Consider the following 66,168-nt stretch of genomic DNA (forward strand, 5'->3'; position numbering starts at 1 on the left):
AACCCCAACGCCAGTAGCTAAACCCCAACGCCAGTAGCTAAACCCCGCCAGTAGCTAAACCCCAACGCCAACCGCTAAACCCCAACGCCAGTAGCTAAACCCCAACGCCAGTAGCTAAACCCCAACGCCAGCCGCAGAAACCCCATCGCCAGCCTCTATAACCCAACGCCAGCCGCTAAACCCCAACGCTAGTAGCTAAACCCCAACGCCAGTAGCTAAACCCCAACGCCAGTAGCTAAACCCCAACGCCAGTAGCTAAACCCCAACGCCAACCGCTAAACCCCGCCAGTAGCTAAACCCCAACGACAGCCGCCAAACCCCATCGCCAGCCTCTATAACCCAACGCCATACGCTAAACCCCAACGCCAGCCGCTAAACCCTAACGCTAGTAGTTAAACCCCAACGCCAGTAGCTAAACCCCAATGCCAGTAACTAAACCCCAACGCCAGTAGCTAAACCCCAACGCCAGTAGCTAAACCTCCCCAACGCCAGCAGCTAAGCCCCAACACCAGTAGCTAAACCCCAACACCAGGAGCTAAATCCCAACGCCAGCAGCTAAACCCCGCCAGTAGCTAACCCCCAACGCCAACCGCTAAACCGCAGCGCCAGTAGCTAAACCCCAACGCCAACCGGTAAACCGCAGCGCCAGTAGCTAAACCCCAACGACAGCGGCAAAACCCCATCGCCAGCCTCTATAACCCAACGCCAGCCGCTAAACCCCAACGCCAGCCGCTAAACCCCAACGCCAGCCGCTAAACCCCAACGCTAGTAGTTAAACCCCAACGCCAATAGCTAAACCCCAATGCCAGTAACTAAACCCCAACGCCAGTAGCTAAACCCCAACGCCAGTAGCTAAACCCCAATGCCAGTAGCTAAACCCCAACGCCAGTAGCTAAACCCCAACGCCAACCGCTAAACCCCAACGCCAGCCGTTAAACCCCAACGCCAGTAGCTAAACCCCGCCAGTAGCTAAACCCCAACGCCAGTAGCTGAACCCCAACGCCAGTAGCTAAACGCCAACGCCAACCGCTAAACTCCGCCAGCCGCTAATCCCCAACGCCAGTAGCTAAACCCCAATGCCAGTAGCTAAATCCCAACGCCAGTAGCTAAACCCCAACGCCAGTAACTAAACCCCAACGCCAGTAGCTAAAACCCAACGCCAGTATCTAAACCCCAACGCCAACCGCTAAACCACACCAGCCGCTAAACCCCAACACCCGTAGCTAAACCCCAACGCCAGTAGCTAAACCCCAACGCCAATAGCTAAACCACAACGCCAGTAGGTAAATCCCATTGCAAACCGTTAAACCCCAACGCCAGTAGCTAAACCCCAACGCCAGTAGCTAAACCCCAACGCCAGTAGCTAAACCCCAACGCCAGTAGCTAAACCCCAATGCCAGTAGCTAAACCCCGCCAGTAGCTAAACCCCAACGCCAACCGCTAAACTCCAACGCCAGTAGCTAAACCCCAACGCCAGTAGCTAAACCCCAACGCCAGCCGCAAAACCCCATCGCCAGCCTCTATAACCCAACGCCAGCCGCTAAACCCCAACGCTAGTAGCTAAACCCCAACGCCAGTAGCTAAACCCCAATGCCAGTAGCTAAACCCCAAAACAAGTAGCTAAAGCACGCCAGTAGCTAAATCCCATCGCAAACCGATAAACTCCAACGCCAGTAGTTAAACCCCAAAACCAGTAGCTAAACCCCAACGCCAGTAGCTAAACCCTAACGCCAGTAGCTAAACCCCAACGCCAGTAGCTAAACCCCAACGCCAGTAGCTAAACCCCAACGCCAGTAGCTAAACCCCGCCAGTAGCTAAACCCCAACGCCAACCGCTAAACCCCAACGCCAGTAGCTAAACCCCAACGCCAGTAGCTAAACCCCAATGCCAGCCGCAAAACCCCATCGCCAGCCTCTATAACCCAACGCCAGCCGCTAAACCCCAACGCTAGTAGCTAAACCTCAACGCCAGTAGCTAAACCCCAATGCCAGTAGCTAAACCCCAAAACAAGTAGCTAAAGCACGCCAGTAGCTAAATCCCATCGCAAACCGATAAACCCCAACGCCAGTAGTTAAACCCCAAAACCAGTAGCTAAACCCCAACGCCAGTAGCTAAACTCTAACGCCAGTAGCTAAACCCTAACGCCAGTAGCTAAACCGCAACGCCAGTAGCTAAACCCCAACGCCAGTAGCTAAACCCCAACGCCTGTAGCTAAACCCCAACGCCAGTAGCTAAACCCCAACGCCAACCGCTAAACTCCAACGCCAGCCGCTAATCCCCAACGCCAGTAGCTAAACCCCAATGCCAGTAGCTAAATCCCAACGCGAGTAGCTAAACCCCAACGCCACTAACTAAACCCCAACGCCAGTAGCTAAAACCCAACGCCAGTATCTAAACCCCAACGCCAACCGCTAAACCCCACCAGCCGCTAAACCCCAACAACCGTAGCTAAACCCCAACGCCAGTAGCTAAACCCCAACGCCAATAGCTAAACCACAACGCCAGTAGCTAAATCCCATTGCAAACCGTTAAACCCCAACGCCAGTAGCTAAACCCCAACGGCAGTAGCTAAACCCCAACGCCAGTAGCTAAACCCCAACGCCAGTAGCTAAACCCCGCCAGTAGCTAAACCCCAACGCCAACCGATAAACCCCAACGCCAGCCTCTATAACCCAACGCCAGCCGCTAAACCCCAACGCTAGTAGCTAAACCCCAACGCCAGTAGCTAAACCCCAATGCCAGTAGCTAAACCCCAAAACAAGTAGCTAAAGCACGCCAGTAGCTAAATCCCATCGCAAACCGATAAACCCCAACGCCAGTAGTTAAACCCCAAAACCAGTAGCTAAACCCCAACGCCAGTAGCTAAACCCTAACGCCAGTAGCTAAACCGCAACGCCAGTAGCTAAACCCCAACGCCAGTAGCTAAACCCCAACGCCAGTAGCTAAACCCCAACGCCAGTAGCTAAACCCCAACGCCAACCGCTAAACCCCAACGCCAGTAGCTAAACCCCAACGACAGCCGCCAAACCCCATCGCCAGCCTCTATAACCCAACGCCATACGCTAAACCCCAACGCCAGCCGCTAAACCCTAACGCTAGTAGTTAAACCCCAACGCCAGTAACTAAACCCCAACGCCAGTAGCTAAACCCCAACGCCAGTAGCTAAACCCCAACGCCAGTAGCTAAACCCCCCCAACGCCAGCAGCTAAGCCCCAACACCAGTAGCTAAACCCCAACACCAGGAGCTAAATCCCAACGCCAGCAGCTAAACCCCAACGCCAGTAGCTAACCCCCAACGCCAACCGCTAAACCGCAGCGCCAGTAGCTAAACCCCAACGCCAACCGCTAAACCGCAGCGCCAGTAGCTAAACCCCAACGACAGCGGCAAAACCCCATCGCCAGCCTCTATAACCCAACGCCAGCCGCTATACCCCAATGCCAGTATCTAAACCCCAACGCCAGTAGCTAAACCCCAACGCCAGTAGCTAAACCCCAATGCCAGTAGCTAAACCCCAACGCCAGTAGCTAAACCCCAACGCCAACCGCTAAACCCCAACGCCAGCCGTTAAACCCCAACGCCAGTAGCTAAACCCCGCCAGTAGCTAAACCCCAACGCCAGTAGCTAAACCCCAACGCCAGTAGCTAAACCCCAACGCCAGTAGCTAAACCCCGCCAGTAGCTAAACCCCAACGCCAACCGCTAAACCCCAACGCCAGCCTCTATAACCCAACGCCAGCCGCTAAACCCCAACGCTAGTAGCTAAACCCCAACGCCAGTAGCTAAACCCCAATGCCAATAGCTAAACCCCAAAACAAGTAGCTAAAGCACGCCAGTAGCTAAATCCCATCGCAAACCGATAAACCCCAACGCCAGTAGTTAAACCCCAAAACCAGTAGCTAAACCCCAACGCCAGTAGCTAAACCCTAACGCCAGTAGCTAAACCGCAACGCCAGTAGCTAAACCCCAACGCCAGTAGCTAAACCCCAACGCCAGTAGCTAAACCCCAACGCCAGTAGCTAAACCCCAACGCCAACCGCTAAACCCCAACGCCAGTAGATAAACCCCAACGACAGCCGCCAAACCCCATCGCCAGCCTCTATAACCCAACGCCATACGCTAAACCCCAACGCCAGCCGCTAAACCCTAACGCTAGTAGTTAAACCCCAACGCCAGTAGCTAAACCTCAATGCCAGTAACTAAACCCCAACGCCAGTAGCTAAACCCCAACGCCAGTAGCTAAACCCCAACGCCAGTAGCTAAACCCCCCCAACGCCAGCAGCTAAGCCCCAACACCAGTAGCTAAACCCCAACACCAGGAGCTAAATCCCAACGCCAGCAGCTAAACCCCAACGCCAGTAGCTAACCCCCAACGCCAACCGCTAAACCGCAGCGCCAGTAGCTAAACCCCAACGCCAACCGCTAAACCGCAGCGCCAGTAGCTAAACCCCAACGACAGCGGCAAAACCCCATCGCCAGCCTCTATAACCCAACGGCAGCCGCTAAACCCCAACGCCAGCCGCTAAACCCCAACGCTAGTAGTTAAACCCCAACGCCAATAGCTAAACCCCAATGCCAGTAACTAAATCCCAACGCCAGTAGCTAAACCCCAACGCCAGTAGCTAAACCCCAACGCCAGCCGCTAAACCCCAACGCTAGTAGCTAAACCCCAACGCCAGTAGCTAAACCCCAATGCCAGTAGCTAAACCCCAAAACAAGTAGCTAAAGCACGCCAGTAGCTAAATCCCATCGCAAACCGATAAACCCCAACGCCAGTAGTTAAACCCCAAAACCAGTAGCTAAACCCCAACGCCAGTAGCTAAACCCTAACGCCAGTAGCTAAACCGCAACGCCAGTAGCTAAACACCAACACCAGTAGCTAAACCCCAACGCCAACCGCTAAACCCCAACGCCAGTAGCTAAACCCCAACGACAGCCGCCAAACCCCATCGCCAGCGTCTATAACCCAACGCCATACGCTAAACCCCAACGCCAGCCGCTAAACCCTAACGCTAGTAGTTAAACCCCAACGCCAGTAGCTAAACCTCAATGCCAGTAACTAAACCTCAACGCCAGTAGCTAAACCCCAACGCCAGTAGCTAAACCCCAACGCCAGTAGCTAAACCCCCCCAACGCCAGCAGCTAAGCCCCAACACCAGTAGCTAAACCCCAACACCAGGAGCTAAATCCCAACGCCAGCAGCTAAACCCCAACGCCAGTAGCTAACCCCCAACGCCAACCGCTAAACCGCAGCGCCAGTAGCTAAACCCCAACGCCAACCGCTAAACCGCAGCGCCAGTAGCTAAACCCCAACGACAGCGGCAAAACCCCATCGCCAGCCTCTATAACCCAACGGCAGCCGCTAAACCCCAATGCCAGCCGCTAAACCCCAACGCTAGTAGTTAAACCCCAACGCCAATAGCTAAACCCCAATGCCAGTAACTAAACCCCAACGCCAGTAGCTAAACCCCAACGCCAGTAGCTAAACCCCAACGCCAGCCGCTAAACCCCAACGCTAGTAGCTAAACCCCAACGCCAGTAGCTAAACCCCAATGCCAGTAGCTAAACCCCAAAACAAGTAGCTAAAGCACGCCAGTAGCTAAATCCCATCGCAAACCGATAAACCCCAACGCCAGTAGTTAAACCCCAAAACCAGTAGCTAAACCCCAACGCCAGTAGCTAAACCCTAACGCCAGTAGCTAAACCGCAACGCCAGTAGCTAAACCCCAACGCCAGTAGCTAAACCCCAACGCCAGTAGCTAAACCCCAACGCCAACCGCTAAACCCCAACGCCAGTAGCTAAACCCCAACGACAGCCGCCAAACCCCATCGCCAGCCTCTATAACCCAACGCCATACGCTAAACCCCAACGCCAGCCGCTAAACCCTAACGCTAGTAGTTAAACCCCAACGCCAGTAGCTAAACCTCAATGCCAGTAACTAAACCCCAACGCCAGTAGCTAAACACCCCCAACGCCAGCAGCTAAGCCCCAACACCAGTAGCTAAACCCCAACACCAGGAGCTAAATCCCAACGCCAGGAGCTAAATCCCAACGCCAGTAGCTAAACACCCCCAACGCCAGCAGCTAAGCCCCAACACCAGTAGCTAAACCCCAACACCAGGAGCTAAACCCCAACGCCAGTAGCTAACCCCCAACGCCAACCGCTAAACCGCAGCGCCAGTAGCTAAACCCCAACGCCAACCGCTAAACCGCAGCGCCAGTAGCTAAACCCCAACGACAGTAGCTAAACCCCGCCAGTAGCTAAACCCCAACGCCAGTAGCTAAACCCCAACGCCAGTAGCTAAACCCCAACGCCAGTAGCTAAACCCCAACGCCAGTAGCTAAACCCCAACGCCAACCGCTAAACTCCGCCAGCCGCTAATCCCCAACGCCAGTAGCTAAACCCCAATGCCAGTAGCTAAATCCCAACGCGAGTAGCTAAACCCCAACGCCAGTAACTAAACCCCAACGCCAGTAGCTAAAACCCAACGCCAGTAACTGAACCCCAACGCCAGTAGCTAAAACCCAACGCCAGTATCTAAACCCCAACGACAACCGCTAAACCCCACCAGCCGCTAAACCCCAACACCCGTAGCTAAACCCCAACGCCGTAGCTAAACCCCAACGCCAATAGCTAAACCACAACGCCAGTAGCTAAATCCCATTGCAAACCGTTAAACCCCAACGCCAGTAGCTAAACCCCAACGCCAGTAGTAAACCCCAACGCCAGTAGCTAAACCCCAACGCCAGTAGCTAAACCACAATGCCAGTAGCTAAACCCCGCCAGTAGCTAAACCCCAACGCCAGTAGCTAAACCCCAACGCCAGTAGCTAAACCCCAACGCCAGTAGCTAAACCCCGCCAGTAGCTAAACCCCAACGCCAACCGCTAAACCCCAACGCCAGTAGCTAAACACCAACGCCAGTAGCTAAACCCCAACGCCAGCCGCAAAACCCCATCGCCAGCCTCTATAACCCAACGCCAGCCGCTAAACCCCAACGCTAGTAGCTAAACCCCAACGCCAGTAGCTAAACCCCAATGCCAGTAGCTAAACCCCAAAACAAGTAGCTAAAGCACGCCAGTAGCTAAATCCCATCGCAAACCGATAAACCCCAACGCCAGTAGTTAAACCCCAAAACCAGTAGCTAAACCCCAACGCCAGTAGCTAAACCCAAACGCCAGTAGCTAAACCGCAACGCCAGTAGCTAAATCCCAACGCCAGTAGCTAAACCCCAACGCCAGTAGCTAAACCCCAACGCCAGTAGCTAAACCCCAACGCCAACCGCTAAACTCCAACGCCAGCCGCTAATCCCCAACGCCAGTAGCTAAACCCCAATGCCAGTAGCTAAATCCCAACGCGAGTAGCTAAACCCCAACGCCACTAACTAAACCCCAACGCCAGTAGCTAAAACCCAACGCCAGTATCTAAACCCCAACGCCACCCGCTAAACCCCAACACCCGTAGCTAAACCCCAACGCCAGTAGCTAAACCCCAACGCCAATAGCTAAACGACAACGCCAGTAGCTAAATCCCATTGCAAACCGTTAAACCCCAACGCCAGTAGCTAAACCCCAACGCCAGTAGCTAAACCCCAACGCCAGTAGCTAAACCCCAACGCCAGTAGCTAAACCCCGCCAGTAGCTAAACCCCAACGCCAACGGCAAAACCCCAACGCCAGTAGCTAAACCCCAACGCCAGTAGCTAAACCCCAACGCCAGCCCCAAAACCCCATCGCCAGCCTCTATGACCCAACGCCAGCCGCTAAACCCCAACGCTAGTAGCTAAACCCCAACGCCAGTAGCTAAACCCCAATGCCAGTAGCTAAACCCCAAAACAAGTAGCTAAAGCACGCCAGTAGCTAAATCCCATCGCAAACCGATAAACCCCAACGCGTAGTTAAACCCCAAAACCAGTAGCTAAACCCCAACGGCAGTAGCTAAACCCTAACGCCAGTAGCTAAACCCCAACGCCAGTAGCTAAACCCCAACGCCAGTAGCTAAACCCCAACGCCAGTAGCTAAACCCCGCCAGTCGCTAAACCCCAACGCCAGTAGCTATACCCCAACGCCAGTAGCTAAACCCCAACGCCAGCCGCAAAACCCCATCGCCAGCCTCTATAACCCAACGCCAGCCGCTAAACCCCAACGCTAGTAGCTAAACCCCAACGCCAGTAGCTAAACCCCAATGCCAGTAGCTAAACCCCAAAACAAGTAGCTAAAGCACGCCAGTAGCTAAATCCCATCGCAAACCGATAAACCCCAACGCCAGTAGTTAAACCCCAAAACCAGTAGCTAAACCCCAACGCCAGTAGCTAAACCCTAACGCCAGTAGCTAAACCGCAACGCCAGTAGCTAAACCCCAACGCCAGTAGCTAAACCCCAACGCCAGTAGCTAAACCCCAACGCCAGCAGCTAAATCCCAACACCAGTAGCTAAACCCCCAATGCTAGTAGCTAAACACCAGCGCCAGTAGCTAAACCCCATCGCCAGCCTCTATAACCCGCCAGCCGCTAAACCGCAACGCGAGCCGCTAAACCCCAACCCTAGTAGCTAAACCCCAACGCCAGTAGCTAAACGCCAACGCCAGTAGCTAAACCCCAACGCCAGTAGCTAAACCCCAACGCCAACTGCTAAACACCAGCGCCAGTAGCTAAACCCCAGCGCCAGTAGCTAAACCCCAACGCCAGCAGCAAAACCCCATCGGCAGCGTCTATAACCCAACGCCAGCCGCTAAACCCCAACGCTAGTAGCTAAACCCCAATGCCAGTAGCTAAACCCCAATGCCAGTAGCTAAACCCCAAAACAAGTAGCTAAACCACGCCAGTAGCTAAATCCCATCGCAAACCGATAAACCCCAACGCCAGTAGTTAAACCCCAAAACCAGTAGCTAAACTCCAACGCCAGTAGCTAAACCCTAACGCCAGTAGCTAAACTGCAACGCCAGTAGCTAAACCCGAACGCCAGTAGCTAAACCCCTCCAGTAGCTAAACCCCAACGCCAGCAGCTAAGCCCCAACACCAGTAGCTAAACCCCCAATGCTAGTAGCTAAACCCCAGCGCCAGTAGCTAAACCCCATCGCAAGCCTCTATAACTCAACCCCAGCCGCTAAACCGCAACGCCAGCCGCTAAACCCCAACCCTAGTAGCTAAACCCCAACGCCAGTAGCTAAACGCCAACGCCAGTAGCTAAACCCCAACGCCAGTAGCTAAACCCCAACGCCAGTAGCTAAACCCCAACGCCAGTAGCTAAACCCCAACGCCAGTAGCTAAACCCCAACGCCAACCGCTAAACCCCAACGCCAGTAGCTAAACCCCAACGCCAGCCAAAAAACCCCATCGCCAGGCTCTATACCCCAACGCCAGCCGCTAAACCCCAACGCCAGCCGCTAAACCCCAACGCCAGCAGCTAAGCCCCAACACCAGTAGCTAAACCCCAACGCAATAGCTAAACCCCAACGACTGCCGCAAAACCCCATCGCCAGCCTCTATAACCCAACGCCAGCCGCTAAACCCCAACGCCAGCCGCTAAACTCTAACGCTAGTAGTTAGACCCCAACGCCAGTAGCTAAACCCCAATGCCAGCCGCTAAACTCTAACGCTAGTAGTTAGACCCCAACGCCAGTAGCTAAACCCCAATGCCAGTAACTAAACCCCAACGCCAGTAGCTAAACCCCAACGCCAGTAGCTAAATCCCAACGCCAGTAACTAAACCCCAACGCCAGTAGCTAAAACCCAAAGCCAGTAGCTAAACCCCAACGCCAGTAGCTAAACCCCAACGCCAACCGCTAAACCACAACGCCAGCCGTTAAACCCCAACGCCAGTAGCTAAACCCCGCCAGTAGCTAAACCCCAACGCCAGTAGCTAAACCCCAACGACTGCCGCAAAACCCCGCCGGCCTCTATAGGATAGCCTTTTATTGTCATCCAGACCGAAGTCTGAACGAAATTTAAGCAGTCATACATACAATACAATACAATATAACCCAACGCCAGCCGCTAAACCCCAACGCCAGCCGCAAAACCCCAACGCTAGTAGTTAGACCCCAACACCAGTAGCTAAACCCCAATGCCAGTAACTAAACCTCAACGCCAGTAGCTAAACCCCAACGCCAGTAGCTAAATCCCAACGCGAGTAGCTAAACCCCAACGCCAGTAACTAAACCCCAACGCCAGTAGCTAAAACCTAACGCCAGTATCTAAACCCCAACTCCAACCGCTAAACCCCACCAACCGCTAAACCCCAACGCCAGTAGCTAAACCCCAACGCCAGTAGCTAAACCCCAACGCCAACAGCAAAACCCCGCCAGCCTCTATAACCCAACGCCAGCCGCTAAACCCCAACGCTAGTAGCTAAACCCCAACGCCAGTAGCTAAAACACAACGCCAGTAGCTAAACCCCAAAGCCAGTAGCTAAACCCCGCCAGTAGCTAAACCCCAACGCCAACCGCTAAACCCCAACGCCAGCCGTTAAACCCCAACGCCAGTAGCTAAACCCCGCCAGTAGCTAAACCCCAACGTCAGTAGCTAAACCCCAACGCCAGTAGCTAAGTCCCAACGCCAGTAGCTAAATCCCATCGCAAACCGATAAACCCCAATGTCAGTAGCAAAACCCCAAAACCAGTCGCTAAACCCCAACGCCAGTAGCTAAACCCCAACGCCAGTAGCTAAACCCCAACGCCAGTAGCTAAACCCCAACTCCAGTAGCTAAACCCCAACGCCAGTAGCTAAACCCCGCCAGTAGCTAAACCCCAACGCCAGTAGCTAAACCTCAACGCCAGTAGCTAAACCCCAATGCCAGGAGCTAAACCCCAACGCCAGTAGCTAAACCCCAACGCCAGTAGCTAAACCCCAATGCCAGTAGCTAAACCCCAATGCCAGTAGCTAAACCCCAACGCCAACCGCTAAACCCCAACGCCAGCCATTAAACCCCAACGCCAGTAGCTAAACCCCAACGCCAGTAGCTAAACCCCAATGCCAGTAGCTAAACCCCAATGCCAGTAGCTAAACCACAACGCCAGTAGCTAAATCCCATCGCAAACCGATAAACCCCAACGCCAGTAGCTAAACCCCAACGCCAGTCGCTAAACCCCAACGACAGTAGCTAAACCCCAACGCCAATCGCTAAACCCCAACGCCAGTAGCTAAACCCCAACGCCAGCAGCAAAACCCCATCGCCAGCCTCTATAACCCAACGCCAGCCGCTAAACACCAACGCTAGTAGCTAAACCCCGCCAGTAGCTAAACCCCAATGCCAGTAGCTAAACCCCAAAACAAGTAGCTAAACCACGCCAGTAGCTAAATCCCATCGCAAACCGATAAACCCCAACGCCAGTATTTAAACCCCAAAACCAGTAGCTAAACCCCAACGCCAGTAGCTAAACCCTAACGCCAGTAGCTAAACCGCAACGCCAGCAGCTAAGCCCCAACACCAGTAGATAAACCCCCAACGCTAGTAGCTAAACCCCAGCGCCAGTAGCTAAACCCCATCGCCAGCCTCTATAACCCAACGCCAGCCGCTAAACCGAAACGCCAGTCGCTAAACCCCAACCCTAGTAGCTAAACCCCAACGCCAGTAGCTAAACGCCAACGCCAGTAGCTAAACCCCAACGCCAGTAGCTAAACCACAACGCCAGTAGCTAAATCCCATTGCAAACCGATAAACCCCAACGCCAGTAGCTAAACCCCAAAACCAGTAGCTAAACCCCAACGCCAGTAGATAAACCCCAACGCCAGTAGATAAACCCCAATGCCAGGAGCTAAACCCCAACGCCAGTAGCTAAACCCGAACGCCAGTAGCTAAACCCCAACGACAGTAGCTAAACCCCAACGCCAGCAGCTAAGCCCCGACACCAGTAGCTAAACCCCATCGATAGTAGCTAAACCCCAACGCCAACCGCTAAACGCCAACGCCAGTAGCTAAACCCCAATGCCAGTAGCTAAACCACAACGCCAGTAGCTAAATCCCATTGCAAACCGATAAACCCCAACGCCAGTAGCTAAACCCCAAAACCAGTAGCTAAACCCCAACGCCAGTAGCTAAACCTCAACGCCAGTAGCTAAACCCCAATGCCAGGAGCTAAACCCCAACACCAGTAGCTAAACCCCAACGGCAGTAGCTAAACCCCAATGCCAGTAGCTAAACCCCAACGCATGTAGCTAAACCCCAACGCCAACCGCTAAACCCCAACGCCAGCCGTTAAACCCCAACGCCAGTAGCTAAACCCCAACGCCAGTAGCTAAACCCCAACGCCAGTAGCTAAACCCCAACGACTGCCGCAAAACCCCATCGCCAGCCTCTATAACCCAACGCCAGTAGCTTAACCCCAACGCCAGTTGCTAAATGCCAACGCGAGTAGCTAAACCCCAACGCCAGTAACTAAACCCCAACGCCAGTAGCTAAAACCTAACGCCAGTATCTAAACCCCAACTCCAACCGCTAAACCCCACCAACCGCTAAACCCCAACGCCAGTAGCTAAACCCCAACGCCAGTAGCTAAACCCCAATGCCAGCCGCTAAACCCCAACGCTAGTAGTTAGACCCCAACACCAGTAGCTAAACCCCAATGCCAGTAACTAAACCCCAACGCCAGTAGCTAAACCCCAACGCCAGTAGCTAAATCCCAACGCGAGTAGCTAAACCCCAACGCCAGTAACTAAACCCCAACGCCAGTAGCTAAAACCTAACGCCACTATCTAAACCCCAACTCCAACCGCTAAACCCCACCAACCGCTAAACCCCAACGCCAGTAGCTAAACCCCAACGCCAGTAGCTAAACCCCAACGCCAGCCGCAAAACCCCATCGCCAGCCTCTATACCCCAACGCCAGCCGCTAAACCCCGCCAGTAGCTAAACCCCAACGCCAGTAGCTAAACCCCAAAACAAGTAGCTAAACCACGCCAGTAGCTAAATCCCATCGCAAACCGATAAACCCCAACGCCAGTATTTAAACCCCAAAACCAGTAGCTAAACCCCAACGCCAGTAGCTAAACCCTAACGCCAGTAGCTAAACCGCAACGCCAGCAGCTAAGCCCCAACACCAGTAGATAAACCCCCAACGCTAGTAGCTAAACCCCAGCGCCAGTAGCTAAACCCCATCGCCAGCCTCTATAACCCAACGCCAGCCGCTAAACCGAAACGCCAGTCGCTAAACCCCAACCCTAGTAGCTAAACCCCAACGCCAGTAGCTAAACGCCAACGCCAGTAGCTAAACCCCAACGCCAGTAGCTAAACCACAACGCCAGTAGCTAAATCCCAACGCGAGTAGCTAAACCCCAACGCCAGTAACTAAACCCCAACGCCAGTAGCTAAAACCTAACGCCAGTATCTAAACCCCAACTCCAACCGCTAAACCCCACCAACCGCTAAACCCCAACGCCAGTAGCTAAACCCCAACGCCAGTAGCTAAACCCCAATGCCAGCCGCTAAACCCCAACGCTAGTAGTTAGACCCCAACACCAGTAGCTAAACCCCAATGCCAGTAACTAAACCCCAACGCCAGTAGCTAAACCCCAACGCCAGTAGCTAAATCCCAACGCGAGTAGCTAAACCCCAACGCCAGTAACTAAACCCCAACGCCAGTAGCTAAAACCTAACGCCACTATCTAAACCCCAACTCCAACCGCTAAACCCCACCAACCGCTAAACCCCAACGCCAGTAGCTAAACCCCAACGCCAGTAGCTAAACCCCAACGCCAGCCGCAAAACCCCATCGCCAGCCTCTATAACCCAACGCCAGCCGCTAAACCCCGCCAGTAGCTAAACCCCAATGCCAGTAGCTAAACCCCAAAACAAGTAGCTAAACCACGCCAGTAGCTAAATCCCATCGCAAACCGATAAACCCCAACGCCAGTATTTAAACCCCAAAACCAGTAGCTAAACCCCAACGCCAGTAGCTAAACCCTAACGCCAGTAGCTAAACCGCAACGCCAGCAGCTAAGCCCCAACACCAGTAGATAAACCCCCAACGCTAGTAGCTAAACCCCAGCGCCAGTAGCTAAACCCCATCGCCAGCCTCTATAACCCAACGCCAGCCGCTAAACCGAAACGCCAGTCGCTAAACCCCAACCCTAGTAGCTAAACCCCAACGCCAGTAGCTAAACGCCAACGCCAGTAGCTAAACCCCAACGCCAGTAGCTAAACCACAACGCCAGTAGCTAAATCCCATTGCAAACCGATAAACCCCAACGCCAGTAGCTAAACCCCAACACCAGTAGCTAAACCCCAACGCCAGTAGATAAACCCCAACGCCAGTAGATAAACCCCAACGCCAGTAGCTAAACCCCAACGCCAGTAGATAAACCCCAACGCCAGTAGCTAAACCCCAACGACAGTAGCTAAACCCCAACGCCAGCAGCTAAGCCCCGACACCAGTAGCTAAACCCCATCGATAGTAGCTAAACCCCAACGCCAACCGCTAAACGCCAACGCCAGTAGCTAAACCCCAATGCCAGTAGCTAAACCACAACGCCAGTAGCTAAATCCCATTGCAAACCGATAAACCCCAACGCCAGTAGCTAAACCCCAAAACCAGTAGCTAAACCCCAACGCCAGTAGCTAAACCTCAACGCCAGTAGCTAAACCCCAATGCCAGGAGCTAAACCCCAACACCAGTAGCTAAACCCCAACGGCAGTAGCTAAACCCCAATGCCAGTAGCTAAACCCCAACGCATGTAGCTAAACCCCAACGCCAACCGCTAAACCCCAACGCCAGCCGTTAAACCCCAACGCCAGTAGCTAAACCCCAACGCCAGTAGCTAAACCCCAACGCCAGTAGCTAAACCCCGACTGCCGCAAAACCCCATCGCCAGCCTCTATAACCCAACGCCAGTAGCTTAACCCCAACGCCAGTTGCTAAATCCCAACGCGAGTAGCTAAACCCCAACGCCAGTAACTAAACCCCAACGCCAGTAGCTAAAACCTAACGCCAGTATCTAAACCCCAACTCCAACCGCTAAACCCCACCAACCGCTAAACCCCAACGCCAGTAGCTAAACCCCAACGCCAGTAGCTAAACCCCAATGCCAGCCGCTAAACCCCAACGCTAGTAGTTAGACCCCAACACCAGTAGCTAAACCCCAATGCCAGTAACTAAACCCCAACGCCAGTAGCTAAACCCCAACGCCAGTAGCTAAATCCCAACGCGAGTAGCTAAACCCCAACGCCAGTAACTAAACCCCAACGCCAGTAGCTAAAACCTAACGCCACTATCTAAACCCCAACTCCAACCGCTAAACCCCACCAACCGCTAAACCCCAACGCCAGTAGCTAAACCCCAACGCCAGTAGCTAAACCCCAACGCCAGCCGCAAAACCCCATCGCCAGCCTCTATAACCCAACGCCAGCCGCTAAACCCCGCCAGTAGCTAAACCCCAACGCCAGTAGCTAAACCCCAACGCCAGTAGCTAAACCCCAACGCCAGTAGCTAAACCCCAACGCCAGTAGCTAAACCCCAAAGCCAGTAGCTAAACCCCAACGCCAGTAGCTAAACCCCAACGCCAACCGCTAAACCACAACGCCAGCCGTTAAACCCCAACGCCAGTAGCTAAACCCCGCCAGTAGCTAAACCCCAACGCCAGTAGCTAAACCTCAACGCCAGTAGCTAAACCCCAATGCCAGGAGCAAAACCCCAACACCAGTAGCTAAACCCCAACGCCAGTAGCTAAACCCCAATGCCAGTAGCTAAACCCCAATGCCAGTAGCTAAACCCCAATGCAAGTAGCTAAACCCCAACGCCAACCGCTAAATCCCAACGCCAGCCGTTAAACCCCAACGCCAGTAGCTAAACCCCAACGCCAGTAGCTAAACCCCAACGCCAGTAGCTAAATCCCAACGACTGCCGCAAAACCCCATCGCCAGCCTCTATAACCCAACGCCAGTAGCTAAACCCCAACGCCAGTAGCTAAATCCCAACGCGAGTAGCTAAACCCCAACGCCAGTAACTAAACCCCAACGCCAGTAGCTAAAACCTAACGCCAGTATCTAAACCCCAACTCCAACCGCTAAACCCCACCAACCACTAAACCCCAACGCCAGTAGCTAAACCCCAACGCCAGTAGCTAAACCCCAACGCCAGCCGCAAAACCCCATCGCCAGCCTCTATAACCCAACGCCAGCCGCTAAACCCCAACGCCAGTAACTAAACCCCAACGCCAGTAGCTAAAACCCAACGCCAGTAGCTAAACCCCAACGCCAGTAGCTAAACCCCAACGCCAGTAGCTAAACCCCAAAGCCAGTAGCTAAACCCCAACGCCAGTAGCTAAACCCCAACGCCAACCGCTAAACCACAACGCCAGCCGTTAAACCCCAACGCCAGTAGCTAAACCCCGCCAGTAGCTAAACCCCAACGCCAGTAGTTAAACCCCAACGCCAGTAGCTAAACCCCAACGCCAGTAGCTAAACCCCAAAGCCAGTAGCTAAACCCCGCCAGTAGCTAAACCCCAACGCCAGTAGCTCAACCCCAACGCCAGTAGCTAAACCCCAACGCCAACCGCTAAACTCCAACGCCAGCCGCTAAACCCCAACGCCAGTAGTTAAACCCCAACGCTAGTAGCTAAATCCTAACGCGAGTAGCTAAACCCCAACGCCAGTAACTAAACCCCAACGCCAGTAGCTAAAACCCAACGCCAGTATCTAAAACCCAACGCCAACCGCTAAACCCCACCAGCCGCTAAACCACAACACCCGTAGCTAGACCCCAACTCCAGTCGCTAAACCCCAACGCCAGTAGCTAAACCCCATCGCCAGTAGCTAAACCCCAACGCCAGTAGCTAAACCCCAACGCCAGTAGCTAAACCTCAACGCTAGTAGCTAAACCCCAACCCCAGTAGCTATACCCCAACGCCAGCAGCTAGGCCCCAACACCAGTAGCTAAACCCCAACACCAGGAGCTAAACCCCAACGCCAGCAGCTAAACCCCAACGCCAGTAGCTAAACCCCAACGCCAACCGCTAAACCGCAGCGCCAGTAGCTAAACCTCAACGCCAGCCACAAAACCCCATCGCCAGCCTCTATAACCCAACGCCAGCCGCTAAACTGCAACGCCAGCCGCTAAACCCCAACGCTAGTAGCTAAACCCCAACGCCAGTAGCTAAACCCCAATGCCAGTAGCTAAACCCATACGCCAGTAGCTAAACAACAACGCCAGTAGCTAAATCCCATCGCAAACCGATAAACCCCAACGCCAGTAGCTAAACCCCAAAACCAGTAGCTAAACCCCAACGCCAGTAGCTAAACCCCAACGCCAGTAGCTAAACCCCAACGGCAGTAGTAAACCCCAACCCCAGTAGCTAAACCCCAACGCCAGTAGCTAAACCCCAATGCCAGTAGCCAGACCCCAACGCCAGTAGCTAAACCCCAACGCCAACCGCTAAACCCCAACGCCAGCCGTTAAACCCCAACGCCAAACGCTAAACCCCAACGCCTGTAGCTAAACCCCAACGCCAGCCAAAAAACCCCATCGCCAGCCTCTATACCCCAACGCCAGTCGCTAAACCACAACGCCAGTAGCTAAACCCCAACGCCAGTAGCTAAACCCCAACGCCAGCAGCTAAGCCCCAACACCAGGAGCTAAACCCCAACGCCAGCAGCTAAACCCCAACGCCAGTAGCTAAACCCCAACGCCAACCGCTAAACTGCAGCGCCAGTACCTAAACCCCAACGCCAGCCGCAAAACCCCATCGCCAGCCTCTATAACCAAACGCCAGCCGCTAAACCCCAACGCCAACCGCTAAACCCCAACGCCAGCCGTTAAACCCCAACGCGAGTAGCTAAACCCCAACGCCAGTAGCTAAACCCCAACGCCAGTAGCTAAACCCCAACGCCAGTAGCTAAACCCCAACACCAGCAGCTAAGCCCCAACACCAGTAGCTAAACCCCAACACCAGGAGCTAAACCCCAACGCCAGCAGCTAAACCTCAACGCCAGCCGCTAAACCCCAACGCCAGCCGCTAAACCCCAACGCCAGCCGCTAAACCCCAACGCCAGTAGCTAAACCCCAACGCCAGTAGCTAAACCCCAATGCTAGTAGCTAAACCCCAACGCCAGTAGCTAAACCACGCCAGTAGCTAAATCCCATCGCAAACCGATAAACCCCAACGCCAGTAGCTAAACCCCAACGCCAGCCAAAAAACCCCATCGCCAGCCTCTATACCCCAACACCAGCCGCTAAACCCCAACGCCAGCCGCAAAACCCCAACGCCAGTAGCTAAACCCCAACGCCAGTAGCTAAACCCCAACGCCAGTAGCTAAATCCCAACGCCAGTAGCTAAACCACAACGCCAACCGCTAAACCCCGCCAGCCGTTAAACCCCAACGCCAGTAGCTAAACCCCAACGCCAGTAGCTAAACCCCAACGCCAGTAGCTAAACCCCAACGCCAGTAGCTAAACCCCAACGCCAGGTGCTAAACCCCAACGCCAACCGCTAAACTCCAACGCCAGCCGTTAACCCCAACGCCAGTAGCTAAACCCCAACGCCAGTAGCTAAATCCTAACGCCAGTAGCTAAACCCCAACGCCAGTCGCTAAACCCCAACGCCAGTAGCTAAACCCCAACGCCAATCGCTAAACCCCAACGCCAGTAGCTAAACCCCAACGCCAGCCAAAAAACCCCATCGCCAGCCTCTATACCCCAACACCAGCCGCTAAACCCCAACGCCAGCCGCAAAACCCCAACGCCAGTAGCTAAACCCCAACGCCAGTAGCTAAACCCCAACGCCAGTAGCTAAACCCCAACACCAGTAGCTAAACCCCAACACCAGTAGCTAAACCCCAACACCAGGAGCTAAACCCCAACGCCAGCAGCTAAACCCCAACGCCAGCCGCTAAACCCCAACGCCAGCCGCTAAACCCCAACGCCAGTAGCTAAACCCCAACGCCAGTAGCTAAACCCCAATGCTAGTAGCTAAACCCCAACGCCAGTAGCTAAACCACAACGCCAGTAGCTATATCCCATCGCAAACCGATAAACCCCAACGCCAGTCGCTAAACCCCAAAACCAGTAGGTAAACCCCAACGCCAGCCGTTAAACCCCAAAGCCAGTAGCTAAACCCCAACGCCAGTAGCTAAACTCCAACGCCAGCCGCTAAACCCCAGCGCCAGTAGCTAAACCCCAATGCCAGTAGCTAAACCCCAATGCTAGTAGCTAAACCCCAACGCCATCCGCTAAACTCCAACGCCAGCCGCTAAACCCCAACGCCAGTAGCTAAACCCCAACGCCAGTAGCTAAATCCCAACGCCAGTAGCTAAACCCCAACGCCAGTAGCTAAACCCCAACGCCAGTAGCTAAAACCCAACGCCAGTATCTAAACCCCAACGCCAACCGCTAAACCCCACCAGCCGCTAAACCCCAACACCCGTAGCTAAACCCCAACGCCAGTCGCTAAATCCCAACGCCAGTAGCTAAACCCCAACGCCAACCGCTAAACCCCAACGCCAGTAGCTAAACCCCAACCCCAGCCAAAAAACCCCATCGCCAGTAGCTAAACCCCAACGCCAGAAGCTAAATCCCAACGCCAGTAGCTAAATCCCAACGCCAGTAGCTAAACCCCAACGCCAGTAACTAAACCCCAATGGCAGTAGCTAAAACCCAACGCCAGTATCTAAACCCCAACGCCAACCGCTAAACCCCACCAGCCGCTAAACCCCAACACCCGTAGCTAAACCCCAACCCCAGCCAAAAAACCCCATCGCCAGCCTCTATACCCCAACGCCAGCCGCTAAACCCCAACGCCAACAGCTAAATCCCAACGCCAGTAGCTAAACCCCAACGCCAACCGCTAAACCCCAACGCCAGTAGCTAAACCCCAACCCCAGCCAAAAAACCCCAACGCCAACAGCTAAACCCCAGCGCCAGTTGCTAAACCCCAACGCCAGTAGCTAAATCCCAACGCCAGTAGCTAAACCCCAACGCCAGTAACTAAACCCCAACGCCAGTCGCTAAATCCCAACGCCAGTAGCTAAACCCCAACGCCAACCGCTAAACCCCAACACCAGTAGCTAAACCCCAACCCCAGCCAAAAAACCCCATCGCCAGCCTCTATACCCCAACGCCAGCCGCTAAACCCCAACGCCAACAGCTAAACCCCAGCGCCAGTTGCTAAACCCCAACACCAGTAGCTAAATCCCAACGCCAGTAGCTAAACCCCAACGCCAGTAGATAAACCCCAACGCAAACCGATAAATATCTTATCTTATCACCGATTTTATTTTCCATCTACACAAACAACATAACAAACAATAACAGTGACATTTCCCTTTTTAAGTATGCAAACGATATGGCCCTGGTGGCCCACATCAAGGATCACACTTCTCTGGCTGCCTACTATCAGCAGGTCAACACCCTGATGCTGTGGATCAAAGAGAGCTCTATGGAGCTTAACATCTCCAAGACCAAGGAGCTGTGTTGTGGGGGGAGGCGAACATCTTCCCCCCAACCTCTCTTTGAACCTCTGAGGCTGAATGGGCAGACAGTTGAGCAGGTAGAGGCCTTTAGATACCTGGGCACAGAGATTGACACCCGCCTGTCCTTCTCCCAGCACACAGACTCTGTGTACAAGAAGGCACAGCAACGCCTGTTCCTGCTGAGGAAACTCAGGAGCTTTGATGTCAGACAGGACATTTTAACAGCTGTCTATAAATCACTTATAGAATCTGTACTCACCTTTAACATCACATCCTGGTTCACCCTCACCTCTGTCAAAGACAAATCAAAGCTTTCTCGGATAATCAATCAAGCAAGCAAAATTACTGGCAAAACTCAAAATCAATTATCAGTACTCCACACCCAGGCAGTTAAAAGGAAAGCCAACCTCATTACACAGGATCCCACCCACCCCCTGCACAAGTCCTTCCAACTTCTGCCATCAGGCTGCCGATATAAAGTCCCCCTATCCAAGAAAAACATCCACAAAAACTCATCATACCCATTGCCATAAACTGCTTAAATAAAAAATGAACAATGGACAAATTAACCCTGACGCACTGTCACTTTACACGTATCCACAACTTTTATCTTGTCTATTTTTACAGTTTTTAATGTTTATACTTGCTTTTAAGATCTATACACACTGTGTGTGCTCGCAGAAATCTGTGTTGTATGACTGCTTATCAGTACATTGTCCTGTCTGTATGTTGAGCCACGTCAAAGAAGATTTTATGTTACGACAGACAATAAAGTTTTCTGAATCTGAATCTGAATCTGAAATCCCAACGCCAGTAGCTAAACCCTAAAGCAGGGCTCTCGCTTAACTTTTTTTCCCTGTTACAGCCGGGTAACCTTGGCAGCTTTTTAGGTTGCCAAATTACAATTTAGGTGGTCATTTAAGATGGCTTGCATGACGCGTGCTCGGACGAAGTGCGTAGTTACCAGTCGGAATTATGCATTCACATATTATTCCTGCTTCAAATAAAGTCACAAACTAACATATTCACCAATCAAGACATGATATATACCACAATGACATGCAGCAACATTATATTACAGTATCTCAACTCTTTTTACACATTGCAATTAATGTAATTGTTATTATTTCTTTCCACTTCCAAACAAAAATGTGGTTGGATTATTCAGCGTATGATCAACCTGTGTCAATAAATCCTGGACCTTGATAACATATATGCTTAACCATGCACACTACAAGCATGTTTTATGTGAAGGACCGAACATTATCATGACATGGCCATAGCATGGGTCGTTATTGCTATTGGTACAGAAACACTCTCGCTTCCCACATAATTTATCCACAACAAAATATACAGGTTGCAAGGAATTTTCTCAAGGCATTTTATGATAATAGCTGACAAAACTGAATATACCCATCTGACAGGTTAAACATTACACTAACTAACAAGAGATGGCCAAAGGACATAAATGCAGCAAATGTTTGGTAATATATTTAAAGGTGTCAAGACGCCACATTACCAGACATTCAGATGTATGTGGCAATGAAGATACCCACTTTGTAAGCACCATTTAAAAAAAAATCATTGATAAACGCTTTTTCCATCATTCCCACTTCAGAATTAACGTTAAAATTTCAACTGAAATATCTCCTGACAAAATTTGTGATGTATATGACTGACTGTAAAAGTAAAACCTGGATAAGTCCAACGTAGAGTTGCGAATGTTGCTCATTAAATAACTACAGTACTGATACTCCATATTAACAGCATTGATTTGCCATTAAAATGAATTCTGTAATAACGTGACAATCGAACACTGCAGTGTTCAAAATTTAATTAATCCATCTTTATGGAATAAAACAAATAATAACATTTGGAATTAAAACATATTTGATTGCATTCCGTTATCAAACATAGTCAATGTTAGCTCTGAAGACATTTCCAGCACAATAGGTTCAGGAGGGGGGGGGGGGGGGGGGGTTGGTTGTATGAATCGGTGTGGATTGGATGGAATGAGGCAGGGGAATTAGTGAGTGTTGGTTGGAGTAGGTAAAATTACGAGGGTAGAGCACAGGTCTGTCGAGAGTGTTTTGGTTTGTCTCCCTCCTCCAATCACCCCCCCCCCCCAATCTACCTCCGCCTCTGACCGACACCTCCCAAGGGTCTGTTTTGAAAGCGCCGTTGGCGGAGTGGCAGCAGCTGCCACTAACAGGCCCTAACTAACCCCAACGCCAGTAGCTAAACCCCAACGCCAGTAGCTAAACGCCAATGCCAGTAGCTAAACCCCACCAGTAGCTAAACCCCAACGCCAGTAGCTAAACCCCAACGCCAGTAGCTAAACCCCAAACCAGCCTCTAAACCCCAATGCCAGCCGCTAAACCCCAACGTCAGTAGCTAAACTCCAACGCCAGCCGCTAAACCCCAACGCCAGTAGCTAAACCCCAACGCCAGGTCTGTCGAAGGTGTTTTGGCTTGTCTCCCTCCTCCAATCACCCCCCCCCCCCAATCTACCTCCGCCTCTGACCGACACCTCCCAAGGGTCTGTGTTAGGCGCTTCCCCCTCCTGGTGAATGCTATGTACTTACCTTTCTCTGTTTCTATCCCAAGTACAGGCCTCGTGGCTGTGAGTCTGGAATCGAGGGGTTAAAGGCTCCTGTACCCGATTGGCCAAGCTGCGTCAGGTGACGGGTGACTCATCTGAAGTATAAATACCAGAGCTTCCCAGGATTCTCCTCTCTTCGTCGTAGACTCTGACTGATGAGCAGACTGTTGGTGTGGGCCGAGGAAGCCGGACCACATGGCATAGAACTTTGTGTATTTTCACCATTCCTTGTTAACAGATATTGAATTGGGACGGATAAGGGCTGACCTTAGAGTTTTCGTGTATTTTGGTTTCAGGGTTGTATCTCTTTGGGCAGGTTTTGGAATCTCCGGTTCGACGGCCCATGGCGTGGCTGGCTGGAGCATTGTTAAATTGTTTGTCGGTTTATCCATATCCCTGACTGGGTTGTTTAAATCAGGTTTGAGTTTTGTGTTCCAATGAATAATTAAAACTGTTTTTGAACCTGAACCTGGTTTTTGACTTGTGTTACGTGGCTTTGAAGTACTTGCATTCGGGAGTCGTAACAAAATGGGGGCTCGTCCTAAGTTTTGAGGACCCTAGACGTTTTTAGGGGGGTTTTTTGGTAGGCTTCTGGACTGAGGAAGTCTGTGTGTTGTGAGGAAGTTTTTTCTTCCCTGTTTGTGGTAGCATTAGTGCCCAAGTTTTAGCTGGTGGTTTGGGGCTAGATTGGAAATGGAATTTAAGGTGAAAGAATTTGTTGAGGCTCCTAGTCGGGAGTTGTTTGATAGATGTACGAAGGAGCATTTGATTTTACTGGCTGAGAACTATGCCGTGACTATTGACAAGCATTCAAAGAAACACTCCATTAAATCGGAGTTGTGGGCTGCGTTGGTGGAGGGTGGGGTTTTGCCTGGTGGTGCAGACAGTCCCCCACCTTCTGTTCAGCCAGTTCAGAACATGGACGCCATCATTAAACTGAAGGAGATGGAGCTTGAGTCACAGAGAATTGCCTCTTTGTTAAAAGAGAAAGAGCTCATGCATGTTCTTGAAATGAAACGGCTTGAGGAGGAAACCAAAAGGGCTGAATTTCAGCTGCGGGAAAAAGAAATAGATAATTCCCGGGTTTCTTCTAGGGAACGGGAGTTTGATATGAGCAAGAACATCCGCCTGGTTCCCCCATTTCGTGAGGAGGATGTGGACAAGTATTTCACAGTGTTTGAACGGGTGGCTTTGTCCTTGAAGTGGCCTAGGGACGTGTGGACCTTGCTATTGCAGTGTGTCCTTGTGGGTAAAGCACGGGAGGTGTACTCGTCTTTATCTGTTGAAAGCAGTCTGGACTATGAGTGTGTGAAGTCTACAGTATTAAGGGCTTATGAATTAGTTCCAGAGGCGTACCGGCAGAAGTTCCGGCGCTTTAGGAAGTTTGATAGTCAGACTTATGTGGAGTTTGCTAGGGAGAAGGAAGCACTTTTTGACAGGTGGTGCGCTTCTCAAGGAGTGAAGGATTTTGAGCTACTGCGGGCCTTGATAATTATGGAAGACTTTAAGAACTGTCTCCCTGAGAGGGTTACTACTTACCTTAATGAGCAGAAGGTGAATGAGGTGTCTAAGGCTGCGGTGTTGGCAGATGAGTATGTATTGACTCATAAATCAGATTTTGTTGGGCGATCCTATAGTTTTGGTGCACGGCCGGTTGATCGTGGTGGTGTCGCCGGTGGCAGTGTCAAAGCTGTTTCTGTGCCTGCAAGTGGCAGCACGTTGATACAGGGGGAGGTCCGAGCTGATAAGGTTGACGGAAATGTGAGGACTAATGAAGGTCCTGTGTGCTACTATTGTAGAAGGAGAGGGCACATGTTAAAGTCGTGTCCCGTTCTGAAGCAGAAAAATGCAAAGCCTGTGGCTTTGGTGGGTGCACAGAAGGCACCTGTCGTACCTGAGGTGCCTGAGTCTGATGAGTGCAGGAATTATTCTGCATTCATCATGAATGGTTTTGTTTCTCTAGAGGATGGGGGTGATAGAGTTCCAGTATCCATCTTGCGTGATACTGGTGCTACTCAGTCCTTTATATTGGATGGTGTACTGCCGTTTTCTGGGGAATCATCGGTTGGGTCAAGTGTCCCAGTGGTAGGATTCGGGATGGATGACATGGTAGTGCCTTTGCATACCGTGCGTCTCGAGTCCGAGTTGGTTTCAGGCCGGGTAACTGTTGGGTTACGGCCGTGTTTTCCCGTTGGGGGAGTTTCTGTGATTTTGGGGAATGACTTGGCAGGAGGTAGAGTTTTAGTCACTCCTGAGGTGACGGCTGTTCCGATGGTGCAGAGTCCTGATAGATTGGCTATGCAGCATCCAAAGGTCTTCGCAGCTTGTGCTGTCACGAGGGCTATGGCTAAGAGCCAGGCGAAGTTTGAGGATGTGGTGGACCTGAGTGAGAGCATTTTTGGGGATCAGGATGATAGATCCTGTGTTGTGAAGGGTGTTTCTCCATCTCAAGATGGGATAGTGTCTGGAAATGTGCCGGTGTCACTGTCACGTGACCGGCTGGTTGAGGAGCAAAAGAGTGATCCAGGTTTATCTGATCTGTGCGACTGCGCAGTGCCTGAGGGGGATATGGATTCCACAGCAAAGGGGTATTTTCTAAGGGATGGCTTACTGATGCGAAAGTGGTCTCCCTTGGATATATCTGGGCATGATGATTGGAGCGTGGTTGATCAGATTGTGATGCCTCGTCGGTATAGGGACGAGATACTCTGTTTGGCTCATGATGGTCCTCTGGGTGGACATTTGGGGGTCAATAAGACGTATGACCGCATCTTACGGAATTTTTTTTGGCCAGGGTTGAAAAAGGACGTGAAACAGCACTGCAGGTGTTGTCACATTTGCCAGGTGGCAGGAAAGCCGAACCAATCGATTGTTCCTGCGCCTTTATATCCAATCCCTGTGGTCGGTGAGCCGTTTGAGCGGATTCTAGTTGATTGTGTGGGCCCTCTACCTCGGACAAGGGTGCGCAACAAGTTTTTATTAACAATTATGTGTGCGACTACCCGCTTTCCGGAGGTGGTCCCTTTGCGTAGAATTACTGCCCCTGCAATTGTTAAGTCTCTCACTAAGTTTTTTTCGTTGTTCGGTTTGCCCAAGGTTGTGCAGAGTGACCAAGGTACCAACTTCATGTCGAAGGTTTTTGGTCAGGTAATGAAGTTGTTAGATATTAAGCATTGTTACTCCAGTTTGTATCATCCTGAGAGCCAGGGAGCTCTCGAGAGGTTTCACCAGACTTTGAAATCTATGTTGAGGACTTACTGCCTGGAGTTTGAAAAAGACTGGGATGAGGGAGTTCATCTAGTTATGTTTGCGGTGCGTGAGGTCGTGCAGGAGTCTTTAGGGTTCAGTCCTGCTGACCTGGTGTTCGCGCATACTGTACGTGGTCCGTTGAGGGTCCTGAAGGAGAAATGGTTGCAGGAGGATACAAAACGTAGTATTTTAGACCACGTCTGTACTTTTCGTTCTAGACTGAGGAGGGCATGCGAACTGGCAATGGGTAATCTTGCCTCTGCTCAGTCTAGGATGAAGGACTGGTTCGACAGGAAGGCTTCTAGTAGGAATTTTTCTCCAGGTGACAAGGTCCTGGTGTTGTTGCCTATTCCTGGTTCCAGTCTGCAGGCTCGGTATAGCGGTCCCTATCAGGTGATTAAGAAGGTTGGTGAGAGGGATTACGTTATTGGTACCCCTGATCGGAGGCGTAAGACTCAGCTCTGTCATGTTAACATGATGAAACAGTACCATGAGCAGGAGCCTGTGGAGGTTGATGGGTCGGAGCTATGTCCTTCTAAGCCTGTTTTGGCTGCAGTGGTGCTGCCCCCTGACACGGGTGGTGATGTGGGGGAGGCACGGTTGTCTGTGGCAGTGACGCAGGGAAAGCTGTGTAACTCTGAGGCTTTGGAGACGCTTCCCTTGCGGTTGGCTCATTTGACTGGAAGTCAGCGGGGTGACCTGCTTGCTTTGGTGAAGTCAAATGTGTCACTGTTCTCGGATGTGCCTTCTCAGACGTCTGTGCTGCAGCATGACATTGACGTGGCCGGTGCCACGCCAATTAAACAGCATCCGTATCGGGTCAACCCTGACAAGCGTAATCGTCTAAGAAGTCAGGTTGACTATATGCGGCGGCATGGCATTGCTGAACCTAGTTGTAGCCCGTGGAGTTCTCCGTGTCTACTGGCGACGAAGGCTAATGGGGAGGACAGGTTTTGCACGGACTATCGGAAATTAAATAGTGTAACTAAGCCGGATTGCTATCCTCTTCCACGGATGGAGGATTGCGTGGATCGTGTGGGAAGTGCATCTTTTGTGTCTAAGTTGGACTTGTTAATAGGCTATTGGCAAGTCCCTTTGACTAGGCGGGCGAGGGAGATCTCTGCGTTCGTTACGCCTGATGACTTTCTTCAGTACACGGTAATGGCATTTGGGATGCGCAATGCGCTGGCAACCTTCCAACGGTTGGTGAACATTGTATTGTCTGGTTTGTCCTTCTGTGAGGCATACCTTGATGATTTGGTTGTGTGCTCCAGGTCATGGTTCGAACACATCGGTCATCTGAAGGAGGTATTTCATCGTCTAGCGGAGGCAAACCTGACGATCAATCTGGGGAAGTGTGAGTTTGGCCAGGCCACGGTAACGTATCTGGGTAAGGTAGTGGGCCGGGGTCAGGTTCGCACTCTCAAGGAAAAGGTGGGGCATATTGTCGCATTTCCTGCTCCAACCTCTAGGACTGAACTCCGTAGGTATCTGGCTATGGTTGGGTACTATAGAGGATTCTGTCCAAACTTCTCTGCGGTGGCTGCCCCTTTGACGGATTTGCTGAGTCCGAAGGTAGCTTTTGTGTGGTCCGCAGTGTCAACAAGCCTTTGATCAGACCAAAAGTCTTCTGGTGCGCGCACCTGTGCTTGCGGCACCTGATTTTGAGCGTCCATTTAAGCTGGCAGTAGATGCTAGTGATCGTGGGGTTGGTGGAGTTCTTCTACAGGATGATTCAGATGGGGTGGAGCATCCAGTTTCGTACTTCTCTAAGAAGTTTAATCGTCATCAGAAGTGGTACTCCACCATTGAGAAAGAAACCCTTGCGGTTGTAATGTCTCTGACTCATTTCGAGGTTTATGTTGGCTCCTCGAATGTCCCTGTCATCGTACTCACGGATCATAATCCTTTGGTATTCTTGCAGAATATGCGGAATAAGAACCGGCGGTTAATGAGCTGGAGTTTGCAGCTGCAAGATTACAACTTGGAGATCAGACATATCCGTGGCAAAGATAATGTATTGGCTGATGCATTGTCGCGCCAGTGTAGTCTGCTACTGAATAGTTGCTGAAATTTGGTGGTGTTTTTTTTGTTCATTTTGAGAAACTTATTCAGTATCTTTGGGTGGGGGTGTTAGGCGCTTCCCCCTCCTGGTGAATGCTATGTACTTACCTTTCTCTGTTTCTATCCCAAGTACAGGCCTCGTGGCTGTGAGTCTGGAATCGAGGGGTTAAAGGCTCCTGTACCCGATTGGCCAAGCTGCGTCAGGTGACGGGTGACTCATCTGAAGTATAAATACCAGAGCTTCCCAGGATTCTCCTCTCTTCGTCGTAGACTCTGACTGATGAGCAGACTGTTGGTGTGGGCCGAGGAAGCCGGACCACATGGCATAGAACTTTGTGTATTTTCACCATTCCTTGTTAACAGATATTGAATTGGGACGGATAAGGGCTGACCTTAGAGTTTTCGTGTATTTTGGTTTCAGGGTTGTATCTCTTTGGGCAGGTTTTGGAATCTCCGGTTCGACGGCCCATGGCGTGGCTGGCTGGAGCATTGTTAAATTGTTTGTCGGTTTATCCATATCCCTGACTGGGTTGTTTAAATCAGGTTTGAGTTTTGTGTTCCAATGAATAAATAAAACTGTTTTTGAACCTGAACCTGGTTTTTGACTTGTGTTACGTGGCTCTGAAGTACTTGCATTCGGGAGTCGTAACAGTCTGTTTTGAAAGCGCCGTTGGCGGAGTGGCAGCAGCTGCCACTAACAGGCCGGGCAGGGCGGGGTGCGGGAGGAGGAGATGTTGCCCGTCTTTAGCTCCGAACCTCCGTCACGCCACACTTAGCATTTTTCCCACAACCGTCGCCAATACGAAACGTCACGTTTTTCTCCAGAGATGCTGCCAGACCCGCGGAGTTACCCCAGTTTTTTGTGTCTATCTTTGGTATAAACCAAGTTGCCAAGCCGGGCAAAATGACTCGCCGTTTAGCTTGCCCGGCGGCAGTTTGAGTGGTCAATGGCACCCAGGCAAATGTTAATTTCGAGCCCTGCAAAGCCAGTAGCTAAACCCCAACGCCAGTAGCTAAACCCCAATGCCAGTAGCTAAATCCCAACCCCAGTAGCTAAACCCCAACGCCAGCCGCTAAACCCCAACGCCAGCCGCTAAAACACAACGCCAGTAGCTAAACCACAACGCCAGTAGCTAAACCCCAACGCCAGTAGCTAAACCACAACGCCAGCCGCAAAATCTCAACGCCAGTAGCTAAACCACAACGCCAGTAGCTAAACCCCAACGCCAGTAGCTAAACCACAACGCCAGTATGTAAACCCTAACGCCAACCTCTAAACCCCAACGTCAGTAGCTAAACCCCGCCAGCCGCTAAACCCCAACGCCAGCCGCTAAACCCCAACGCCAGTAGCTAAACCCCAATGCCAGTAGCTAAATGCCAATGCTTGTAGCTAAACCCCGCCAGTAGCTAAACCCCAACGCCAGTAGCTAAACCACAACGCCAGTAGCTAAACCCCAAAGCCAGCCTCTAAATCCCAACGCCAGCCGCTAAACCCCAACGTCAGTAGCTAAACCCCAACGCCAGCCGCTGAACACCAACGCCAGCCGCTGAACCCCAACGCCAGTAGCCAAACCCCAACGCCAGGTCTGTCGAGAGTGTTTTGGCTTGTCTCCCTCCTCCAATCACCCCCCCCCCCCCCAATCTACCTCCGCCTCTGACCGACACCTCCCAAGGGTCTGTTTTGAAAGCGCCGTTGGCGGAGTGGCAGCAGCTGCCACTAACAGGCCGGGCAGGGCGGGGTGCGGGAGGAGGAGATGTTGCCCGTCTTTAGCTCCGAACCTCCGTCACGCCACACTTAGCATTTTTCCCACAACCGTCGCCGATACGAAACGTTACCTTTTTCTCCAGAGATGCTGCCAGACCCGCGGAGTTACCCCAGTTTTTTGTGTCTATCTTTGGTATAAACCAAGTTGCCAAGCCGGGCAAAATGACTCGCCGTTTAGCTTGCCCGGCGGCAGTTTGAGTGGTCAATGGCACCCGGGCAACCGTTAATTTAGAGCCCTGCAAAGCCAGTAGCTAAACCCCAACCCCAGTAGCTAAACCCCAACGCCAGCCGCTAAACCCCAACGCCAGCCACTAAAACACAACGCCAGTAGCTAAACCCCAACCCCAGTAGCTAAACCCCAACGCCAGTAGCTAAACCCCAATGCCAGTAGCTAAACCCCAACCCCAGTAGCTAAACCCCAACGCCAGCCGCTAAACCCCAACGCCAGCCACTAAAACACAACGCCAGTAGCTAAACCACAACGCCAGTAGCTAAACCACAACGCCAGTAGCTAAACCACAACGCCAGCCGCAAAATCCCAACGCCAGTAGCTAAACCCCAACGCCAGTAGCTAAACCTCAACGCCAGTAGCTAAACCACAACGCCAGTATGTAAACCCCTACGCCAGTAGCTAAACCACAACGCCAGCCACTAAAACACAACGCCAGTAGCTAAACCACAACGCCAGTATGTAAACCCTAACGCCAACCTCTAAACCCCAACGTCAGTAGCTAAACCACGCCAGCAGCTAAACCCCAACGCCAGCCGCTAAACCCCAACGCCAACCGGTAAACCCCAACGCCAGTAGCTAAACCCCAACGCCAGTAGCTAAACCCCAACGCCAGTAGCTAAACGCCAATGCCAGTAGCTAAACCCCGCCAGTAGCTAAACCTCAACGCCAGTAGCTAAACCCCAATGCCAGTAGCTAAACCCCAAAGCCAGCCTCTAAAGCCCAACGCCAGCCGCTAAACCCCAACGTCAGTAGTTAAACCCCAACGGCAGCCCCTAAACCCCAACGCCAGCCGCTAAACCCCAACGCCAGTAGCTAAACCCCAACGCCAGTAGCTAAAACCCAACGCCAGCCACTAAACCCCAACGCCAATAGCTAAACACCAACGCCAGCCGCTAAACACCAACGCCAGCCGCTAAACCCCAATGCCAGTAGCTAAACCCCAATGCCAGCCTCTAAACCCCAACGGCAGCCTCTAAACCCCAACGCCAGCCACTAAACCCCAACGCCGGGAGCTAAACCCCAACGCCAGTAGCTATCCCCCAACGCCAGTAGCTAACTCCCAACGCCAGTAGCTAAACCCCAACGGCAGTAGCTAAACCCCAACGCCAGTAGCTAAACCCCAACGTCAGTAGTTAAACCCAAACGCCAGTAACTAAACCCCAACGCCAGTAGTTAAACCCCAACGCCAGCCGCTAAACCCCAACGCCAGTAGCTAAACCCCAACGCCAGTAGTTAAACCCCGCCAGTAGCTAAACCCCAACGCCAGTAGTTAAACCCCAACGCCAGCCGCTAAACCCCGCCAGTAGCTAAACCCCAACGCCAGTAGCTAAACCCCAACGCCAGTAGCTAAACCCCAACGCCAGTAGCTAAACCCCAACGCCAGCAGCTAAACCCCAACGCCAGTAGCTAAACCCCAACGCCAGTAGCTAAACCCCAACGTCAGTAGCTAAACCCCAACGTCAGTAGCTAAACCCCAACGCCAGCCGCTAAACCCCAACGCCAGCAGCTAAACCCCAACGCCAGGCGCTAAACCCCATCGCCAGCCGCTAAACCCCAACGCCAGCCGCTAAACCCCAACGCCAGTAGCTAAACCCCAACGCCAGCCGCTAAACCCCAACGCCAGTAGCTAAACCCCAACGCCAGCCGCTAAACCCCAACGCCAGCCGCTAAACCCCAACGCCAGTAGCTAAACCCCAACGCCAGCCGCTAAACCCCAATGCCAGTAGCTAAACCCCAATGCCAGTAGCTAAACCCTAACGCCAGCCGCAGTTGTATCGCCAATCCCCAGCAAGCAAAAGCAGGCTCCAATAACCATATAACCATATAACAATTACAGCACGGAAACAGGCCATCTCGGCCCTACAAGTCCGTGCCGAACAACTTTTTTCCCTTAGTCCCACCTGCCTGCACTCATACCATAACCCTCCATTCCCTTCTCATCCATATGCCTATCCAATTTATTTTTAAATGATACCAACGAATCTGCCGCCACCACTTCCACTGGAAGCTCATTCCACACCGCTACCACTCTCTAAGTAAAGAAGTTCCCCCTCATGTTACCCCTAAACTTCTGTCCCTTAATTCTGAAGTCATGTCCTCTTGTTTGAATCTTCCCTATTCTCAATGGTAAGTCTAAAACAAAGGCACTCAGCAAGTCAGGTACCATCTATCTGAACATAAATGGACAGAGGTCATTTCAGGTCCAGACTCTTCACACAGATGAAGTGGGGTGTGGAAAGCTGGAAGAGGTGGGAGCAGGATAAAGTCTGGCAAGTGATGGGTGGATACAAAGGAAGGGTGATTGGCAGGTAGGTGGAATAAGTGACAATGAATAGAGACACATATTGTCAGATAAGCAGAAGAACGTTGAAATGTAAAGCCAGAGTGAGGGATATGAATGGAAGGGAAAGATGGAAATATGGTCATGGGGATGGAAGATATAGACAATAGACAATAGGTGCAGGAGTAGGCCATTTGGCCCTTTGGCTCGAAGGACAGATGAATGTACAGAGGGGAAAGGAGCAAAGTTATGGAGGTGCTGGGGAAGTGTGCTCACCAGGGTGGGGATGCAGGGAAAGAGGGGGCTCCCCAATACACTCATTTCACATCAGAGTCCCATACTTCCCTGTCCCATTATACTTACACATCGCGCTGGCTTTACATTTCACACCCCTCCTTCTGACACATTCTCTTTGCTTGTCACCTCAAGCCTTTGTCACTTATTCCACCCATCTACCAATCACCTGTATCCACCCTGCATTTGCCAGGCTTTTCGCTAACTCACCCCCTTTCCTAGCTTTCTCTCCGTACTCCATTCTGAAGGCTTCTGATCAAATACATCTGCCCATTTCCTCCACAGATGCCTGACACTATGAGTACTTCTTTTGCTCGAGATTCCAGCACCCTACATGCAAGAACTTTCTCTAAAAAATTTGGAAAAGCCGTCATTAATTTATTACATTTATCCCATTAAACTGAAGAGGGTTAGAAATAGGAGGTGCCTTACTTTCCTATGACATCCATAAATACTAAATCCAGGTAGACTTGAAGTAATGCTCAAAAATAAAATTAACATATAATTTTAATGTTTGAAATGTTCCAACGTCCTTCTCTACAAATAGACAAAGTGCTGGAGTAACTCAGTGGGACGGACAGCCCTGGGTGAGAAGATTCTAGTCCTCAAGGTAAAAACACATGGACAATGCCTGGAGAAGTATCTCCACAAGGACCATTGTGTCTCTGCAGTAGTGACTCCTTAAGATTGGACCAATATTAAGGTAAAATTCTAAAGGGTCTGAAGAGCCCCAACGCAGAATTACCAATCCATGTTCTCCAGCGATGTTGCCTGACCATCAGAGTCAAAGTAGTGTTTAAGAAGAAACCGCATATGCTGGAAAATCAAAGGTAGACAAAAATGCTGGAGAAACTCAGCGGGTGAGGCAGCATCTATGGAACGAAGGAAATAGGCAACGTTTTGGGCCGAAACCCTTCTTCAGACTTTTTTAAACATGGCTGTGGTATCGAGTCTGGGTTAGGATGTGTTCGTAGAGTTGGAGGGAAGGGGAAATCACAGAGGGGGGGCTGTGAGAGAGGAGGTTGTTAAACTGTCTTCGGAGGGAGGAGGAGAACTTCTTCAAAGTAGGCATACCTTGAGGAGATTTTGCAGTGTCAAACTAGTACTTTGTCCACATATCAGATGGGCCTGCAGGGCAGCAGACCACCACACGATGGTAGTATTGACCACAAATTGGACAGACCTGCAGGGCACCGGATCACCACATGGTGGGAGTGTTGACCACAAATCAGAGCGACCTGTTATACTAATTCACTGCACATTGGGAGTGCTGTCTACAAATTAGATATATCAGCTACATCGACGACTGCTTTTGTGCCACCACCTGCACCTACACACAACTGACTTCATTCACTTCACCACTAACTTCCATCCGGCACTCAAATACACCTGGACCATTTCCGACACTTCCCTACCATTCCTTGACCTCACTATCTCCATCGCAGGTGATAGACTTCTGACCGACATCCACTATAAACCTACTGACTCCCATGGCTATCTGCACTACACTTCTTCCCACCCTGCTTCCTGTAAGGACTCCATCACCTACTTCCAATTCCTTCGTCTACGCCGCATTCTCACCTTTCACCCCACCAGCCGTCACATACAACAAGTAATCCTCCATCAGTTTCGCCACCTCCAACGTGACCCCACCACTCACCACATCTTCCCATCTCCCTCCATGTCTGCATTCCGCAATGAACGCTCCCTCCCTAACTCCCTTGTCCATTCTTCCCTTCCCTCCTGCACCACCCTCTCTCCTGGTACTTTCTCTTGCAACTGCACGAAATGCAACACTTGCCACTTTACCTCCCGCCTCAACTCCATTCAAGGACCCAAGCAGTCGTTCCAGGTGTGACAGAGGTTCACCTGCATTTCCTCCAACCTCATCTATTGCATCTGCTGCTCTAGATGTCAGCTGATCTACATCGGTGAGACCAAGCGGAGGCTGGGCGATCGTTTCGCCGAACACCTCCGCTCGGTCCGCAATAACCAACCTGACATCCCGGTGGTTCAGCACTTCCACTCCCCCTCCCATTCCATATCCGACCTCTATGTCCTGGGTCTCCTCCATGGCCAGAGCGAGCACCACCGGAAATTGGAGGAACAGCACCTCATATTCCGCTTGGGGAGTCTGCATCCTGGTGGCATGAACATTGAATTCTCACAATTCTGTGAGCACTTGCTGTCTCCTCCCCTTCCCAGCTCTCCCTCAGCCCTCGGGCTCCTCCTTTTTCCTTTCTACTCCCCGCTCCTTCCCACCCTTCCCACCCTCCCCCCCCCCCCCCCCCACCCCCCCCCCCCCCCTCATCAGTCTGAAGAAGGGTTTTGGCCTGAAACGTTGCCTGTTTCCTTCGCTCCATAGATGCTGCTGCACCCGCTGAGTTTCTCCAGCATATTTGTGTACAAGGAACTGCAGTTGCTGGTTTACAAAAAAATAGACAGTGCTGGTGTAACTCAGCGGGTCAGGCAGCATCTCTGGAGAACATGGAAGGTAACGTTTCGCAGAGTGCTGAAGTAACTCAGCGGGTCAGGCAACATCTCTGGAGAACATGGATAAGGTTACGTTTGGGGCAGGACCCTTCTTCACATTGGATTAAAATAAATACATTAAGACCAACGAAAATATGGGTGGCACAGTAGTAGAGTTACTGTCTTACAGTAGCAGAGATCTGGGTTGGATCCTGATCCCTGGTGCTGTCTGCACAGTTTGTGTGTTCTCTCTGCGATCACAGAGATTTTCTTTGGGCCATCCTCCCACATACCAAAGATGTGTAGGTTTGTAAGTGAGTCGGCTTCTGTAAATTGTCCCTAGTGTCGTTAGGGAATGGGTGATTTCTGGTCAGCATGGACTCAGTGGGCCAAAGGGCCCATTTCCATGCTATCTCTCCAAACTAGGGACTGCTGGAATGGGCAGGATTAATAAATTGTAATTGGCTTAAAATGAAGGCCATGAATATTAAACATTAGCACTAATTTAACCAGGGAATATAACTATATCTAAACAGTGCTGGAGGTACTCAGTGGGACAGGCACCATCTGTCTGAACACAAAGTGGATGGACAGACATTTTGGGTCAGGAACCTTCTTCAGACTGATGGAGTAGGGCAGAGAAAGTGGGAAGAGAGAAGGGAGCAGGACAAAGCCTGGCGAGTGATAGGTGGATACAGGTGAGGGGGTGGTTGGCAGATGGATGGAGTAAGTGACAAAAGGCTGGAGGTGAAAAGGAGGCAAAGGTTGTCAGATAAGGAGATGGGAGCATTGAAATGTAAAGCCAGAGGGATGGATATGGGTGCAAGGGGAAGGAGGAAAATATAAGACTCAGGTATGAGACATGAGCATACAGAGGGGTAGGAGCAGTGACTGAGGTTTTGGGGTAGGGTGGGCACGAGGGTGGGGGTGCAGGGTAAGAGGGGAGTTTCCATCAGTATGCTCATCTCCCTCTCAGAGTCCCATATTTCCCTTTTACCCCCTTCACCCCCACCCTGTCCCATTACACCCGTATACCTCCCTCAAGCTTTACATTTCGCACCTCCTCTCTTTCTGAAACATTCTCACCTTTACATCTCTAGTCTTTGTCACTTACTCCACAATCACCCCTTCACCTTATCCACCTATCACTCGCTAAGCTTCACCTCATCCCACCTCACTTTCCCTGCTTTCCCCCACTCTAATCTGAATGATTCCAACCAGATACATCTATCTATTTGCTCCACTGATGCAGCCGGACCCACCAGGTTCCTCCAGCACTGTTGTTTTTGTTTAAGATTCCAGCACCATGAATTGAAAGAACGTTGAATACAAAATAATGTATTTTGTTCAGAGATATATTGTGGAAACAGGCCCTCTGGTCCACTGAGTCTGCACAATCCAGCAATCGCCACGTACACTAGCACTATCCTACACTACACACTACGGACAGTTTGCTAAAACCAATCAACCTCCAAATCTGAATGTCTTTGGCATGTTGGAAGAAGCCACAACACCTGGAGAAAACCCACACGGTCACAGGGAGAACATACAAACTCTGTACAGACAAAACATTAGGATTGAACCCAGGTCTCTGGCGCTGTGAGGCAGCAACTCTACCACTGTGCTGCCCAATCTTTCCCTAAAAACTGAAACCTAATAGAGGGTTTGAATCCGGGCCTTACCTTGATGCCATGTCCATAAAGACCAGATCCTGATAGAGTTGACAAAAATGTACAAAGCAGCTCCATTATCTCAGCATATGGTGAGTCTCTGGAACTCACAGTGGTGAGTCTCTGGAACTCTCTGCCACAGAAGGTAGTTGAGGCCAGTTCATTGGCTACATTTAAGAGGGAGTTAGATGTGGCCCTTGCGGCTAAAGGGATCGGGGGTATGGAGAGAAGGCAAGTACGGGATACTGAGTTGGATGATCAGCCATGATCATATTGAATGGCGGTGCAGGCTCGAAGGGCCGAATGGCCTACTCCTGCACTTATGTTCTGTGTTTCTATATGACAGCCACGCCATCCCGGGAATTAGCCATGTAAACCTAAGCTGCTCTCCCACAATAGGAAGAATGTCATTCCTCAAATTAGGGGAACAAAACTGCACACAATACTCCAGGTGTCATCTCACTAGGGCCCTATGCAACTGCAGAAGGACCTCTTTGATCCTATACTCCTCTTGTTATGAAGGCCAACATGCCATTTGCTTTCTTCACTACCTGCTGTACCTGCATGCTTACTTTCATTGACTGATGAACAAGTACACCCCAGATCCCGTTATACTTCCCCTTTTCCCAACTTGACATCATTTAGATAATAATCTGCCTTCCTGTTTTTGCTACCAATGTGGATGACCTCACATTGTTTCACATTAAACTGCATCTGCCATGCATCTGCCCACTCACCCAACCTGTCCAAGTCACCCTGCATTCTCATAGCATCCTCCCCACAGTTCACACTACCACCCAGCTTTGTGCCATCTAAAAATGTGCTAATGTTACTTTGAATCCCTTCATCTAAATAATTGATGTATATTGTGGTAGAGTTGCTGTGAGGCAGGAACACTACCACTGTGCTGCCCAATCCTTCCCCAAACACTGAAACCCAAGAGAGGGTTTGAAACGGGGGCCTTTCCTTAAAGCCACCAAGACCAGATGGAGTTGATAAAGATGTACAAAACAGTCAAATTAATACACCACAAACATTAATCTCTACTTCCCTGCAACAGAAGCCAACTACAATTACTTTAACCAGGGAACATGGCTCTGTCTAAAGACAAAGTGCTGCAGGAATTCAGCAGTTCAGGCACAACCTGCCTGACCACGTGGAATGGACAGATGACATCTCAGGTCAGGAACTTTCCTCAGACTGATGAAAGAGAGTGAAAAGAAGCAGAGGCATGCAGGACAAAGCCAGCAAGTAAATAGATGTTACATGTGAGGCGTGATTAGCGTAGAGTGAGTGCCAAAGGCTCAAGGTGAAAGGGACAAAATGCCAAACAAGGAGAGCACTGAAATATGAAACTACAGGGAGAGATGGGTGGGAGAGAGGGAAATATGGGACTACTGTTTGAGAGATGAGGTTTGAGAGATTGGAGGTTCGCGGCCACGAAACCCCAACGCCAGACGCACAACCCCAACGCCAGACGCTAAATCCCAACGCCAGACGCTAAATCCCAACGCCAGCCGCGAAACCTCAACGCCAGCCGCGAAACCCCAACGCCAGTCGCTAAACCCCAACGACAGCCGCTAAACCCCAACGCCAGTAGCTAAACCCCAACGCCAGCCACTATACCCCAATGCCAGTAGCTGAACCCCAACGCAACGCTAAAGTCCAATGCCAGCCGCTAAACCCCAACGCCAGCCGCTAAGCCGCAACGCCAGCCATTCAACCCCAACGCCAGTCGCTAAATCCCAACGCCAGCTGCAAAACCCCAAGGCCAACCACTAAATCCCAACACCAGCCGCTAAACCCCGCCAGCCGCGAAACCCCAACACCAGCCGTTAAACCCCACCGCCAGCTGCTAAATCCCAATGCCAGCCGCTAAACCCCGCCAGCCGCTAAATCCCAACCAGCCGCGAAACACCAACGCCAGCCGCTAAACCCCAGCGCCAGCCACGAAACCTCAACGTCAGCCACGAACCCCAACGCCAGCAGCTATGCCCCAACGCCAGCAGCTATGCCCGAACACCAGCAGCTATGCCCCAAAGCCAGCAGCTATGCCCCAATGCCAGCCGCTGTACCAGAGCCGCCAGGTTTTGTCAGAGCATTTCAGTATTCTAGTACCTGAAAAACAGCATTTTGCTGTGGAAATCAGTATTTTTACGCGGTGTCATTTTGTTGAAAAAAATATTGTTTTTTTATGTACGGTCATACCCATGTAAGAGTACAAGAAAGCATAACTTTGCTACCAATTGACATGTCTTCTACGCACCTTACTTGACAGTGCAATCGCAGGATCCAATGGCAAGTCCACGTGGTTGGGCTCAAAGTCAGTCTCGAGCAATGCCGCCAGCTCCATGATGTTTGGGCACAGTGGCGCATTTTACTTTTCTGTTTAACAATGTCTCTTTGGCTTTGGTCTATAAGAAGATGGTACGAAGGTAAGAACCCATTTAGGTTTCATGGGGATAAATCCTTGGGAAAGATTAGACCAGAGAATTAGACCAGAGGTGGGAGACAGTCCCCAATGGCCAAGTCTAAAAACAAATGCACTCAGCAAGTCAGGTACCATCTAACTGAACATAAATGGACAGAGGTCTTTTCCAGGGCTTGAAATTAACAGTTGCCCGGGTGCCACTGACCACTCAAAGTGCTGTGGGGCAACCTAAATGGGGAGTCATTTTGCCCGGCTTGGCAACTTGGTTTATACCGAAGATACAAAAAACTGGAGTAACTCCGCGGGTCTTGCAGCATCTCTACAGAAAAGGAACGTGACGTTTTGTGTCGGCGACGGTTGTGGGAAAGTGTGGCGTGACGGAGGGTCGGAGCGAATGACGGGCCCCGCACAGCAGCAGCGGCGATGGCGACGGCGACGGCTCCATCTCCTCCTCCTCCCGCATCCCGCCCGGCCTGATAACGGCCGCTGCTGCCACTCCACCAACGGCGCTTTCAAAACAAACCTTTGGAGGAGGGAGGTGTCGGTCAGAGGCGGACGTAGAGTAGGGGGGGGGGGGTGATTGGAGGAGGGAGACGTGCCAAAACACTCTCGGCGCCCTGCACCGCAGCCAGGATTGATCCCGGCTCTCCGGCGCTGCAATCGCTGCCGAACCGCCACTGGACCATCCCCCCACCCACCCGAGAGCCTCCACACGCCCAAGGGTGGCCAGAGGTGTCGGGAGTCAGATGGGCCCGGTGCCCCCAGACCCACAGACAGCGCAAAACCCAGCTCACTCTGCCTGTCCCGCCAGGTTAACCAACAAGCCTGTCTGGATTGAGACAGGGCTGTAGGCGAGACAGGCAACTGAGCTGCATTTAGCGCTGGATTGAGCTGAAATTACCGTTCCCAGAAGCCTCGCGCGCGTGTGTGAGTGTGCCAAGATATTTTGTCCGCGGTCCCCTCGATATTTTGGTTGCGATTTCCGTGCCTGACAGATGTTGTCCGAGGAGCGCTGGCCTTCCTTCCCACCTCCTCTGTCCCTTCCTCTCTCTCTCTCTCTCTCTCTCTTGTACGCCAACTCCACTCCCCTTAACCTGAGACCTCTCCTCTCCATCCCGCACTGATCCCCATTCCTGCCTCCATTCAGTCCTCACAGACATCCCCTGTGCTCCCCCCTCCCCCCCCCCCCCCCCCCCATCTATTCATCCTGCACTGATCTCCCTAGCTACCTCGCATTGATTCTCCTGCCACTTCCCATCAATCCTAGACTGGTCCCCAATTCATCCTGTACTGACCCCCCTTCCCATCCATCCTGCACTCCTCACCCCTTCATTCTGCACTGCTCCCCCCATCCATCCTGCACAGATCCCCTGTCATCCCCCGTGCCCCCGTGCTCTCCCCTCACAATTTTACCTACTCCAACCAACACGCACTAATTCCCCTGACTCAATCCATCCAATCCTCACCGATTGCTTTCTCAAGCCCCCCCCCCCCCCCACCACCACCATCAATCCATCCTGCACAGATTCATACACCCCCCCCCCCCACCCCGACCCTATTGTGCTGGAAATGTCTTCAGAGCAAACATTGACTATGTTTGATAACGGAATGCGATCAAATATGTTTAAATTCCCAATGTATTTATTTGTTTTAATCCATAAAGACGGATTAATTAAATTGTGAACACGTGAAACATTAAAACCGCAGTGTTCGATTGTCACTGACACGTTATTACAGAATTCATTTTAATGGCAAATTAATGCTCTTAACATGGAGTATCAGTACTGTAGTTATTTAATGAGCAACATTCACAATTATACGTTGGATTTCTCCAGGTTTTACTTCTACAGTCAGTCATATACATCACAAATTTGGTCAGGAGATATTTCAGTTGAAATTTTAACGTTAATTCTGAAGTGGGAATGATGGAAAACGCGTTTGTGAACAATATTTTTTTTAAATGGTGCTTACAAACTGGGTATCTTCATTGCCACATACCTCTAATCTGAATGTCCGGTAATGTGGCGTCTTGACACCTTTAAATATATTACCAAACATTTGCTGCTTTTATGTCCTTTGGCCATCTCTTGTTAGTTAGTGTAATGTTTAACCTGTCAGATGGGTATAGTCAGTTTTAACAGCTATTATCATACAATGCTTTTAGAAAATTCCTTGCAACCTGTATATTTTGTTGTGGATAAATTATGTGGGAAGCGAGAGTGTTTCTGTACCAAAAACAGTAACGACCCATGCTATGGCCATGTCAGGATAATTTTCGGTCCTTCACAGAAAACATGCTTGCATCAATCTGTATTGTGCATGGTTAAGCATATATGTTATCAAGGTCCAGGATTTATTGACACAGGTTGATCATACACTGAATAATCCAACCACATTTTTGTTTGGAAGTGGAAAGAAATAATAAAAATTGCATTAATTGCAATATGTAAAAAGAGTTGAGATACCATATTATAATGTTGCTGCATGTCATTGTGGTATATATCATGTCTTGATTGGTGAATATATTAGTTTGTGACTTTATTTGAAGCAGAAATAATATGTGAATGCTTCATTGAGCAAAATTCCGACTGGTAACTTCGCATTTCGTCCGAGCACGCTTCATGCAAGCCATCTGAAATGACCACCTAAACTGCCATTTGGCAACCTAAAAAACTGCCAAGGTTGCCCGGCTGGCAACAGGGAAAAAAAGTTAAGTGAGCACCCTGCATTTCAGGTCCGGACCTTTCACACAGATGAAGTGGGGTGTGGAAAGCTGGAAGAGGTGGGAGCAGGATAAAGTCTGGCAAGTGATGGGTGGATACAAAAGAGGGGTGATTGGCAGATAGGTGGAGTAAGTGACACTGAAAAGAGACAAATATTGTCAGATCAGCAGAAGAGCATTGAAATGCAAAGCCAGAGGAAGGGATATGGATGGAAGGGAAAGATAGAAATATGGTCATGGGGATGGAAGATATAGACAATAGACAATAGGTGCAGGAGTAGGCCATTTGGCCCTTTGAGCCAGCACCGCTCGCTTGAAGGACAGATGAGCGTACAGAGGGGAAAGGAGCAAAGTTACGGAGGTGCTGGGGAAGTGTGCTCACCAGGGTGGGGGTGCAGGGAAAGAGGGGGCTCCCCCACTACGCTCATTTCACATCAGAGTCCCATTCTTCCCTGTCCCATTATACTTACACATCCCGCTGGCTTTACTTTTCACACCCATCCTTATGACACATTCTCTCTGCTTGTCACCTCTCGCCTTTGTCACTTATTCCACCCATCTACCAATCACCACATCCCCTCACCTGTATCCACCCTTCATTTGCCAGGCTTTCGCTACCTCGCCCCCTTTCCCAGCTTTCTCCCCCTACTCCAATCTGAAGGCTTCTGATCAAATACATCTGCCAATTTCCTCCACAGATGCCTGACACTCTGAGTACTTCTTTTGCTCAAGATTCCACCACCCTACATGCAAGAACTTTTTCCAAACAATTTGGAAAAGCCATCATTAATTGAACGCATTTATCCCATTAAACTGAAGAGGGTTAGAAATAGGTGCCTTACCTTCCTATGACATCCATAAATACTAAATCCAGGTAGACTTGAAGTAATGCTGAAAAATAAAATTAACATATCATTTTAATGTTTGAAATGTTCCAATGTCCTTCTCTACAAATAGACAAAGTGCTGGAGTAACTTAGGGGGACGGACAGCCCTGGGTGAGAAGATTCTAGTCCTCAATGTAAAAACACATGGACAATGCCTGGAGAAGTATCTCCACAAGGACCATTGTGTCTCTGCAGTAGTGACTCCTACAGATTGGACCAATATTAAGGCAGTCTACTATTTAGACTAAAATTCTTAAGGGTCTGAAGAGTCCCAACGCAGAATTACCAATCCATGTTCTCCAGCGATGTTGCCTGACCATCAGAGTCAAACTAGTGTTTAAGAAGGAACCGCTGATGCTGGAAAATCAAAGGTAGACAAAAATGCTGGAGAAACTCAGCGGGTGAGGCAGCATCTATGGAACGAAGGAAATAGGCAAAGTTTTGGGCCAAAACCCTTCTTCAGACTTTTTTAAACATGGCTGTGGTATCGGGTCTGGGTTAGGATGTGGTCGTAGAGTTGGAGGGAAGGGGGGATCACAGAGGGGAGGTTGTGAGAGAGGAGGTTGTTAAACTTTCTTCGGAGGGAGGAGAACTTTTTCAAAGTAGGCATACCTTGAGGAGATTTCGCAGAGTCAAACTAGTACTTTGTCCACATTTCAGATGGGCCTGCAGGGAAACAGACCACCACACGATGGTAGTATTGACCACAAATTGGACAGGCCTGCAGTGCAGCAGATCACCACATGGAGGGAGTGTTGAACATAAATCGGAGCAACCTGTTATACAAATTCACTGCACATTGGGAGTGCTGTCTACAAATTAGATATAATTGTTCTCTTTACTGCAAAATGGTTCTTTATTGTTCTGTGACGCTTTTTCTTTCCGCATAATGCACCCATTGCCAAGATGTCAATGTTGGTAAAAGCCATGAAACCAGGGAAGATTTGGGATGAAAATCAAAAGTTTCTCCAGCATCTTTGCGTATCCACTATAAACCCACTGACTCCCATGGCTATCTAGACTACTCTTCTTCCCACCCTGCTTCCTGTAAGGACTCCATCCCCTACTCCCAATTCCTCCGTCTATGCCGCATCTGCCCCCAGGATGAGGTGTCCCACACCAGGGCATCGGAAATGTCCTCATTCTTCTGGGAACGGGGGTTCCCCTCCCCTACTCTAGATGAGGCTCGCAGCAGGGTCTCTTCCATACCCCGTAACACTGCTCTCTCTCCCCATCCCCCCACTCACAACATGGGCAGAGTCCCCCTAGTCCTCACCTTTCACCCCACTAGCCGTCACATACAACATAGAAACATAGAAATTAGGTGCAGGAGTAGGCCATTTGGCCCTTCGAGCCTGCACCGCCATTCAATATGATCATGGCTGATCATCCAACTCAGTATCCCGTACCTGCCTTCTCTCCATACCCTCTGATCCCCTTAGCCACAAGGGCCACATCTAACTTCGTCTTAAATATAGCCAATGAACTGGCCTCAACTACCCTCTGTGGCAGAGAGTTCCAGAGATTCACCACTCTCAGTGTGAAAAAAGTTTTTCTCATCTCGGTTTTAAAGGATTTCCCCCTTATCCTTAAGCTGTGACCTCTTGTCCTGGACTTCCCCAACATCGGGAACAATCTTCCTGCATCTAGCCTGTCCAACCCCTTAAGAATTTTGTAAGTTTCTATAAGATCCCCTCTCAATCTCCTAAATTCTAGAGAGTATAAACCAAGTCTATCCAGTCTTTCTTCATAAGACAGTCCTGACATCTCAGGAATCAGTCTGGTGAACCTTCTCTGCACTCCCTCTATGGCAATAATGTCCTTCCTCAGATTTGGAGACCAAAACTGTACGCAATACTCCAGGTGTGGTCTCACCAAGACCATGTACAACTGCAGTAGAACCTCCCTGCTCCTATACTCAAATCCTTTTGCTATGAAAGCTAACATACCATTCGCTTTCTTCACTGCCTGCTGCACCTGCATGCCTACTTTCAATGACTCGTGTACCATGACACCCAGGTCTCACTGCATCTCCCCTTTTCCTAATCGGCCACCATTTACATAATAGTCTGCTTTCCTGTTTTTGCCACCAAAATGGATAACCTCGCATTTATCCACATTATACTGTATCTGCCAAACATTTGCCCACTCACCCAGCCTATCCAAGTCACCTTGCAGTCTCCTAGCTAACACTGCCCTCCAGCTTAGTGTCATCTGCAAACTTGGAGATATTGCCTTCAATTCCCTCATCCAGATCATTAATATATATTGTAAATAGCTTGGGTCCCAGCACTGAGCCTTGCGGTACCCCACTAGTCACTGCCCGCCATTGTGAAAAGGACCCGTTTACTCCTACTCTTTGCTTCCTGTTTGCTAGACAGTTCTCTATCCACATCAATACTGAACCCCCAATGCCGTGTGCTTTAAATTTGTATATTAATCTCTTATGTGGGACCTTGTCGAAAGCCTTCTGGAAGTCCAGATACACCACATCCACTGGTTCTCCCCTATCCACGCTACTAGTTACATCCTCGAAAAATTCTATAAGATTCGTCAGACATGATTTACCTTTCGTAAATCCATGCTGACTTTGTCCAATGATTTCACCATTTTCCAAATGTGCTGCTATCCTATCTTTAATAACTGACTCTAGCAGTTTCCCCACTACCGATGTTAGACTAACTGGTCTGTAATTCCCCGTTTTCTCTCTCCCTCCCTTCTTAAAAAGTGGGGTTACGTTTGCTACCCGCCAATCCTCAGGAACTACTCCAGAATCTAAAGAGTTTTGAAAGCTTATTACTAATGCATCCACTATTTCTGGAGCTACTTCCTTAAGTACTCTGGGATGCAGCCTATCTGGCGCTGGGGATTTATCGGCCTTTAATCCATTCAATTTACCCAACACCACTTCCCGACTAACCTGGATTTCACTCAATTCCTCCAACTCCTTTGACCCGCGGTCCCCTGCTATTTCCGGCAGATTATTTATGTCTTCCTTAGTCCTCCGTCAGTTTCATAGACATATAGTCCTCCGTCAGTTTCGCCACCTCCAACGTGACCCCACCACTCGCCACATCTTCCCATCTCCCCCCCCTGTCTGCCTTCCGCAAAGACCGCTCCCTCCGTAACTCCCTTGTCAATTATACCCTTCCCTCCTGCACCACCCCCTCCCCGGGCACTTTCCCTTGCAACCGCAAGAGATGCTACACATGTCACTTTACCTCCCCCCCTCGACTCCATTGAAGGACCCAAGCAGTCATTCCAGGTGCGACAGAGGTTCACCTGCATCTCCTCAAACCTCATCTATTGCATCCGCTGCTCTAGAAGTTAGCTGATCTACATCGGTGAGACCAATCGTAGGCTTGGCGATCGTTTCGCCGAACACCTCCACTCGGTCCGCCATAACCAACCTGACCTCCCGGTGGCTCAGCACTTCAACTCCCCCTCCCATTCCGTATCCGACCTCTCTGTCCTGGGCCTCCTCCATGGCAAGAGTGAACACCACCTGAAATTGGAGGAACAGCACCTCATGTTCCGCTTGGGGAGTCTGCATCCTGGTGGCATGAACATTGAACTCTCACAATTCTGTTAGCCCTTGCTGTATCCTTCCCTTCCCAGCTCTCCCTCAGTCCACGTGCTCCTCCTCCTCCTTTTTCCTTTTTTCTCCTCGCCCCCCCACCCCCCATCAGTCTGAAGAAGAGTTTCGGCGTGAAACGTTGCCTGTTTCCTTCGCTCCATAGATGCTGCTGCACCCGCAGAGTTTCTCCAGCATTTTTGTGTAACAAGGAACTGCAGATGCTGGTTTACAAAAAATAGACAGTGCTGGAGTAACTCAGTGGGTCAGGCAGCATCTCTGGAGAACATGGAAGGTAACGTTTCGCAGAGTGCTGGAGTAACTCAGCGGATCAGGCAGCATCTCTGCAGAACATGGATAAGGTTACGTTTCGGGTCATGACCCTTCTTCACATTGTACAAAAAGAAATACATTAAGACCAACGAAAATATGGGTGGCACAGTAGTAGAGTTACTGTCTTACAGTAGCAGAGATCTGGGTTGGATCCTGATCCCTGGTGCTGTCTGCACAGTTTGTGTGTTCTCTTTGCGACCACAGAGATTTTCTCAGGGCTTTCCTCCCACATACCAAAGATGTGTAGGTTTGCAAGTGAGTCGGCTTCTGTAAATTAATAGTTGGGGAAAGGTTGATTGCTGGTCAGCATGCTCAGTGGGCCAAAGGGCCCATTTCCATGCTATCTCTCCAAACTAGGGACTGCTGGAATGGGCTGGATTAGTAAATTGTAATTGGCTTAAAATAAAGGCGATGAATATTAAACTCTAACTTTAGCACTAATTCAACCAGGAAATATAACTAGGTCTAAACAGTGCTGGAGGTACTCAGTGGGTCAGGCACCAACTGTCTGAACACAAAGTGGATGGACAGACATTTTGGGTTAGGAATCTTCTTCCGGCTGATGGAGTAGGGCAGAGAAAGTGGGGAGAGAGAAGGGAGCAGGACAAAGCCTGGCGAGTGATAGGTGGATACAGGTGAGGGAGTGGTTGGCAGATGGATGGAATAAGTGACAAAAGGTTGGAGGTGAGAAGGAGACAAAGGTTTTCGAATAAGGAGCTGAGAGCATTGAAATGTAAAGCCAGAGGAATGGATATGGGTGCAAGGGGAAGGAGGAAAATATAAGACTCAGGGATGAGAGATGAGCGTACAGAGGGGTAGGAGCAGTGACTGAGGTTTTGGGGAAGTGTGGACACCAGGGTGGGGGTACAGGGTAAGAGGTGAATATCCATCAGTATGCTCATCTCCCTCTCGGTCTCATATTTCCCTTTTACCCCCTTCACCCCCACCCTGTCCCATTACACGCGTATACCTCCCTCAAGCTTTACATTTCACACCTCCTCTCCTTCTGAAACATTCTCACATTTACATCTCTAGCCTTTGTCACTTACTCCACAATCACCCCCTCACCTTATCCACCCATCACTCGCTAAGCTTCACCTCACCCCAACTCACTTTCCCAGCTTTCCCCCACTCTACTCTGAAGGATTCCAACCAGATACATCTATCCATTTGCTCCACTGATGCTGCCGGATCCACCAAGTTCCTCCAGCACTGTTGTTTTTGTTTAAGATTCCAACACCCTGAATTGAAAGAATGTTGAATGCAAAATAATGTATTTAGTTCAGAGATATATTGTGGAAACAGGCACTCTGGTCCACTGAGTGCACAATCCAGCAATCACCCCGTATATTAGCACTATCCTACACACTAGGGACAGTTTACTAAAACCAATTAACCTCCAAATCTGAATGTCTTTGGCATGTTGGAAGAAGCCAGAACACCTGGAGAAAACCCACACGGTCACAGGGAGAACATACAAACTCTGTACAGACAAAACATCAGGATTGAACCCAGGTTTCTGGTGATGTGAGACAGCAACTCTACCACTGTACTGCCCAATCTTTCCTCAAACACTGAAACCCAAGAGAGGGTTGAAACAGGGGCCTTATCTTAATGCCATGTCCATAAAGACCAGATCCTGATAGAGTTGACAAAGATGTACAAAAGAGTCAAATTAATACACCACAAACATTAAACTCTACTTCCCTGTAACAGGAGCCAATAACAATTAATTTAACCTGGGAACATGACTCTGTCTAAAGACAAAGTGCTGCAGGAATTCAGCCGTTCAGCACAATCTGCCTGACCACAAGTGGAATGGACAGATGACATCTCAGGTCAGGAACTTTCCTCAGACTGATGAAAGAGAGTGAAAGGAAGCAGAGGCAGGCAGGACAATGCCAGCAAGTAAATAGGTTTTACATGTGAGGCGTGATTAGCATAAAGGTGGAGTGAGTGCCAAAGGCTCAAGATGAAAGGGACAATATGCCAGATAAGGGGAGCGCTGAAATATAAAACTAGAGGGAGATATATGGGTGGAAGGGAGAGAGGGAAATATAGGGGGATTGCACGTAAGGTCATCGGGTCAAAGGGTATGACACGCGGAGCAGCTCAATCCATGTGGAGAACATGGCTGCCTCGGCATACACTGTTAACACTCCGAGCGCGTATCTTCTTACCTGTTAAAAACCGCCGAAATTGACTTTTTTTGCACTATAAATATTTGTGGGTGCTGTCATTGAAAGCGGGAAGGTATCGGTATCTTTGCTCTGAACCTGAGCACCAAGGTGTAAGAGGCCAAAGGAGCACATCCCTCGGGACAGCCCCCACTCTCCCCCCGCGGTCAACGCTGTCCGGCCACGGCCGCCCTCCGCCCCGCGTCCCCCTGTGGGCCCCACTGTGGGGACGCGGGGATGTGGGTCAGCAGCGTCCACACACGGGGCCGGGGGATGTGGGACTGAGGGGAGCGGAGCCGGGGGGAGCGGGGCCGGGACCATGGGGAGCGTGGCCGCGGCCCCAGGCAACGTCAGTTGGGGACGGTCTGCTTCCTCCACACACCCAGTCACTGACCGTGCTGCAGACACACCGACCACATCCTCCTCCCTCCCCCCCACCCCTGGCCATGGGGATAGACGGCCCGGGGTCCGCGGGTGTGCAACCAGTCTGGATGCTGGGACAGAAGAAGGGCCGGCTGTGCTGGCAGCCATAGTTAACGATAACATAGTTACAAAACCTACCTTCGGTGGCGCTGCAGATCTGTCACTGGCTGTGTGCACGACTCTGGCGCCTTTAGGGGGGAGGGGGCAGGAATACAATGCAGGTTTGTGTCGCTTGTCAGAGTGGGATTTCCTTGGGATTTTAGGCGATGAAGAAAATTCGATCGGACTTGCGTTCCCGTTTTTTTTAATATAAATCGCTGGACAATTTAATAGTTCGATTAAAGTAAAATCCGACGTCGAACGCCCTCATCGCGTTCAACATGATGGATCACAATATCAGGACAAAACAAAGGATAAGTCGTGTATTTTACACATAATCTTGCTTTTTGGGATAGCTTTAGTCTAATTTTACATTGCGAAAATGATATTTCGGCCCCATACGAATCGGTAGTGTCTTGCCTGCTGATATGGGCTTAAAATTCACGGCAACGTTGCAATCGATTGCATTCCAGAAACACCCACTCGCAAGATGATTAAGATTCTCTTATTTTTGGACAAACATGTCATAAGAGCATCTAAATCGTCTATATTTTGTGTAATTGTCTCTCCATAATCAATTTTTATTTTATTTAACCTTTATTTAACCAGGAGAAGTCTCATTGAGATTAAAAATCTCTTTTACAAGAGAGTCCTGGCCAAGACAGGCAGCAGCACAATTCCACAGTTACAGACAATAATTTAAAAAAAACAACAGAGAACATATAAATAGAGTCACAGGCAGGACATCATCAAACAATGCATGTGCAGACAGAAGAGCCCGCTTCAACATCATTAAGAAGGGATTTAAATCTGTTTATAGAAACCAGCTCCTTAAGTTTCTGTTCATTCTGCAGCTGGTTCCATGCGAAGGGAGCAGCATAACTAAATGCCCTTTTCCCCAGTTCAGTACGGACTTTAGGTACAGTTAGTAAGAACAAGTCCTCAGAGCGGAGCTGATAAGTTCCTGTGCTTTTTCGAATTACATACTTCTGCAGTATGAAGGAAGAACACCGAGGATAGTCTTATAAATAAGGATATGCCAATGATGGAGTCTGCGGGTGGACAGGGCAAACCATCCAACTTGAGCATACAAAGTGCAGTGGTGCGTGAGGGTTTTAAAATTAGTAACAAATCTCAGTGCTCCGTGGTAGACCGTGTCCAAAGACTGTAGGCATTTTGAAGATGCATTCATATATAAAACATCACCATAGTCCAACACAGACATAAACGTTGCAGCAACAAGTCTTTTTTTGGCTTCAAAAGAAAAACAAGATTTGTTTCTAAAGTAAAAACCTAATTTTATCTTTAGTTTTTTCATAAATTGCTGGATATGAGGTTTAAAAGAGAGAGAATCGTCAATTATAATTCCCAGATATTTATATTGAGACACAGATTCAACCACAGAGCCCTGCAAAGTGGTGATAGGAGGGAGGTCCGAGGGCTTTGATTTAGCTTTAGTGAACAGCATGAGCTTTGTCTTGTCAGCATTTAAAACAAGTTTTAAATCACACAAGTTACGTTGCACAGTGTTAAAAGCAGTTTGGAGCTGACAGAGAGCCTGATTTGGGGTAGACGCAGAGCAATATATCACTGTGTCGTCAGCATAAAAGTGAAAATTTGCGTTCGGAGCTTTATGATCCAGACTATTAATATAAATAGTAAATAATAAAGGTCCTAGAACCGATCCCTGTGGCACACCCTTGGATACATTAAGAGAGCTAGAAGTAATACCTACTGCTCGCACACACTGGGATCTGCCTGATAGATAGTTTTTAAACTAACAGACAGCTTGATCAGACAAACCGATGCTGCATAGTCTTTGTAACAATAAGGCATGATCCACAGTATCGAAAGCCTTTGATAGGTCAACGAAAAGGGCTGCACAGTGTTGCTTATTGTCTAAAAATTCAATAAAATCATTTACTACTTTTAAAGCAGCTGTTGACGTACTATATTTTTTCCTAAAACCAGATTGAAATTCAGATAAAATACTGTTTGTTGATAAAAAGTCCTTCAGTTGTTGGTTTACAATGGATTCCAGCACCTTAATTAAAACAGACAGTTTGGAGATGGGCCTATAGTTGTTTAGCACAGTGGGGTCCCCCCTTTTAACAGTGGGAGTACAAAGGCAGATTTCCAAATAAGGGGAATTTCGTTTGTCTCCAGGGATAGATTAAAAAGATAAGTCAGAGGCAATGCAATAAAATCAGCGGCTAACTTTAGGAAGTAAGGCTCAAGGTTGTCTGGACCTGCTGATTTTTTTGTGTCTAAACATCTCAGGGCCTTATGCACCTCTGAAAGTGTAACAGCGTCAAAAGTAAAGGCTTGTCCCTCAAAAAAACAACTACTATCAGAGCAAGCAGAGGAAGCAGAGGAGCCTTGAGCTGTGTTTTGAGAGTTGAAAAGTGAACCAGAGGCAATGAAATGCTCATTAAAACAACCAAGCATGTCAGCCTTTTCATAAATTTGGGTAGTCTTTGACAATGCATGGAGGTAGCTCAATAACATTTTTATTTCCAGTTATTGATTTAATGGTTTTCCAGAATTTCAACGGATTGTTTAGGTTATTTGAAGTTTCAGTAAGGAAATTATCAGCTTTGGCTTTTCTAATTGCAACTGTGCTTGCATTTCGCAGCTGCCTAAAGAGCAACCAGTCTGATCCAAGACCAGTACTCCTGGCTTTAGACCATGCCACATTGCGCTCATGGAGTAAAATGGATAACTCTGACGTGAACCATGCATTATCCCTGCCCCTTATTCTATACTTCCTAAAAGGAGCGTGCTTGTTAACAATTTCAATAAAACCATCATAAAAGAATTTCCAGGCATTTTCAACATCAGGAATTACATTAATTTTCTCCCAGCCAAAGAGAAACAGGTCATGAAAAAATGCTTGTTCCACAAAATGTTTCATGTCCCGCTTTATGATGACACGCGGTTTGGTTTTAGGAACTTTTGTATTTCTTACTGTTGCAATGACACAGTGGTCACTGATGTCATTTGCAAAAACAGAAGCAGCAGAATATTTATGAGGAACATTAGTTAAGATAAGATCAATTAACAAAGATTTTTCCGGACATTTCAGATTAGGTCTAGTAGGACTGTCAACAATCTGAAAGAAATTAAACGAATCACAAAATGCTTTAAAATCATCTGATGCTGGTAGCAGCCAGTTCCAATTTAGGTCACCAATAAGGACAATTTCATTAAAGTTCAACCCGGATAAAAGCTCCATTAAAGATGATAAGGTGCAGCTGATAGCTGAAGGTGGCCTATAGCAACCGACGACAGTGATGTGGTGAGTTTTTGAGATTTCCATGTCAAGAGCCAGAAGTTCAAATTGCTTACTCACTGATGTAGAGAGACGGATCTTCACATGAAACTTAGATTTGACATAGACTGCGACCCCTCCGCCCTTCTTGGGTCGGTCAGTCCTATACACATTGTAGCCGTCAATGTTGATATCCTTGTTTAAAACTGCTTTGTTTAGCCAAGTTTCAGATATGACAATAACATCAGCATCAGTTGAATGAGCCCAGATACGAATCATATCCATTTTAGCAATCATACTGCGCACATTCAAATGGATGAAACCAAGTCCAGACCTTGATTCAAATTCAGCAGGGGTGTTAAAATTAACAGCAGACTCAGCAGAGCCTGGGCCTGGGTTAGGTTGAACATTCCCTGAAATCATATTTGTAAAACAAACAGACACAGTTAGAGACAGGAGGAGACGTGTGCTGCCATCTTGGATTCTTGCCACAGAAGATGTCGAGACGGTGCAGGTTTGGAATTCCTCCCACACCACACGAAAGCCAGACCGGCCCGGTCAGCACCTGCGAGGTTGTAAGGGGGGGGGGGGGGGCTGTTCTGGATGCAGGTGTCAAAGTCCAGAAAGATTTTCTCCCCCCTTTTGGTGCGCTAGTTTCATGGCAGGTTGCCAGCCACAGTTGTGGGAGCTCGGCAGTCAGTTGATAAGACTGCTCGCAGTCCCAAAACAAGCAGAAACTTTTAAAATAAATGTCTGCAGCGTCGCAGCGATACTCCAAGATGTTTAAAGGCTCCGAAGTCCAAAAAATATGTTTAAATTCACTCACTTTTGTGTCTGGACGGGAGCTCCGCAATACCACACCTCTCTGCTGCCCCACCTTTCTTCAATAATTTTATACTAAATATCCACAACAGTTTTAGTCACATGAATTGTGCAAAAAATAATACTTTTGATCATATTGAGAGTGGATGTTTCTAGATTAATTGATGGGAATTAAACATTAAATTCCTTCCATTTGGCATTTAAGTTCATGACAGTGAGATTTGAAAATCATGTTGTATTGTGAATTCTTGTGTGAATGGGATTAGTTTGTCATTTGGATACTTAGGCTATTTAAAAAAATTAGCCTTTTCTTAAGAAATGGATAGATGTTTAGATCTAGTACTTGAATTTAGATGAATTGATTAGATGAATTTGATTTGATGAAACTGATGAGTATGATTTTTTTGTTGGGTATTTACTATTTGTTTTAGCGTTTAACTTTATCATTTCTCCCTTTTTTTCTAAAACTGCAAATAAGAACTTGTTTCTGTTATTGCTGTTCCTTTACATTTAAACAGATGTCTCCAAAGAAGAAATGCAAAATTGTCAATCCAAATGCCCAGCAAAAGAAACCGATTTAGCCAGCATTCGCAGAGATTATCAGAATTTGGACTACTCCAAATGTGATGATCTGCAGCACATTCTTAATGTCATGCGTGGTTTGAAGAGCAAAAATTTGTAGTTTACAATGCTAAAATTGAAAAGTTGAGGAAAAACAAGGTGTACAGAATTGCTTATGGGTTACAAACTGAGCAGTATGATGATGCTACTGATTATGATATGCCAATGTACCAGCTAGCAACTGATCTTCATAAAAACTTGGTCTATTGCTAGAAATTGTAATATATGTACCTATCTGTTACAGACTTACAGCATATAATACAATAATATTAAAGTTCTGATCTTGAGCATATCACATTTTTGAATTTTCAAGGCAGTCTGGGTGATAATTACTATTTCCTTCACAAGGGTCAATTTTGTAATTAGCTACATTTAGGTAACTAGCTAATTATATGCTTTAATTTCAGGTCATTTTTAATGTTTTAATAAAGTTTTATTTTAATGTCGATCGTTTCACTGTTTATTTGGTCAAATTATTTAAACAATGAGTGAATTACTTATGATAATGGCGTGCTGGTGAATGACAGTGCGACAGTCCATACGCACACTTCAATGCACGCACACACACATACATGCACACATACATCCACGCATCCACACATACACACATTCATCCGCATGCAGACATACATGCACACATCCATCGACATATACATACACACACACACACATTCATCCACACGCAGAGGTTCCTCACTCCCCTCTATTGAGTCTATCCAGAGCAAGCGATGTCTGCGAAGGGCGCGCAGCATCGTCAAGGACTGCTCCCACCCCAGCCACAGAATGTTCACCCACATCCCATCCGGGAGGCGCTATAGCTTTCTCCGTTGCCGGACTAGCAGGTTCAGGAACAGCTTCTTCCCTGCGGCTATTACACAACTTAACTCTGCACCCTGGTGATTGCCAGTCACGCCCCCCGGACACTCCTTCCCCCAGAAAAATTGCACTACTGCTACTGTATGTACATAAATATATTTTACTGCTCCATTATTCTATGTTCGCTCTTATGGGTGAGATGCTAACTGCATTGCGTTGTCTCTGTACTGTACACTGCACAATGACAATAAAGTTTGAATCTGAATCTGAATCTGACACATCCACGCACACATCCATCCATCTACACATACATCTACACATCTACAGATACACGTCTGACAGGTATACACAGACACACACACAAACTACAGATACTCAAACAATACAACACTTTAGGGTTCTTTTAGGTTAAAGCTAATAGCCCTCATTTGCAAAGGCACCATGAGGTGTATCTAACATAAATATAGGCTCATTGTAGCTTAAAATGAATACTCATCGAGTAAACATCAGAGCATTCGATTCTTGGTCAGGATGTGACATTTACATCAGAAATAAGACTTTACTCTTACAGGTCTGCCCCCAGCCTAGCACTGCCCCAGTCCCACTATGGCTGTGACCCCCACTCTGCACACTGGCAGTCAGTGGGGTTCAGTAAACGGGGGAGCCCAGAGGATCTGTCCTGACCCTTTAATTAGGCAGGTTCATGAGCCCTTAAAACCTGGGACCTCTGCAGCAGTCTCATTCATTTTCCTATTAAACCGACAGGAAGATGCCTTGCAGGTCTGGCCCCCAGCCTGGCACTGCCCCAGTCCCACTATGGCCATGACCCCCACTCTGCACACTGGCAGTCAGTGGGGTTCAGTCAAGGGAGGAACCCACAAGAACTGCCCTCACCCATTAATTAGGCTGGTTCAGGAGCCAGACCTCTGCAACAGTCTCATTGAAAAGACACAATCACAATTATATTTGTGATATTATTTTCATATAATATAATGATACTTAATTACATATGATTACAGTCATATTTACAAGTCATATATATAGGTATAATAATATATAATTTAAATGGACTGCAAAACGGAAATAGGCTCCCCATGCTGTAATATGGGTATTGGCCACTAGATCGCGCTTACTTTCCAGATCTCATTTTCTACTTAGTTTAATTAATTAATGTGCAACTTTTGGCACTGACGAGTTATAACTTCCTTCTCAATTATATTTTATCTAAATCTGTGGAAAATATTATGTAGTTCCGCGATATGGGTCACGAAAATGGATTTCTATACACATTTTTGATGCTCGGCCCACAGCCTAAATGGAAAAACAATAGAGAACAAGATGCTAATATCCGAGTATGATAATGGCCATAACTTTGTTAGTACTGAAGATATGAAAGTGAATTAGGTGTCAAATTATACTTCTTTTTATGTTTTATTTGATGGGATAAATTACAGGCTTGATGTTTAAAATCTCAAAATGTTCTAACATTCCTACATAGCAAATGCTTACCTGCAGTTCACCGTGTATACTCCAGTTGGCTTCACCGCATGTACTCCAGTTGGCGCTGCGTGGCAACAGTACGGGTGACGGGTTGTGCAACCTCCCTGAGGGACTGGTGTTTGAGAGATGAGTGTAGAGAGGAAGGGAAAGGACCAGCGTTAGTTAGTGAGTGAGTGAGGTGGGGAATGTGAGGACGGGGGGAGGGGGAGTGAAGGGAAGGATGTTCTTCTCCATCTTCTTGTCCCATATTTCCCTTTGACCTTCCCACCCACCTCCCTGTGGCTTTACATTCCCCAGCTCGTCCTGATCCAACAAGTTTCATCACTTTCACCTTCATCTTTGTCACTGACCTCGGCCCTCGCTTTCCCTCCTCCCGCATGACAGAGCTGAGCCGCCCGGAGCTCCCCCCCCCCCCCCCCCCCATCGTCAGCCCCGCCCCCCTCCACCCCAGTGTCAGCATCAGCTCCGCCCTCCCAGCATCAGCCCCGCTCCCCAGCATCAGCCACCCCCCGCATCAGCCCCGCCCCCCCCAGCATCAGCTCCGCTCCCCCCAGCATCAGCTCCGCTCCCCCCAGCATCAGCCCCGCCCCCCCAGCCCCAGCATCAGCCCCCCCATCATCAGCCCCGCCCCCCCCCATCAGCCCCCCCCCCCCCCCGCATCAGCCCCGCCTCCCCAGCATCAGCCCCGCATCCCCCCAGCATCAGCATCAGCCCCGCCCCCCCCCCCAGCATCAGCCCCGCCCCCCCGGCCCCAGCATCAGCGCCCCCCCCCCCCCCCCCCGCATCAGCCCCGCCTCCCCAGCATCCCCCCAGCATCAGCATCGCCCCCCCGGGCATCAGCCCCCCCCCCCCAGCATCAGCTCCGCCCCCCCCGGCCCCAGCATCAGCCCCGCCCACCCCCCTCCCCGCGTCAGCCCCGCCCCCCAGCAGCAGCCCCGCCCCCGCAGCGTCAGCCCCGCCCCCCGGCCTCAACGTCACCGCCGCCCATCGCCCTGGTAGCGGCCGGACCGTCAGCTCCCGACTCCCCGCCCCCGGCCGCTGCTCAAGGCGTCTCCACCCGGTAGAGCGGGGCCTCCCTGGGGCGGCTGCTGCCCGCCCGCCCGCCGGCCCAACACGTCCTTCTGCCCCTCACTCACTCACCGGCGCCGCCGATGTCGACGATCCCCGGCCGCTGCTGCCCGTCCGTCCGCTCGGCCCAGCATCGGGGTGGAGGAGCCTCGGCCGCTCGTCAGCCGGCGCTCGGTCGATGGGTCGATGCCGCCACAGGTCGATTCCCCGGCAGTTTCCAGTCTCCTCCGGAGGACGGAGGGAGGGAGGGAGGGCGCGGCCCCGGCGCCGGTGGGTGGAGCCAGTCCCAACCTGCAGCGGTGGATGGGTGGGGCGAGGCCCGTCCTGGCCTCAGCCCGCCGACAAAATGGCCGCCGCGGCCCCCTGTCACATGACCGCAGTGGCACTGCAAAAATGGCCGCCGCGGCCTCCTGTCACATGACCGCAGTGGCTGCAAAAATGGCCGCCTCTTTGGGACTACAAATATGGCCGCCGCGGCCTCCTGTCACATGGCCGCAACCGGCACTATAAAAATGGCCGCCGTCAGCAACGCCACCTACCGGCTGGATGTTGTCCCTGCAGCCAGACCGCCGTCAACAGCGCCATCTCTGGTTGTTTGGTATCACTACAGCCTCCAGTTTCAAGCACAGCTTCTTATCCTCAGTTCCACTGAGTCCTCCCCATCCCCCTTTAACTATGTGACCCCTGCTCTTCCCCACCCACACCACAGCCCTCTCACCCCCTGACCACCCCCCACCACACGTTGCTTCGTCCCCAGTCCACCCACCTGCCTTCCTCCGGCCCCAACCCCCATCCCTGCTGGGTGTTCATCATCCCCCCGACCTCCCCCCTCCCACACTGAACGGTCTGTCCTCAGCAGAGGTCACACCTTTGTCCCCACCTCAATGAGTTCGGCGCCCACCACGACTTGTAGCTCTTCTACCGTCGCCTCCGCCTCACAGCGTTCTTCCATGGGAAGGAGTCCTCGCCCCATTCGAACTCATTTTCACATACCTTGACTCCATCCTATCCCCCTTGGTCAAATTCTTCCCCACCTATGCTCAAGACACTCTGTCGTCTCCGCACATTCCATTCTCTCGGCCCCCATCCCCTCATCTTAACCATGGATGTCCTGTCACTCTACACCTCCATCCCCCACCAGGATGGTCTCAAAGCCCTCCGGTTCTTCCTCAACCAGAGAAGCAACCTATACCCGGCCACTGACACTCTCCTCCGCTTAGCGGGTCCTTACCCCCAATAACTTGACGTTTGACTCCTCGCATTTCCTCCAAATACAAGGCGTGGCTATGGGCACACACATGTCGAACAATCCTTGTTCAATACATACCAGGGCCCCATCCCCGACCTCTACCTCCGTTACATCGACGACTGCTTTGGTGCCACCTCCTGCACCCACACACAACTGACTAACTTCATCCACTTCACCACTAACTTCCATCCGGCACTCAAATACACCTGGACCAATTCCGACACTTCCCTACCATTCCTTGACCTCACTATCTCCGTCGCAGGTGATAGACATCTGACCGACATCCAATATAAACCTACTGACTCCCATGGCTATCTGGACTACACTTCTTCCCACCCTGCTTCCTGTAAGGACTCCAACCCCTACTCCCAATTCCTCTGTCTACGGCGCATCTGCTCCCAGGATGAGGTGTTCCACACCAGGGCATCTGAAATGTCCTAATTCTTCAGGGAACGGGATTCCCCTCCTCCACCATAGATGAGGCTCGCACCAGGGTCTCTTCCATACCCCGCAACACTGCTCTCTCTCCCCATCCCCCCACTCGCAACAAGGGCAGAGTGCCCCTGGTCCTCACCTTTCACCCTACCGGCCGTCACATACAACAAGTTCGTCTGAAGAATGGTTTTGGCCCGAAACGTCGCCTATTTCCTTCGCTCCATAGATGCTGCTGCACCCGCTGAGTTTCCCCAGCAATTTTATGTACCTTCGATATTCCAGCATCTGCAGTTCCCTTTTGAACAAGTTATCCTCCGTCAGTTTTGCCACCTCCAACGTGACCCCACCACTCGACACATCTTCCCATCTCCCCCCATGTCTGCGTTCCGCAAAGACCGCTCCCTCAGTAACTCCCTTGTCAATTCTTCCCTTCCCTCCCGTACCACCCTCTCCCCGGGCACTTTCCGTTGCAACCGCAAGAGATGCAACACTTGTCCCTTCACCTCCCCGCTTGACTCCATTCAAGGACCCAAGCAGTCGTTCCAGGTGCGACAGAGGTTCACCTGCATCTCCTCCAACCTCATCTATTGCATCCGCTGCTCTAGATGTCAGCTCATCTACATCGGTAAGACCAAGCGGAGGCTTGCCGATCGTTTCGCCAATTACCTCCGCTCGGTCCGCAATAACCAACCTGACTTCCCGGTGGCTCAGCACTTCAACTCCCCCTCCCATTCCGTATCCGACCTCTCTATCCTGGGTCTCCTCCATGACCAGAGCAAGCAACACCGAAATTGGAGGAACAGCACCTCATATTCCGCTTGGGGAGTCTGCATCCTCCCCCGACGCATGTGGCAAGGCATCCAGGCCATCACGGACTATAGACCCACCAACACCACCCCCACATCCAGCGATGCCTCCTTCCTTTAACCACTTCTATGGCCGCTTCGACAGGGACAATCTAGAGACAGCCATCAAGGTTGTGCTCCCTGCTGATCACCAACCCCTCACACTCACCCCCTACGACGTGTACGTGGCACTGAGTAGGGCTAATGCACGTAAGGCTGCTGGTCCTGACGGCATCCTCGGGCGCGTCCTCTGGGCCTGTGCTGCGCAGCTGACAGACGTCTGGACTGACATCTTCAACCTGTCACTTGCCCAAGCAATTGTCCCCACTCGCCTTAAAACCACCTCCATCGTGCCGGAGCCAAAACACTCCACTGCGGCAAGCCTCAACTACTTCCGCCCAGTTGCACTTACTCCCATCATCAGCAAGTGCTTCGAGAGGCTGGTCCTGGCACACCTCAAAGTCTGCCTACCCCCCACATTGGATCCCTATCAGTTTGCCTACCGCAAGAACAGGAGTATGGAGGATGCCATCTCAACGGCACTTCACTCCGCCCTCTCCCACCTCGACAACAGAGACACTTACGTAAGAATGCTGTTCATCGATTACAGCTCAGCATTCAACACCATTATACCCTCTAAACTGATCACCAAACTCGGTAACCTGGGCATCGACCCCTCCCTCTACAACTGGATACTGGACTTTCTAACCAACAGACCCCAGTCTGTTAGGTTAGACAAGCACACCTCTTCAACCCTCACAGGGCTGTGTGCTGTGCCCCCTCCTCTACTCTCTCTTCACCTACGACTGCACACCTGTACATGGTACTAACACCATCATCAAGTATGCAGATGATACAACGGTGATTGGCCTCATCAGCAACAACGATGAGTCGGCCTATAGGGAGGAGGTCCAGCTCTTAGCAGCATGGTGCGCTGACAACAACCTGGCCCTTAAATCCAAGAAGACCAAGAAGCTCATTGTAGACTTCAGGAAGTCCAGGGGCGGCACGCACACCCCCATCCACATCAACGGGACGGAGGTGGAACGTGTTTCCAGCTTCAGGTTCCTGGGGGTCAACATCTCCAATGACCTCTCATGGACCCACAATACCTCAACTCTGGTCAAGAAGGCTCACCGGTGTCTCTTCTTCCTGAGGAGAATGAAGAAGGTCCATCTGCCTCCTCAGATCCTGGTGAACTTCTACCGCTGCACCATCGCGAGCATCCTTACCAACTGTATCACAGTATGGTATGGCAACTGCTCTGTCTCCGACCGGAAAGCATTGCAGAGGGTGGTGAAAATTGCCCAACGCATCACCGGTTCCTCGCTCCCCTCCATTGAGTCTGTCCAAAGCAAGCGTTGTCTGCGAAGGGCGCTCAGCATCGCCAAGGACTGCTCTCAACCCAACCATGGACTGTTTACCCTCCTACTATCCGGGAGGCGCTACAGGTCTCTCCGTTGCCGGACCAGCAGGTCCAGGACCAGCTTCTTCCCTGCAGCTGTCACACTACTCAACAATGTACCTCGGTGACTGCCAATCACCCCCCCCCCCCCCACACCCCCCGGACACTCCTCCCACAGGAAAAACACTTGTCTGTATGCATATAAATAGCTTTATTTATTGAAATCATATTCTATGTCGCTCTTCCAGGGAGGTGCTAACTGCATTTCATTGTCTCTGTACTGTACACTGACAATGACAATTAAAGTTGAATCTGGAATCTGAATCTGATCCTGCGGGGCATGAACATTGAATTCTCCCAATTCTGTTAGCCCTTGCTGTCTCCTTCCCTTCCTCAGCCCTCGGGCTGTCTCCTCCCATCCCTCAGCCCTCGGCTCCTCCTCCTTTTTCCTATCTTCTCCCCGCCACCCCCCATCAGTCTGAAGAAGGGTTTCGGCCCGAAACGTTGCCTATTTCCTTCGCTCCATAGATGCTGCTGCACCCGCTGAGTTTCTCCAGCATTTTTGTGTATCTTCTTCTTATCCTCCATTGGACTGTTGGAACTTTGGTTTCCTGTCCTACCCGGCTTGATTTGAACCACAGAACTTTCAGCACATGACCACTTTGGACATTGATGTATCTGTGCAGTTTGCTCACTGTAGTTTGTTTTATTTCATTGTATAGTGTAATCACCCAGCTTAATATTGCTATTAGTTTCTTCTTGTTGTATTTGCATTGTTGCCGACGTTTTTCTCAGGACACGTTCCCCTGCTGGTCGGCGTGACTGGTCTGTACCTCGTCTGTCCTGCAGCTTTTGCGTTGGTCTCCTTGCACCCCTCGGCATACCTCGGGATGGCCCACAGCCAGAGCGTTGACTGCGCCTGCGGGCCCCACTATCCCGACCCACAGCCGGGTTGCACCCGACCCACAACAAGAGCCGCCCTCGACCGTGCTTGTGCACCTTCCGGTAGGTGAGTATACTCCAGCCCTTTTTGACGTCTGCCCTCACCGTCTGCCTGTAAGTTTACGAGTCAGGCTGCCGCGTTTTGTCGGCCTGCTCGTTTTCCTGCCTCCGGTTCTGGGGGGGGGGGTGTCCTGTGGCGGCACCCGGTGGTTGGGCCACTAACTACTTGAACCCTCAGCAGTCGGGGTTGGGTCACGTGACTGGGCAATGGCAGGGAGGAGTTGTCACGGGGTATAGGGGTGTGTCCTGGTATATATAATGAACCCTGGGACACCCCCTTTCTCTCTCTCTTTCTCTGACTTAAAGCTGACCAGCTCTCTTCTCTCTTCGGGTGAGTGCCCTGCCACCTCAGCAAGAGCTCAACTCGAGCCCACGAGGCAACAGCCTCACAGCAGCAACATTGACCTTGTGTTAGAGGACTAAACGTGCATGTATATCTACCATTATTGCCTGAATAAAGAAACCGTTTATTCACAACGTTTGGTGCCTCTACATTACAACAATATTTGACATAACTTTAATACTGAATACTTCAATAATTGGTGGAGCAGCACCTCATATTTCACTTGGGTAGTTTATACCCCAGCATCGGGCACAGACTGGGGAAAGAGCTTGCATGAGCGGCGTGTGTATTGATGCAGCCAACGCTGCAGAGTGTGAAGTCGGCTGGCTGAACAAAGAGCATGAATACTGGAAGGTGATGGCATGTGTGCAGGCACTGCAGCGGCCAACAGGCAGGCAGGCAGGCAGAGGGGTGAAGTGCCGAGTGCTGGCAATGTTTGGTGATGAGGCAGGAGGGGATTACACAATGACCAGCGCCGTGTGTCCACTGAGGTAACATGATGCACGGAGCTCCCAGGAATTGACGCCATTCAAAAAACCGCCATTCAAAATACTCTTCAATCATATTGATTCACAACACAATTACCTTAATAACATTAGAATAACATTAACAGATTTTGCCAGGACATCGCGGGTGCTGGTCAATCACCTCGCACAGAAATATTTTAAATACAATGTAGAATGATACAAATTAAAACACATTTTGTGTCTCAAGCCTCCGATAAATAAATTACATCAACCAACACATCCAACATTTCAATTTACAAACTCACCTGCTGCTTATTCTTGGAACAACACTTTAAACGTTGCAAACTCCAGTGTCAGCATTTTACTGATCACACGTTCAAGAAATCTCACAGGAATAAAGTGAAAGCTGCAGGGCCCAGCAGTCTGATAGCCCAGACTTGTCCACACAAAGTATCATCATAAAGGGGGAAATATAGCAAGGGCCAATATTAATGTTGACAAAATAAATAATTACACAAAGTAATTCAAAAGGTAAGAATTGAAATAATATAAAATGAAATAATATAAAGGAAATTATAACACTGTAAATTGGTGACCTTTCTCTGTGTTACTGTCCAACACAGGCTCTCAAGTGAACAGTGAAAGCTGCTGAGCCTTTAAACACATTCCCACACACAGGGCACGTTTCAAGGCAGGTGTGAGCTTTCTGCTGATAGAGATAAGAAAAGCTCTTCCCCCAGTGAGGACATTTGTACGGCCTCTCTCCGGTGTGGGTCCGCTGGTGTATGTGGAGGGTCCCTGCCTGCATGAGACACTTCCTACAGTCAGGACATTTGTACGGCCTCTCTCCGGTGTGAGTCCGCTAGTGATCATGGAAGTGCCCCTCGTGCGTGAAACACTTTCCACAGACAAGACATTCAGGCCGTCTCTCCACTATCCGTCCTTGAATATCACCTGAATTCACAATTCCGTCAGATGGGGTGAACGACCTCTGCCCACGTTGACGTTGTGAATCAGTGTTCACTCTGGAGGAAGAAGGTTGTCCAGCTGATGTTGGTCTGGGGGTTCAGGATGCCTTCTTAAGTGCCTTGTGAGGGCAGGGATGGCAGTCTCCTTGGATCACTCCATCTACCACAGAAAGGAAACAGAAATGATCACTTTCTGCAAAGAATCCACGCTCTGATTTGGAAGACAGATTAGTAAATGCTTCCGTGTTAATGGAGCTGCTCGGAGATGTTAAATGAAATAATTTACAGGCGTGTCTGGTGAAAGATTGTGGGAGCAGGGAGTTATCAATCACCAGATGATTCAGATAAAGACTCAAGAGAGATTGAATTTGTCTTTGATATCCCCCAATGAACAACGTACACGTCAATAAGTTATTTAGAATTCTTCCAACCCAGTGTGATAACTGGTTTGTAAAAATGGCCAAATGAAAAGCAAAGTGCAGATGTCAAATAACATCTTGAGCTGGGAGTTGCTGAGGATGACAGCAGGGCAAAGGGGCTGCCTGCATCTTTGTAAATGCTCAGTGATTCAGCGTGAGTTGCTCCAAGGATGTTTTGAATAAAATCAGTGGATCCACGATGTTTTCTGACACCAGTGACATCATTCAGCACAATTCTCTGCTTCTCTATTCTGTACATTTCTCATCCTTACTACAACTGCTGCTTTGTTTGTGATAATAGTTTCTGACGTGCCACTTTAAACACCTGTCACTATTTGACAATAAAACAATTAAAGTTTGATGCCATTGACCAATCCCTGTTGCAGGCAGGCGTACACTGGCCCTAAATCTGACCTCTATTTCCATTATATTGACGTCTCCTGCACCCATCCACAACGCATGGACTTCATTAACTTCACCACCAATTTCCATCCTGCACTCTAATTCACTTGGACCATCTTCGACACCTCCCTCCCCTTTCTAGATCTCACAGTCTCCATCACAGGCTGACATCTACAAACCCACAGCTATCTCGACTACACTCCTTGCCACCCTGCTTCCTACAAAGACTCCATCCCCGACTCCTAATTCCTCCGTCTGCGCCCAAGATGAGGGCTTCCATACCAGGACATCCGAGATGTCCTCATTCTTTAGAGCAGGGACCTCCAAACTTTTCAGCATGAGGTCACATTATATAATAAACTAGACCAAGTGCAGACCCGTTGGGTCAGTTCCCCCAACGTGCGGTTGTGGGGGGGGGAGGCGGCATGCAGCGTCACACACACTAACTATCCCCCCCTCCCCGCACTCACGCTAATTACCCCCCTTGATATTATATTAATATTATTAATTTGCTCTTTTTACCCCATAACCACCCTATATACTGACGCTATCCCCCAACTTGCAGTCACATCTAGAGAGGGAGGGAGGGAGGGGGGGGGGGTTAGAGAGTGAGGGCAGAGAGAGAAGGGGCAGAGACAGAGAGACAGAGAGAGACACACAGACACAGAGAGGGGAAAGAGGGATAGGGGGCGGAGAGGAGGAGAAGAGGGAGGGTGGGTGAGGGGGGGAAAGGTGGGGGAGGAGGGGAGGAGAGAGAGAGGGTGAGTAGTGAGGGGCAGAGAGGGGGTGCTGAGAGGGGGGTGACAGGGAGAGGTGGGGAGCAGGGAGGGGGAGGGGTGGAGGGAAGAGGGTAGGGGTGTGTGGAGGG

The 66,168-nt window shown here is 50.1% G+C and overlaps 1 protein-coding gene across 1 annotated transcript; it reads right to left on the reverse strand.

Moving 5' to 3' along the window:
* Positions 1 to 32,497: 32,497 nt before the first annotated feature.
* LOC116978430 lies at positions 32,498 to 60,643 on the reverse strand. Its single transcript, XM_033029550.1, has 6 exons — positions 60,605 to 60,643; positions 57,838 to 58,175; positions 43,018 to 43,066; positions 37,035 to 37,063; positions 33,955 to 34,063; positions 32,498 to 32,545 (listed from the first exon to the last, which is right to left on the reverse strand). Exons 1-6 carry the CDS (start codon positions 60,641 to 60,643, stop codon positions 32,498 to 32,500), a joined length of 612 nt encoding a protein of 203 aa, XP_032885441.1.
* Positions 60,644 to 66,168: the final 5,525 nt, after the last annotated feature.

This window comes from Amblyraja radiata, chromosome 11 (genome assembly GCF_010909765.2).
Source record: "Amblyraja radiata isolate CabotCenter1 chromosome 11, sAmbRad1.1.pri, whole genome shotgun sequence".
Lineage (NCBI taxonomy): Eukaryota > Metazoa > Chordata > Chondrichthyes > Rajiformes > Rajidae > Amblyraja > Amblyraja radiata.

What these genes read in the sequence shown, in the direction of transcription:
- LOC116978430 (XM_033029550.1), bottom strand. Translation starts at nt 60,643, where the DNA reads ATGGAGGTGGTTTTAAGGCGAGTGGGGACAATTGCTTGG. An exon ending in GAGTGGGGACAATTGCTTGG is followed by an intron (nt 58,176 to 60,604) that starts GCAAGTGACAGG and finishes GTCATGTGACAG; the next exon opens with GAGGCCGCGGCGGCCATTTT. An exon ending in TTTATGGATGTCATAGGAAG is followed by an intron (nt 37,064 to 43,017) that starts GTAAGGCACCTA and finishes CAACTCTATCAG; the next exon opens with GATCTGGTCTTTATGGACAT.